Source organism: Adiantum capillus-veneris, chromosome 11 (genome assembly GCF_014529385.1).
Source record: "Adiantum capillus-veneris isolate H3 chromosome 11, ASM1452938v2, whole genome shotgun sequence".
Taxonomy (NCBI): domain Eukaryota; kingdom Viridiplantae; phylum Streptophyta; class Polypodiopsida; order Polypodiales; family Pteridaceae; genus Adiantum; species Adiantum capillus-veneris.
In genome coordinates, this window is record NC_140941.1 from 149,720,452 (window position 1) to 149,792,540 (window position 72,089).

A 72,089-nucleotide genomic window follows, 5' to 3' on the forward strand; every position below is an offset into this window, starting at 1 on the left:
CATCAGCCAAACAATGCTCTACTTCTTGGACATTTTTTTTAAAAGGAACCTAAAGTAGATTGTTTTAAAGGCCTTTCCCAAACAAAAGAACCGAATGGGAATTGTGTGAAGGCGCCATCTCAACACGTGGCGGAGGAGATAGGATACCCGAGTCTTGGGATGAGGATCGGGATAATCCTGGGAAGGTATATGTGATTGCTTGAAAAAAGTAACTAGATATCTTTGGTATTACTAAAGGGAAGAAGGAAATAAAAAGATTCAAAAGGATAAAAAGGTGGGAATGACCTGATAAATGCACCTTTGCAAGGGTATGCAACAGTTTGCATGCTTCTTTCAATTGATTGAAATGTATTCTTTGATTGACATGACTGGAATATTGGTTTCTAGTATCATAGTACTACCTTTAAAAAAGCGCATTTATCAAACAATTTGGTGGGTGGGTGGATGCCAGAGGGTTAAATTGTTGGCCGAAAAGTTGAACCCAACTTTATGTTGTCCAGTAAGTTGAGTCAAGTATGGAAAAAGGGAATCCGATCTACGGAGCGGGAACCAAACTTGGGAACCGAGGGATTTGTGTAGCCAGTAATTCCACTCATCTGAGGGGAATGCACTGACGGCTGTGTTTGGTCCTAACTGGGGAAAAAGCGTCAGTGACCTTGAACCGAGGGTGAATTAGGGAACTCCCACCAATTGACCCTGGAAGGTTGATATTCTAATTTAGTTTGATGACTTTGAATGGTAAGTGGAACCGATGAGGAAAGGTGTTTTCACGTTAAGAGACCCAAATGACAAAAGTAAATGATAACACCCCCTTGAGTTAGCATCGAAGAGAAGGAGGAGTCCTGTCTTGGTGTGGGTCTCAAGTGGGAGGGATGTCAAGAATTGCGATGTAATTGTAGGAAGGCATTACAGTTGGTGGAACCTGATATGGCCCTCACAAGTGGTATCAGAGCGCGTTTATTTCCTTGGACATATATAGGTCTTAGATGGCTCTTTAAATAGAAAAAAAAAGAGTGAGGTATTGAAAGGAAAGTTTTCAAAGTACATGAATTTTTCTTAGGTGATGGAGACCTCTTTAGAATATGAAGTCCTCAAAATTGTGAAGAGCGAATGGAAGTCGCTCCTTTGAAAAAAAGAGAGACCATGCTGAAACACTTTGTCCACCTCATTTTTCCTGAGAAAGGGACAACCGGAGCTCATCAAATGTGGGAAACTTAGTACAACATAACTGAAGTTACTCTTTGGGGCCATGAACATATTTTAAATCATCTTTATCTGGCAATGATAAGGGAGAAGTTGGGACTAGGTCCCAAGCACTATTGTATTGTTAGTTCTCATGCCTAGAATATGAAAGCAAACTTCTTCTATTAATAACCAATCTCCCCCATGATGAGATGTTTATCTACCCACAGCAGAGGACAGCCCTTACTGGACCCTTTACACATAACCCTTGGAAACAAGTTGGTGAGACTATACATGCTCGCAAGTTACTTTCTTCCAGAGCCCACAGACTTGTATTTTCTATCACTGGTAACCTTAGGGCTTTAAAGTTTAAAGTCCGCTGTTCTGACAAAGGAAGAGATGGAAGAACTTGATGTTTAGAAAATACTAAAGAAGTGCAAACTTACATCGATAATTATTCCCCTGAGATGTAAAATTTTTTGACGTATAATAAAAAATAAAAAATAAAAAAGTTTTGAAAAAGAAAAAGAGAGAATAATAAAGAGTCTACCTTTTGAAAGGCCTATCTTTAAATTATGAGGAGTTTGTCAGACTATCTTGATATGCTTCTCTCATGACAGAGGGACAAAAGCTAAGTTGCTTTATCCTTGGGCTTAGAGAAGATTTGGCTCCTAAAGTAGAGTCCCTTCAACTTGCCTCACTTGGTTCGCAGACGCTCTAATTTGGCCAAGTCAAAGCATAAGAGCCTTTTCAAGAGATGCACTATAACCAATAGGAAGCGAGAATTTCCTTCCTACCCAGTCAGCCTAGCTAAGCAACCAAAGTACTCTTTATACCAAATCTCGCTGCCCAACCCCAATCACCACCGCGTTTTGTTCGTGTGAATGCCCTTCCAGTCACTCAGAGTGGAAGGAAAATCCAATGCTATAAGTGCCTGGAATTTGGTCATAAGAAGGCCCAATGCCCTAAAGGAGATAACCCTAGTAATCCGAGCCCCCATGTTAACTTTTAGAATCCATCTAGACAGGGGGGACAATTCAGAACCCTTGGGGCAAGAGGAAGAAATCTAGCACAAGCAAGATTCCCTCCTACAATGCATTCTCGCGGTCAGAAGCCAGTCAACAACTCACCTAGAGCATCTGCTGTGAACTTTGTTTCAGTATAGGATGAGATAGAGGAACAAGCTCACATCTATGCTGCCTTGTATCCCAGTGGCCAAAATCGACAATTCTCCATTCTTGAGACCAAGGGAGATTCTGAGGGTAAACCTCTTTCCTTTCTTATTGATGCTGGTAGCTCACATTCATTTTTGTCACCTAACAAGATTGCAAGTCACCTCTCAACCCAGAGGCCGTAAGCTATGGGTTTCTTTAGCGACGCGATCCACCCTCTTGACAGATGAACAGACGGTAGATCTATCCTTTCAACTAGAAGGTCATTCAACCTAGCAAATATTTAGAATCCTAAAGATTGGCCGATTTGAAGGAATCCTAGGAATGAATTGGCTAAGTAGAAATAATGCAAACATACATTATAGTGAAGGAAGCATCTCTCTCTCAAATTCAAAGGGAGAACAAGTTTCGATGCCAGACAGAGCAGGAAAAGCTCCCTTGAAGGTGGTCAAAACCAGTCGTTTAGTTAAAGGAACGATTGTCTCTAAGACTTTTTTGAATGGCCTTGGTGAGATTTGCTAAAGTCATCTCAGATATCTTTTTCTCTTTAGTAACATGATTTATGGTCATTGGCTCATGCCCTGATGGTTGCGAGCTAGTAGATTTAGGCTCAATAGACACTCTTTCTTGTTAAATCATTAAATTCTCCTCCAATTGGATCGTATTGGTGGTGATTGCTTCACAAGTGGTGATACCTCTAATGACTAGGCCATTGTAGATATCCTCATGTCGTAGTCCCCTAATGAATCTATCAAGCAATTGATTATTATTGAAGTGCTCATTTGGATAACAATGAGGATTCAAATGCTTCAAGCGACTAATAAAGTCTCTCACGGACTCTCCTTCCTCTCGTTGGGCTTTTTGGAGCTGAGATGCTACACCCCAAAGTACTCCCTCTCGTATGTACTCTTTCAAGAACAGTATCCTAAGAGTAGGGTAAATCGTTTTCTCTTCCACCCTTAGGGTTTTGTACCAATCCCCAGCCTTTCCACTCAAGGTCAGGCTTAAAGCATTACTCTTATGCAGGTCATTGTGTTCTCCTAGGGAATCGCATATTTGTTCAAATATTTTGATATGCTTTTTCACATCCCTATCTCCACCAAATGTTTTTGTGGACATGGCTATTTGTATTGCCTTACTTCTAGGCTCTCTATCCGACGTGTTACGCATAATTTCAGCAATGGATTGACCAATAGCTTGAGCAAATGGTACCAAGTCACCAATGAGCAGGTATAGTGGGGACAGGTGCTCTTGGGACTACATGTGGAATGGGGGTTGGCATTGGGTTTGGCATATATGCAGCCCTTGGGTTCCAAGTTGGGTACGATGTTGTGCCATGTGGTGGCCCAAAGTTCATATAGGTACCCCTGGGCATAGCAGACATGGGATGTGACATGCTAACGCTATCTGGTATGGTCCCATTGAAATAAGGGCTTGTATGTTGTGGTCGTGGAGCATAAGTTGTTGAAACAATGGGAGGGATAGGAGCTACATGAGCATGAGGACCCATAGGTGCATATGATTGATGCACACTTGTAGGTACTGTTGTAGGCATTGGGCCACCATGTAGCGGCACTTTACTAATAAATGAGGTCCATAGCGTGTTTTTTGGCATGCCCATCACTGGATTAGGCATGCTAGCCGTAGTGTCATCAAGAGAAAGATGAGCTAAACTTGGAAAGTTAAAGCTATCACTTGTGGGCTCAGATTGTACTGAGACCCTTGGCGAAACAACATGTGTTGGTTGCTTATCCTTCCCTGTATGCAAGAATCTCATGAGACCCGTTGAATGCATATGGATCCCTTTGTTCTGCCTCTCCAGCTCAATAACCCTATGGATGACATCACAAACTCTTTGTTGTTTCTCCTCTATGCTAGTAGCACATGATGTGGATTGTAGGACATCTAACCAACCCACGTGATAGGCGTGACCTGTGTATAGGTTGGTTAAATTCTCCATCTGTAGTTCATACTCCTAGTTTTCCATTTAGAAACACTCCATCTAGGATTGAGGTGCTAGGGGCGTCCTTTGAACTAGATGCAATGTGGCTCTCTATGGGTTGACCCCTAGTGGTTGCTAAGTCAGGAGCACTCGATTGCTCGACTAGCATGGATGTTGACATAGGGGTCTTCTCTTTTAGCTCTCTCCGTTGCATTGTCTTGCATAGGCTCTTGATTTTCTTTTCCCTAGCCGCAATAATATATTGCTCAACCTCTTGCACTTCGACAAGGCTTCTACTATCATGTAATATAACCTCGGAGGGGAATAGCTTTGAAGAGTCAGGGAGTGTAGTGAATGGAGTATTCACAGGCACACTTTCTAGGAGCATGGGGTCTACATTGGTCATGAATGGTGAATTTACTTCCCCACCCCCTTCATTTACATCAGTAGCTCCATGTTTGGAGTGAGTGGCTTTACTTGAAGTCTCTTTCAAGCTGCTAAACATGTTCGGCCCGAACCGTGGGCCCATGACATGCATGTCTTGGCTTGAACTATCAGGATTAGGCATTGGGTAACCTTCCATGATGTTGTAGTCAAAGGAAGAGTCACTAGATGCAATATGTGGGTCCTTAGTGGTACTACCTTGGGTTCCCGCTGAGGGCCTAGAGCGTAAGGTGGAGGAATAATGGGTGACCGCGTAAACAGAGACCCTTTCTATGTGATCATTCTCTAGCACACAAACAGAGCGTAGGTGCATGTGACCTCAACACTCTAGAAGTGTTAGTGAGTGCCCGCGAAGGCTGCTCACCTAGTTTTTGGGGTGTTTGCGACCCAAGTTTACTCTCAATTTTTTTGTTTTTATGATCCTTCAAGCCACGAAATATGGCACGTGATAGCTCAAAACAAGCGTCTTGGTTAGAGGGACGTGGCGTACTTTAAAGCCCCCAATTCGGTTACTTAAAGCCCTCGGAATCCTAAAAACAATCTTTTTTTAGTCATGAAGAAGGCTAAAATTAGTAAATTCAAGGGGTAAGTGTGAACGGAATGGTGGAGGACTTGAAGGACTTGTCCCACATGCCCTCCCCTCACTTGAGGTGCTAGTCTTTATATATATAGTAGTATCTATACTATATCATAAGACTGAGGACTAAGGCTGGGCCTCGGTAGGGGCTCAGGCTTGGACTTGGAGAATGATCCCGATCCTTCCTTTTAAAATAATATTTTTTTATTTATATTTTTTTGTCTTAGATTTTTGAGTATTTTTTTTCTAAACTTTTATGTGGCTGCACGTGGGCATCGAGCTCACGTGCGCACACAGCTGTCGCTAGCAGCGTTGTCTAACCTGCCTACAGGTAATAGTACTAATTAACACTAATTAGCATTTCAACACACTTCCTAACACATCAATTTGCACACTCACAGACTACTCAACCTGCTCATTGTCTACTGCACATTACAGATCTACACTAACTAGCAGGTATGCTAACATCTGCACATTACAGAACTTAGAAGATCTAACAAACTGCATCACTTAATAGAGCTAACAAATCCTCCTAAAACCTGCACATTACAGCCACTTAACAGATCTAACACAACTCAGCAAAAACCAGAAATGACAAAAGTGATTAGCTTCATGAGGTAGCACCGAGTGCTCGTCAAGCGTATTGCAAGGCAGTCCCCGACAGCGGCGCCAAAAATGTGCGCTCTACTGTACGTGTAAGAGGCAAGTAACTTTCCAAACACCATGTGCGAGCCATGAATGGCTGCAAGCACACAAGTAGACAGTCCCAGCAAGCTCAAAGTGGCAATGGTGTGTCACTCACCGCTCAATGCTTTTCGTTGTGAAGGATCCTGTGCCGTGAAGAAGAAGGAGCCACCACCCCCGCCGTGCTCAACCGCCTCACCGCTGCCAATGCCGCCACAATGCTCAATCTCTCTCTCTCTCTCTCTCTCTCTCTCTCAATCACACACACACACACACACCCGTGAGCACACGAAGGAGAAGGAGATAGAGGTAGAGCAAGAGCACTTCTTAGCATGCACCTCAAAGGATGAGGATTTTAGGTCAAAATGGGCCTTTTATAAGAGTCTGACCCATTCACACATGGGTGCCCACAGTGGCCGGTCATAATAAAAATCAGTAAAAATGGGATAAGTGGTGCACCTCTTATTATCGATCACCTACACACCTATTGGACCGACAAGCCCAGTCCATGACTCAAATAAGTAATAAGGCGTCCATCGAAGGTGATAGGGTGTTCGTAAGGGTTAACAGAGATGTAAAGTCTATATAATTAGCACAATTACAGGTAGGGGTATTGTGTAATCTTAAAAAGTCAGTATTGTAAAACCAATTTTTTAGTGGATATGTGTATTTCCATCCAAACAAAACTGAATTAAGTACAAAAGTATTACCAAAGTGTTGATGAAATATTTCCATAAAAGTGGACTTAGGTTGGTATACTTCTAAAATTTTGTAAACAAAAAGATAATGCACAAAAATCTGGTTCTGAGCCTCCTTCTTTTTATTCAAGATCTTCTTGCCCACTATATTGGTGGTAACTTGAAAATATTACGGTCATATATCAAGAAGATGTTTTAGAAGAAGATTTTTGGCTCTTCCTCTACTGGTATAAATTTTAGTTTTACCTCTACCAAAGTTAGAACTAGAAGTAATAGAGGGAGTCAAAAAAGAAGTAAGCGAGTAAGGAGTGTTAGTTAAAGAAATAGGCCTTTTTAGGATGGGGTAGATTTTTCTTTTGTATTAGGTTTAAGCAGACTAAGAAGAGTCTTCACTCCTTTGTAGTTGCCATAAAATGTCAAAAAAGTTCCAGGTTCATCTTCTTTAAGCTCTTCAAGAACTTCAAGCATCATGTTGCGGAAGTGAATGAAAGCAATTTGAGCTAAAACCAAGTTACGAGCTTGTCTACCCAGCCATGAACCAATTACTGATAAGTGAAATTTTGTAGCCTTGTCTGGGAATAATAATTCCAGGTGATTAAGAATGTACCAGACTGCATGATCAAACCAAATGATGCTTGATTCGCATGCTGCTTTGTTGTCTTGGAACTTGCAGCAGGCACATTTGATATAGGGCATGTAAATGTTCCAAATAGAATCTGAATAGTAGTCCGCATTTGTCTTGGAGAAAGCCATAATACCCTTTGTGCGTCCATAAATCCCAGTATTAGTAGACCATTTTGTAGGATCCAAAAAGTTCATGGTAAAGGGAGCATTGATTAACTCTCCTTTATCCAAGAATTGGATACTTTTAGGAATATGAACCCAACATTCATCCATGCAGACAACAGGCAAATTGGCTAAGAATATCCATGATTCAAGTGAGATAGGCGCCAAAAAGCCTTTGTTGGGAAGGGTCTAAAGTTGATTGTCCACACATGCACCTTCAACCTCTACTTGTTTTGAAGGAAGAAATGGAAAACATTTTGACACTTTAGGAACCATTTCTAAAAGAATGGACTCACTAAGCGAGCATAAGTCATGTTGAAAATTCTTAACAGCTTCAAGTACCGCCAAATTGCGATTGAAGATACTACTCGTCACATTGACAGTAGGAGCAGCCGGTGTAGTAATGAAGGCCGGGTTGAGTCCGCATAATTTTTTAAGAAAATTAGTTAACTCTGCACCAGAGAAAGAAAAGGTAGCAAGTGACTGTGTATGAATTTTTTGAAGCAGAGAAAGTTGTTTTAATTCCTCTTCTAAACATTTAAGTCCTTCCTTCTTGTTTTTAACCAGAGCTGCTAAGAGTTTGATCCAATCATTAAATGAAAGAAGTTGCAGTAACAAACCATGAGGATAATTCTCTAAATTTGTTGATCCAATATAAAGTTTAGATGTAATTGCATCCTCAATGCAACGTAGAACATAACTCTTGCTTTAGAAGAAGCAAGCTCGACAGGAAATTCCAACATGAGGGCAAAGGAATCAGACTGAAAATTTGATAAATCATTATAAAGTAGAGAAAAATAGCCAAAGAAAAAAATACAACCAAATTTTATTTATTTTTGGTAACTCTAGCAAGGAAAGGTCTGTATCTATTTGCAGGGTATATCAAAGGACGTCTAAGGGTATGTTTGTAAAAATTGGCACAGGCGATTCTCAATTTTTTATTGATAGCTTCTATATTTTTTGGGGAATTAAGAATCCGCATTCAGGTAGTGTATTTGTAGAGTTGAAACACTGAAAAAAAATGAACAAAAAAAATAAAGAGGTAATACATACAACCTTTAAACCAGTCAATCCAAGGATATAATGACTGTGTGCATGTATCCCAATTAGATAATTGGCTCAAAACCTAAAAATCTAATTCTTTGCCATACTCCTAGTCATAGATTGTCAGAGAAATTTATGCCCTTGTACTTTATTTACAATTTGAAAAATACATTCAAAAAGAGACATGACAACGACAAATAAAAGTGATTACGTACATTTTTTAATTAAAAAAACTATGTACATTTGAAATGGAATTTTGATGTTTTATTACATCTAAGAAATAAAAATGAAGTAGCACCAGTAGAAGAAGTATCCCTACCAAGAATTGTTCGAACAACACTTCAATTCAAAGATAAAAGAAGCCGGAATCCTTACTTGCAACCATCATGCAAACAAAAAAATTCATTAGCATTTTTGTTTAAGCATGGAGTGCAGGTATAGGACGGACCCAATACTTGTTGTCCATTTCCCTCTAATCCATGCATTCAAAAACAATTTGAAGACATATATTTTTTGTCTAAGATCAATATACGAACATGGTTGGCTAGAGTTGATACTCTAATGGTGTGTAAGAAAACCACTGTTTATGGACTACTTCAAATCCCAATCAAGGGCAATAATATACTTATTCAATGAAGGGTCCATAATGTCCTAGGATGAGGCATTATGTTTAACAAATTGGAAGCTATAAGTACTCGTGATTATAGTAACATGCTAATCTCCAATGTAACCAAGAGTACTATATGTACAAAAGAGGAAGTTAATGCTTTATTTTCTTGGGCATATTTCTAAAAGCATTAATTCTAACTCTTTAATCATAGCTTTATACGGTTATACACTAGCTTGATTAGGTTATGAATAACCAAAAAAATGTTACAATTACAATAGTCCACAATCTATTCAAAGTGGACTTCAGTCATTGTTTTCAAGCAATAACAAAAATTCTAAACTGCAAGTGTCACTATTGATAATTACTTGCAAAAAATCTCTAAAAATGCTAAATTTATGCATGTTAGAGATCGTATTGAGCGTAGACATTGGTTTTCTATGTCAAAAAAGGTATCTTAAAAACAAATTTAATGTGAAAAAATCTTAAAGGAATAAAACATGAATTTCCTAAGGAAGATTTTTTTTTTAATATAAAAACCTTCCACCTGAGAGGAGGATGCACCGAGGAGTTGCGGTTTGTTTATCCGCCATGAGTGAACTCATACTGTGAGTCTTGAAGACAACCGGCACTGAGAATTTGTGTTCTTCTTACAATAATTTTGGCCTATGTTTTTTATGTGTCGGCTTTTTAGATTGTGTGTAGTAGTATGACCGAGGTAGTTTGAACTTAGTGCTAATGAATGGAGATACGATCACTTGTGAATTGTACGCAAATAGTTGTATGGAGTGTCGTTTATTAGGTGAGCAAATTGAGGCAAGGGAAATTGAGTGTGACTAGCTGCAAAAGAAATTGACGAGTGAAAGAGGGGAGGTCTCAATCACTGAACCCACTTATCAATGATCAATATCCGCAGACAATGTAAGTAGCTAAGGGGAGGTTTGATGGTATGGGCGAAAGTGTGCATGATTTAGAAGCGCAAGGAGTGCTTTAAATAGTATGTAGCAAGTGTGTGTTTTTAGAGAGAGAGAGAGAGAGAGAGAGAGAGAGAGACACACACAAAGAGAAATGGCGAACATAGGTATGAGAAAAAAGCATATAAAAAAATTTGTATATTGGCATGTATGGCTTTGCCAAAGTCCGTTTCTTTCGGGTATCTCTGCCTTCGTCATAGTGTCTCTTCTTAGAGCAATGTGTAAAACACAGAGACGCCAAAACTAGCTCGTCAGCGCGTGGGCTAGAGTTTAATAGACAATTTTTTTTTTAATGAGATTAAATCCCCCTTCATATATGGTATTGTTCCTATGCTTTAATCTTACTCGATTGTCTGAATGGACGACATTGGCTAGTGTACACACCAAGCAGGTTTAGCACCTAGTGAAAGGTAGGAGCATAGTGGAAGTCTCCTGGTTTTTAGAAAAAAATCTAGGCTTTTAACGTAAAGCGATATTTTCGTTGTAGTCTACTATTGCACGAAAAGAGTAAGTAAAGGGTTATGTATTATAGTAACCATAGCAAAGTTTTGCTATGTAGTGTGTAGCAGGTGATTGTGTGAGCAAGCTGAGAGAGAGAGAGAGAGAGAGAGAGAGAGAGAGAGAGAGAGCGAGAGAGAGAGAGAGAGAGAGAGAGAGAGAGACAATGAGGTCAATTTGCAGGGCTCCGAGAAATGTACGGCTCCAGCCACCTTCCTCGCGTGTATGTATGTGACTTATAGGAAAGGTCGTATTTTTAGCTCTTAGGCTAAAAGTTTAAAGCAATGTATGTCAGTATGAGCCAAATATTTACTCTCAGAGAGAGAGAGAGAGAGAGAGAGAGAGAGAGAGAGAGAGAGAGAGAGAGAGAGAGAGAGGATGAGATGAAATGAAATGTAATATTAACGTCTTCAAAAGGCCAAAATGACCTATGAGACCAAAAGGTTACATATGGTGAATTGAATACCAGGTATGGGTACAAAAAGTACAAAGAACTGAAAAGAAAAAAGTGGGTAGGGGTGGGGTGAAAGTTGATACAAAGGGGGATACAAAAAGATGGGGGGCGGGGGGGGGGGGGGGGGGATACAATGGAGCTCTCTGATAGTAGAGGCATTAGTATCCAAAAGGCTGTAGAGGTTCAATGTCCTCCAGGGTAAGCACTCTTGTAAGGATGGCTCCTATGTTGCGCCAGTATGGTATGGATCCTTTGTCGCAATCTGCGTCGATGTCGAGAGGGGCCCCTCATCCGTGGGAGATGGGACCGCCCCAACTCTATCGCCCGATCAAGCAATATGCCTCTGGTGTTGCTATGTTGTGGGGGCTGCTCGAACCCCTCTGTCTAGGTGACTGAAAGAAATCTGTAATCTGCTGCTATCACTGGTTCACTCTCATTGTGCCCCTCTTGAAGAGGTCCTCTTTGTGTCTGCGAATCTCCAGTAAGTATAATCCGAGGCATTTCTAATCCTGGTATCTCATGAATCTAAAGAGTGGTCCAAAACCCTCTGTGATAGACAGTGAAAGCGGCCTCGTATCTCATAGTATACTAGGCAGTGACATATGTAATGTATCTCTATCTCGAGCTCTATCTGGCACACCTAACAAATCCTGGACTCAACGGGTACTCCTCTAAATCTACATGTCTCGATCTCTAGATGATGTGAGGATGTGTGTATCTGACCGATAGCACATTGTATCCCGTGGGATAGATGAGTATCCATGTATCTTGGTCTGATCACAAAACCATCCTCCGTAAGCTGGAGAAGATGCTCTCTATAGAAATCCATCTTCGTACCCAACTCTTGTGTAGGCTCTATCCATGCCCTCTTTGTATCCAGCTAAATAAAGTACTATCTGATGAGCCTGGTAATCTCTGCCCTAGTGAAGGAGATGGAAGGTGCATCCAGAGAGTACTGAAATGTGGGTAGCCACTTCATACTTAAGTCATGTAGCTGAAACCAGGATGCCATCTCTGCATACTAACATGATCTATCTCCTTGCGATGCTAGTTGTTGCAAAGACTAGTGCTAATCGAGCATATCTGTCTCTAAGGAGAGCCCGGGTGCTATGCATAAATGAAACTGATAGAGTGAGTGCCTCCACTACCAATGGAGGAGGAGCGAGCTCCGCCCTAACAATGTCATGTGGTACTGAGGCCTTGGCTCTAATCATCCGAGAAATCATAGACACCAAGGGCCTCTCCATACATCTCCATCCATCAGTATTGCCAGCTCTACTATGATGATCTACTATGATGATCAACTGAGGGGCCCCATATCTCCACTCCTTACAGCATGGCCGAAGTGACCAAAGTGTCAAAGAGCCAAAGCTTGGTCGGAGGTTCCTGGAACTGAACCTGCAAACATATCCTCCCAAGTCTCCCCAATGCTGCATAGTCTCTAGTCAATCTCATATCTATTGCACGTCTTAGAGAAAATACTAGACCATTGAAAACCTCCCCAAGATAAGTATATACATCTGCATACTCTAGAGTCTCTCGACCATGTAAAGGTGGGGCCAGATCTCCTTACCCACTACGCCATAGTGTTAAGCACCATTACCTTGGTCTTACTAAGGTTCACAGACAATCCAATGTCCTGCGAAAGTACATGCAATGCATCCAAATGATGATGCATCCCCTCTGGAGAATCTGAGATCAACACAATATCATCAGCATATAATAGCAACGGGATCCACGTCCTGCCAACTAGGCACCTCTATCACCCTTTGTCTGTACATAATCTGAACTTATCCATATATCCCAAAGAGAGTCAGAGATAGGGGACAGCCCTGCTTCACCCCAATTATGGACCATACCATTGTCCTGTACAAAGCTAAAATCCCCCAAATCAACTCTGTGGGACCCGCATGTCTTGCAATCATGTATGAGTCTAGCTCGTGACACTGTATCAAAGACTTTACGAAAATCCACAAAGCTCCCAATAAATCCTCTTGCCATGGTGTCTACCCTCCTCAACAATGGCTCTGAGCGTCAAAATCTAATCGAGTGGAGAAACCTCTCCCAAACCCTGCCTGTCCTGTTGCCCGTATGCCCTCTCTCTCTCTACCCATCTACTCAATTCATGCTCAAAAATCCAGAGTGTGATCAAACATGATGGTGTGATAATTCCCAGGAAGCATAGGGGAGAGAGAGAGAGAGAGAGAGAGAGAGAGAGAGAGCACTACATGCTAATTGAGGTTTCTTTCTTAAAATTGATTTTGGTAAGTTAGAATGCAACTCTTTGGCTACATTTGACATCTCTTCATGACATTTAAACTCATTAGCCCTAATTCTTATGCTATGATTTAATTTCTTCTTGGTTTGGGTTAGCTGTGCATGTTTTGACCTAGGTGATTGTTGGTTTTTTTTTTTGGTTTGGGGGGGGGGGGGGGGGGGGGGGTGATATATTGTGAAAACACACCCAAGTGTGATGCAATCTCATGGGCAGAAATCTAAATTTTCTTCGATAGATTCAATTCTAAACATGTATTAATAACCTGAGAGCTATACCAAAGCAAATGACGGCAAGTAATAGTGAGGCTTGTTTGCTTTCCGGAAGCAAATGAATACATGATGATCTAAGGAAACTACTTTGCAACATTTTTTAAATAGAAAAAAAAAATCATCAAAACCAAACTTTGTCTATTCAGGAGTCTGGACATCCTAAAACACAAGTTGAAACACCAACTCCATTAACACTTCAAAATAAAAAACATTGTGATATTGAACTATTACAATGTTACAACCCTCTAGGAGCCCCTTAACATGAGCATATACTTATTAGCCATGCTTGAGAAGTGCTGGCTCTTTGCCACCTTCGTGACACCAAGCACTACTACATGCGCCCCCAGTTTGAACACCAAGGCTATCACTGCTCTCATAGAGTAGTAGGCTAGGGAGACCTGAAAATTTTGCTATAATGCGTGATTCACAGCAAACCAGCAATGGTAAATGATATAAGAAGTGAGTTCCATGAGCCACCTATGGTAGTGGAGGCTCTCTTCAACCACATAACCTTCGTCCACGGAATCAGAGAGGCAAACCAAACGAAATTCCACGACTAGCATATGAGGCCTCCCAATAGCGAATAGAGTCCGAAGACCAAAGGAAGTGATATGCTTCAATTATCAGCTGTGTACGCAACTGGATACACAATAGACAGGTGGCTACCAGATCAATATGATGTGAGCGCCCAACACACATATCTCTATAGAGGTAGGAGCTTAGACAAAGACACAGAGAGAGGACATGGGTGGCATCGACACAACCCTTGTAGAAAACCTACAGCCCAATTGCGATTAGGGCCCGTTTATTGGGCCCTTAAAAATGTTTTGAAATAGAGATGGGGCTTGAGCGGGGTTAGGCTGATCTATTACAAACATGCGGGCATGGGCATTGCACACTAAGCCATTGTAATGTTCTTATGTTCTGGGGGAGGCCCTCTACCCAATTAGTGGGTTCAAATTGTAGCCACATGCTTTGGACCCACAAGACGGCACAAATAATAGTTCTTACGCTCACCTGATAGCTTCATTCAGCATCCATCTTTCAAAGATTTATTCCCTCTGTTTGAAGAGAAGCGCTCTCTCCCAATGATGACCCCTGGTCACAGGCACCTGGGCCGCTTCTTGCTCGAGAAGTATCAATATCAACAGCACTCACTCCAGACAGGGAGTCAAATATAACACATTAGTAGACCAGCCTCAGAAAATTCTTGAAACCTGCTCAGATGACATCTCACCGAGGTACGAAGCACAAGCAGGAATAACTCACACCAACAACCAAGAGCTCCTGATTATAGACCATCACATCACATCAACACGGGAGACCAATACAAGACATCAGAGCCAAACATCAAAGACATCATCAAGGGAGATGGCAAGGGAGGGCCACTCATGTGTGTCCTTGCAGAGAGCACTCCATTCAAACCAAGGGAACGTGTGGCGAATGTGGTGAGAACCAAGTGCACTCTGGATTGTGGGCTTACCACAGTTGCAATGTGATACTTCTCCCAATATAACCAACTGTCCATGGGGTGATACAAACTGTTGTAAAATGATTCACACTCGTACAATTGCACCAGGAACGCAAGGGAGGGCCACTCATGTGTGTCCTTACAGAGACCACTCCATTCAAATCCAAGGGAAAGTGTGGCGAATGTGATGAGAACCGAGTGCACGCTGTGGCTGGTGGGCTTACCACAGTTGCAATGTGATGCTTCTAAGTGAATGTTGAACTCAAAACTCTGTACAAAGTATATTTACAACCAAGAAATATTCCGGATTTTCTGCTTACAAAGGTATAGACACTATGTAGATTAGGCACCTCAGACTGGTATGGCACCAAATATACGAAGGGGAGCTTCAAGAGGATCATATATTACAAAGTAGGAAGATGTCTGTTCTTTGTCACCTTCCGCTATTGCCAAAATCAGGGTAGGCTATGCGGCTGGAGTCTGAGGTGTGCAAGTTTGAGCCATGAGGTGTTTTGAGTTCAATCCTCTCCTCAATCCCTGTGGCACGTCTTTACCAACTATTGCAGCAGAGACTTATGGTCATTTATACAGCTGTATATTGGTCTCACCGTTCTACAATACGCACACAACATGTTTGACAGAGAGGGTATTAACTACTGCTGAAGATTAACTTTATACGCTGCACAAAGATTTTGCCTTTTTGCAATAATGTCAATGTAATAATGAAGGCGTTGCCTATCAGCGTTACCCAAAAGCAAGCGTGGAGTTATGGGCAAGGCTGCAGCTTCAACCAGGAGAAAGTACAATATGGTGGCTGCTTTGCTGTAAGCTGCTGCTGCATTTGCCAAATTCCCCATGAGTTCATCCACCTAATAAAAGTCAAACAATCAGAGCAAGCTGATAGAATTGTTACAAAATCTAAATAGTTTACTTCCTTCGAAAATGGTTATGATTTGCGATAAAGAAAATAAAGAAAAACCCTTGCTTAAATCCTGCTTACAGCTGCAGTTTTTCCTGCTGCTAGAGCAGCTTGATATATTATCTCCATGGGATCTGGAATCTCTGTATTGCCTGCACAAATAATGTCTGAAGTTTGATCACCTCATAAACCTTGCAACAAATAATTCACACAACAGGCTGTTAACACAAGTACCATCTAAGCCCTGAACATGAGGGGCTAGCCCTTCTGCTTGTTCAACCGCGGCACAGAATCTCTGCTCTACACGAGAACACAATGTTTCAAATCCACATTCATTCTCTGGTATGCATAGGAAATCCAGAGAGAATTTTCTGTTCTCATTTTCGCCACGTGTATGTGTGTCAAAACCACCAGCCTTTCTGGAAGTACTCAGTGCTTCCTTCCAAACTGCTAGGCATACTAAATGCATTGAAAAGGCTTCTAGAAATTGGCCTCCAACACACTGCATACAACGAAGCATTTAATGTTTCACAAATCAGATAATTTTTCAAGAATTAGGAAAACAAGTTTTACCTTGTTGTGAGCCAAATCAGCAATTGTCTCTGCACATTTATGGAGAACTTGCAGTCTTGTCAGACGATTAGCTCGTGCAAATCCAATATCAAGCAAGTCCTCAGAAGCTCCAGCCTCCTCAGAAAATACAGCTTTTGGCAATGGTGTATTCACCATAGATACTTTCTGAGGATTTTTACAAGGCGATTGCTGTCCCACACAGGTAGATTGCTCACTTGCCGAAAAAGAAATGGCATCCGTTGATGTGACAGGTACACTGACAAGAACATATTCTTTCTCCAAAACCTCCATAGAGTCTATCATAGCACCTGAAACATTTGATGATTACAGTCATGGTAATGCTTACTACGATGACCTCCCAAATAAGATCTAACAATCACCATGTACCTTTGGAGTGGCTTATCGCTAAGCCACATTGTTCACCCTCTGCACCAGTTCGAAGGCCCTCACTTGCAATAGCCTTACTTGGTTTTGCATCCAGAGATTCATTCTTGTGAGTAGAGCTACCTCTCTCTCTTTGCAACATACCCTTTCTCTCACGTAAGGTCAAAGTAGCGTCTCGCTCCCCAGAACCTCGTAATGCACTGAAAGGAGTTGCTTTATGTGTTGTGTTAGCATTGCTTGTAGGAGAAGCAGAAATAAACTGAGGGTCTTCATCCAGTAAAAAGGGCATTGGCTCCTCTTGAAACGATCTTGCTTCAGCAGAACAGCGCAAAGTTTCTCCAGAGCTGCAATACGTAGGTTCATGCCTGTCAAGGAAAAGATGAAGTCTCAAACCCTTAGGAGAAGCACCTGTAAATGCATCTCCATCCTTCAAGAAATAGTATAATAATCAAGATGTAGAAAACCCTGCTATTACAAAAATAGTATCTGATTCGAAGAGCTTTCTCAATTAAAGTAGTACCTCACTGGCTCAGCAATAAAACTGTGGTTGAAAAATTCTTCGAAAGATAAGCGCTCGACTGCAACAAGAAAAAAACCCATCAGTTTGAAACCAACCCCACAATCTCAATAACATCAGAAGACCCGTAGGAGTGCAGCTTTAAGCTAAAATTCACCTGCAAGAGATAAGCTTACTACTTCCCACATATGCAACGAACAAAATGATGATGAAATTGAAACAAAATTGTCAATTTGCGAGCTTTTCAGTGGGTGCACCCATATGCGATTAAGGCTTCTTAACATTGTATTTCATATCTTTCTCTAAAATTCTTCACAAGTTCTCTTCACATTAGATTGTTTTGGCATTTATGCTATGTATTTTGTTGTTTTTGGCTAAAAGATGTAGGCACCTGCATTGTTACTCCCGTAAATTTCTGTTTTCACTGTGCATTCGAAGATGCTATCAAACCCTTCCTAATTTCTTTCTTCAGGAAAATTGGCAACTTTAGGGATAGGCACCTACGTTGTTACTCCAGTAAATCTCTGTTTTCACTGTGCATTCAACGATGCTATCAAGCCCTTCCTAATTTCTTTCTTTAGGAAAACTTGCAACTTTAGGGATCTCTTGCACAAGATAAATGTTTTGTAAATTGAATTGGTGTTCTGAGATCACATTTATATTTCCGTCAAAATAATTATATGTCTCCCTAATAATGAGTTTCATGTATGTCCGTCCGCAACACCCACTGGTATTTCATAACTTTCAATTAACTAACCATTTTGTACATTTACTTTACTCCACGTAAGAAAGGAACATTTACAACTTAGAAACTTCCATTCAAAGTCAAAGGATACCTGGATCTTTTCTTAAAAGTTTTCGACAAAGGTCGATGCATTCGGGGTGTAGCGCAGAGTTGGGAAAATGCAGATAGGTTGACTTCTGAATATTTTGAAGTAACTGTACAAAAAAAAATGCGAATCGCCATTCAGAAATAGACAACTACCAACTCAGCACATTCTTTAACAGAATTAGAAAGACCTGATAAGGACTTTGCCCCGTGAAGGGTGGTTGACCAGTCACCAACTGATAAAGAATCGTTCCAACGCTCCATAAATCTGCCTAGAGAATGAAGCCAATCTCAGATAAATTCGCAATCCTACATTCAACCTCTCTCTCTCTCTCTCTTTGTCCCCCCCCCCCCCCCCCCCCCCCGCTGCTGCCCCTGCGCTCGCGCTTCCTCTCGCCCCCCCGCTGCTGCTGCGCTCCCGCTTCCTCTCGCCCCCCCGCTGCTGCCCCTGCGCAGGTGAATCTCTCCCTCTCCCGCCCCGCACCCGCCACCCCTGCCCCTGCGCTCCCGCTCCCGCTCCCTCTCTCTATCGCGCTGCTTCTCTCTCTCTCTATCGCTCTCTCTAATTTTAACCTTTTAATTTTTTAACTTACTAACTTTTTAACTCTATCATTTTTAATTTTAACTCTATCGTGTTGCCTCTCTCATTGCAAGAGACCGTAAACAAACAAGGCGAAGACCTACGAGCACTTGCAATGGAGAATGGCACACTAAGGGTACTTGTGGTTGAGAATGAGAATCTCAAGAGGACACTTGAGATGCAAACAACATGTTTGATACAACTTGAAGAGGAAGTCAAGGAATGTAAACGCTCTCTTGTGGACTTGAATGATTTGAAGGAGCGGATGAGCAAAGTAGAGCATGACCATGTATTGAAAGAGGAGAAATTTGACACTATGAGCCGGGATGTATGCGACATGAAAAATGTATGCACAAATAAGTCTTGGGCTGATGTATGTGGTAGCAATGTGGTTTCTAATTCCTCACTCATGCAAGCTATGGTTCAAACAAAGAATGTTGAGAATGTGGATGTGGAGGAGTTGAAGGAACGGGAGCGACGTTCCAAGAACATTGTTATTCGTGGAATTCCCGAAGAGAAGTTAGAGACACCTCCTTCTCTTGCCATTGTTATTGAAGATTTCTTCAAAACCCACTTTGGCATGTCCGGAGTTATGGTCTATGGAGCACATAGAGTGGGGAAGCAAGGAGCTCCTCGCTCGGGAGAACGGCCAATTGTATACACCATGCCGGATGAGACCAAGCGAAAGATTATCCTTGATAATAGTTGGATCTATTTGAGGGATACAAAATGTTTTGTATGTGAAGATCGCACTATTAAGCAACAAAATATGCGTCGCAAGGCATATGAGGAAAAGAATAATAAAAACAAGGAGATCTCTCATGAAGAAAATGTGCCCAAGGAGGAGGCAAGTCTCTCAAGCAAATAGGGATGCGTGACCTATGAGACCGAGTTACAATTGAAAATATGCTTTTGGAATTGTAATGGATACCCATGGAATGCGGGGGTTGGCATTGATAAACTAACAAGCAAAGCCGATGTTGTACTTCTTGTTGAAACTTGGGAGCATGATACACAAAGGATTAACGGCTTGGAGGATTACAATGTACATTCATTGATGTGGTCAAAGAATCTCAAGCAACGAAGAGGACAAGGAGGGTTAGCATGTATGGTTAAGAAAGGATTGGAAGATTTTGTATCAATTGTGAAGATGAAAGATGACAAGTACAAACGTTATGTATGGCTGAAAATTATGACACCAAAAAGAGCACCCATTTTTGTAGCCGGTTGCTACATTCCTCATCATGATTCTCCCTTTTATGCTTGCATGGATAGAGATCAACCATTTTCTGATTTGGAAGAGGACGTTGCTTATTTCAAAGGTGAAGGTGATGTTATTGTATTTGGGGATATGAATGCTCGCACAAAAACATTGCAACATGATACTCAACAATTTGATATGCCATACATTTCAAGGGAGTTGGAGGAAGTTCACTTGTATGATCGTACTTCAATGGATGAGAAAGAGCCGGATCAGTATGGAAAGTTACTTTTACACATGTGTAATAGCACGGGTATGCTCATTGCCAATGGTGTATCTTTGTGGAGTGGAACCAATGGATTTACATGTAGGAGACATAATGGGGATAGTGTGATTGACTATATGCTACTCTTTGAAGCCATCATGTATCGCATAAAGAGTTTTATGTTTAGTCAATGGACCCCGAAATCCGACCATCGCACCTTATGTATTGACCTTTCATGTGGAGAAGCAACTAAGCATGATAATCTCAGCCAAAGGAAAGAGAAGTTATCACTATGTATGGATTTCAAACGGGCACCAATGTACATTGAAATGGTTGAGCAAAAATTATGGATGACAAAGCTTCAATGTGATGCACCATTGGAAACTAAATGGGAAGCTTTCAAGAAAGCTATTTGTTCTTGTGCGGAAGAATGCTTTGCCATAAAGCATCTCCATGGTATCAACAAAGATAGATCACGCAAAAGGTGGTTTGATAAAGAATGTCAAGATGCTCGAAAGTCCTTGATAAAGCTTGATGCAACTATGGACAAAGACAACTATCAAAGTCATTTGCATACATACAAGGCATTGATTCAAAAGAAGAGAAGAAGATGGGAAGTAAAGCAACAAGAATTTCAAGTCCAAGAAAAGGCACATGCATGTGGAAGATTTTGGAGAAACTTCAGAGGCAAGCGGGTTGAGAATTTTGGTAACTTGAGTCTAGTGGATATGTACACACATTGTAGGCAATTATATGAGCAAGCAAATACTGCCGTCTTTTTTTTACTATTGAGGATGTATGCGGTGGGCTTGAAAAGTTGGCCACTCGCAAAGCGGGAGATATTCAAGGTATCAAGCCGGAGATGATCAAATGGACGGGAGATTTTACCCATGAGTGGATGTGTGATATGTTCAACCTTGCACTTCAACATGGTATGCCTTATGATTGGAGTACTAATTGGGTTAAGCCTTTGCATAAAGGAGGGGATGTAAAGAATGTAAGCAACTACAGGACTATAATGATTGGGTCTCTTATGGCAAAGTTGTTTGGGTGCATAATGGAGATGAAATTGAGTGATTGGGCTGAAGAGAATGACAAGCGTGCAAAGGGACAAGCGGGTTTTCGTCGATGCCATAGCACCATTGATCATCTTGTCACTCTTCGTGTTCTCATGGAGGAAAGTCGGTTGAAAGGCAAGCGATTGTATTATTGTTTTGTGGACTTCAAGAAAGCCTTTGATATGATTCCACGTAACAATTTGTGGAGAAGGATGGAAGAACTCCAAGTGCCAAGTGAGTTTATGCTTGCGGTTTCTCGAATCTATGAGAAGGTGATTTGTCAATTGCGCATGGGAAGAGAAATTTCAGAAATTTTTGTAAGCACTATTGGGGTTAAACAAGGATGTCCATTGTCACCAACTCTCTTTGGTCTATGCATCGATCAATTGGAACAAATGATACTTGACTTTATGCAAGAAGAAGGCATTGAAGAGGTCACTATTTGCAATGCGGTAATCATGCTTTTGTTGTATGCCGATGATGTAGTGCTTCTAGCACACACTTTAGAAGATGCACAAAAGCTTATGGTTGTCCTTGAGAACTTTTGCTTGCATAGTGGGCTGATTGTAAATGAATCTAAAACAAAGGTTATGCTTGTGAAAACCAACCATAAGGAGAAGCCATGCATTGTGTACAACAACGAGACACTTGAAGTTGTTGAGAGCTTTAAGTACCTTGGCCTTGAGGTTCCATCCAATCACAAGTGGCATGAATGTGCTATGCGTCGTTTGGAAGCGGGAAAGAGAGCATATTATGCATTTGAGAACATGTGTAATGCGGGAAACATCAAGTGTTGGGTTCTCAGGAAGTATCTTTTTGATGCATTGGTGACACCGGTTCTTCTTTATGGAGTTGAAGTGTGGGGCGGGAGCATCTCAAAGTCTACTTGGAAAGAGTTTGAGAATGTCCAAAAGCGTTTTCTTACAAACTTTCTCCAAGTTAAGACACAAACACCATATATGCTCCTACTTCTTGAGTCGGGATCTCTTCCAATTGAGGTTATGGGCATGGAAAGGGTTGTGGAGTACATGATAAAGATGCGTCAAAACCCCTCACATCGACTTCCTACAATTGCATGGGAAGCAAGCAAAAAAGTTCAAAAGACGCATAAAAGCAAGATCTTGAGCACGGGATGGATGCAAGACATAAAGAAGTGGTTTGGGAGATGGGATGCATTACACTTGCTACATGATGCTTCAATTGACTCTCAAGTGAATGAAGCTTTTCTACAACGCCAATGTATTACGGCTTGGGAGAAATCCGGTGGGTCACGCTTCATACATTACACCACCTATATTGCCCCCAACTACAAAACCATGTTCTTCGCTGAGAGAGGAAACCGTACTCACACTTACATGCTTGAGCCTATTCCCTTGTCCGCGATACGCACTATCGCAGCAATTCGGCTTAGCTCCCATTTCCTTCGATGCGAGATAGGGCGTTGGGGCAATGGAGAAGAGTCAAATCGATTGTGCACATTATGCTCACTGCAAGTTCGAGAGTCTGAGTACCACACACTACTAGAGTGCTCAGCTTTTGATCACATCCGAACTTGCTTCTCTCACATTTTCAGCCATAACTTAAACCTGCAGACTTTCCTCTCCCAGCCAAAGTGTGGGCTCTCCATTGCGACTCTCATCACTATAATTTTGGAGCATCGAGAGTCACTCATCAGCCATACACATACTACATCACATGTAACTTTGGTCCCATAGGTCATATTTGACCTCCGAGGACGATAATAAAATCTATCTATCTATCTCTCTCTCATCCGTACTCTATCGCTGCCCCTCCCTTGCCATACCTCCTCGTGTTCCTCCACTCGCCCAGCTACCACGTCCGTTGCTAGTATGGATGCACACGTGCGCTTAGTGGTTCTTTTTCGGACAGCGATCAAGCATGAGGAAGCTGAACGATAAAGCCGACCCCCTAGAGGATGCCATTCAAAAGTGCAAAGAGGAAATGACGGAGACCATTACCAAGATGAACCGCAATCTCTTGGGCACAATAAACATGCTCGAAGGACGCGTGTTGATCCAAGAGAGCAAGATAAATACGTTGGAAGACCGAGTGACGACTCAGGATGAAGAGATTGCGTCACTCAAGAAAGACCTCGCCGAAGCACGATCAAGACACACACTGGAAGAGGACGAACTGCAACCCTCAGTAATCGAAGAAATCAACACGATCAAGGAGTAAGTACGGGCCATCAAAGAGGGAGAAGAGCAACACAAAGAGATGACGACTTCTTGGGTGGATGTTCTTACCAAAACTCAACAGAAGGCGGATGAAGCCGAGAAATGGATCAAGGTGGCAAAGAAAGGAAAAGGCAAGGAGATAACGCCCACGTCCACACCCACTATCATTAATCAGACACTAGAGGAGGAACAAAGAAGACGGGTGCGCGCTTTACATGTGAGAATTTGCCGTCTTAAAGACAAAGGCAATGTGGACGAAGAGGTAAAAGAACTCATGGCCTTGATGGGGGTTCATGAGCCGACGTACACAAGAGCATGGAGAGTGGGCAACATTAAGAAAAATGGAAGCAGTGGGGAAACTTCAAAAGAAAGAGCACTCATCCTCCGTTTTCCCTCCATGGAAGCGAAGAAGTCCTTCTTGAAGAAAAGACCAACTCTTAAAGAGACGGGCATCTTTCTCGGGGATGATCTCACCCTCTCACAGATCGCTCACATGCAGGAAGTAATGCCGGAGATTAGAGCGGCAAGGGGAAAAGGCAAGATTGCCTTTTACCGAGATGGAGGAGTAGTAATACTAGAGCGACGCTCCACATGACGGTGCGAGACTTATGGGACCACACTCAAAGTGGCTTCCTGGAACTGTAATGGATCTATGCGTCTTGATGTGGGTGCTTTTGAGGATAGCTTTACTGGAAGAGACATCATCTTTTACTTTGAGACACACCAGGCCCCTGGGCAATCCATGCCTCACATCAGTGGATACAGGTGGGAGACAGCTTACAGACAGGAGACATGGCAGTGTTATTTAGAGAAGATCTGCAGCCATTGATACATATAGCCCGTAGGGATGAGCAGGCTAGGTACATGTGGGTGAGATTGAAAGCAGAGACACGCAGATATCTTTACATTGCTATTTGCTACTTTCCCCCGAGTACATCAGTCTATGCATCACCCAGAGGACAGTCCCCTTTTTCTATTCTGGATGATGACATATGGGAGTTCTCTAGAGATGGTGACATTATCATTCTAGGGGACTTCAATGCTAGGACTGCCCATCACCAGACCGTGTTTTATGATACTTCAGAGGAGATGTTGAGAGAGCTAGATGCTGTAGAGATGGGCCTGTCCAGACTATCACACGATGTGGAATATACTGAGTATGGGCGACACCTGATAGACATGGGCACCGCACATGGATTGGCCATCTTGAATGGCCTACAGAGATTTCCTGCTGCGGGAGGTTTTACATGCTTCCCACACAGACATGGAGCCAACACAGTGGACTATGTCATGGCACAGCCGAATCTCATCTCTAGTATCCAAGATCTCACAGTTGTGTCGGAATCATAAATTCTATGCATGTGCATCCTAGACTAGGTAGTTTTCCCTAACTCTTCAAATATCCCTAAGGGCACAGGTTCTTCTGAATGGTGGCCAACCATCTTTAGCAAAAGGACAACGCAAGCGTGCGCGCGCGCGAGAGAGAGAGAGAGAGAGAGAGAGAGAGAGAGAGAGAGAGAGAGAGAGAGAGAGAGGACACGAAGCGGCAGATATCTGCTTCCAGATGCACTGGCCTTAAGAGTCTAGCACCCCTTTCGATACTTCATCACACTATACAACTGCCAGGAGGTGAGCTCTGCGATCTGCTACTAAGCTGATCTTCACCGACTGGGCCTTTTTATTGGTACAAGGGGCCACTATAGTGGGCGCCCCCAAAAAGCACTGGCAACAGCTAAAAACAGAGCACGAAAAGCTAGCTGAAATGCTTCCCAAATCCGGTAATACGAATGCCACATCAGCGGCCTACAATTCGCAGCACAAACCACGGAAGTACATGGCACGTTATCACTTACGTGAAAATTGCCAGTTTAGAGCCGTTTTGGATTAATTGTGGCGTCCAGCCTTTAAGTCGTGACAGTGTGTTGGTCAGGTTGGTCGCGCTCCTTGCATCGGTTATTGTACATTGACCAAAGTCATCATGATGGTGAATGGTGAGCCATACGGAATGAACTTCCTAGTTGAGGCTATGTAAGTGAGCATTGGATACTCGCTTACTCTTATGCTGCACACAATTTTATCTTGCATTCGTGCACACTGGTTCTATTCTAACGACAAAACAAGGAGAGATGGTGCCTACCACTTCTTCTCAGGTATTCTTTGAAGTTAGGGATTTTGTACTGCTTAACCCTTACTATTGCAAATCATCTGAGCCACACATTGACAATATAGAGTGGACGCCTTACTATAAAAAGTCTACTTTTCACGCAAACTATCAGCTGCATTTTGCTCCTTTCTAGAATATGGAAATCACCACAATGGATATACCCCCGATTACCACTGAAGTAAAGTCTCGCCACGCAACAAACTTATTTCCTATCCCACTCTCAAGACGTGTGAGATGATGACTTAAGAGGGAGATGTCATGCCATACCTTTGCATCATATTTTTTGGACTGTAAAATTTCAGGCGCCATATATAATGGAGATCCACACAATGTTTCAGCCATTCCTTGTGGCTGCAAAGACCTGCAAAAGAACTCCACAGTGCTTTAAGAAAGCATCACAAAAATTAATAGCTAAGCAGCACAGAACAAAATCTTCATCATCACCTTGCAAACCCAAAGTCTGCTATCTTGAGCACTGCATTTGTGTCACTAGAAGATAGGAGAAGATTCTGAAAACAATTCCAAAAGAAAGAAAAATTTATCACTGAGCAAGAACAAATGAATTACAATTTCAAATACTCTACCAAGCTACCTACTTGCGGCTTCAAATCCCTGTGTATAAGATTGTTTGCTCGCAGAATTTGTAAGCCAGCACCTAGGCACCATACAAGCATAAAAGCATGAGATATCAAGGGGTACGAATTTGATTGCAAAGGACACGACTCATGCATTAGCTCCGTGTAAACATCAGGAAAGCTTGACACCAAGCTAATACAGACAATTACACTGATTCCTCACTGCACAATTTCCCACAATGTAAAGACAAAAGGTTCAAGCTTCATTCATCTGCATTCTGCTCAGTCAGTGGAAAAGAAAGCACCCAAAGATTGTCAGAGTGTGGAGGTGATTCAAATAGAAAGACCTTACCTAGCTGCCACATAAAGTGCCTCGCTGTAGCCTCTGGGACCTTTCCATGCCGATTGATGTAGGCACCTAAATCACCTCCAGCACAAAACTCCAGAACAAGGTAAATTCGGTTCGATGCCTACAGACAGAAACTAGCAAGCATTAATACATGATGCACATTTCGTAATGCCAAAATAAAGTGCACACTAACAAACATTAGCTTAGACATAGAAGGTTTAATGTTTTCTAATATTTACCTCAAAATTTTTGAGCTAAACTTCATAATCCAATAAGGTGCTTGCAAAGCAATGCTGCATAGGCAGATAAGGAGGCAACATGATTAAGTTCTTGCACTCCATCAATCTTTTCAACACAGTAGTCCAGTAGTTGGCCGTACTTTTTAGTGCTATTTTAAGTCTAATTCCCATACATGCAAAATTGTTTCTGTTCAAGAAGAAGATTGTCACTAGAGCAAGGTTGCATTCCGAACTCGTATTTATCATTCTTCCCATACCGTACAATAAATATGCGTACTGGTATTAGTACTTAACGCACTGGTTGTTACTTATACGCACTCATCAGCACACATAGAGGCTTGTATGCATGCATGTATATTAGGTCGTAGACATATGTATGTATATATACATACGTGTCATGTATGTCGGTGTGTATGCATGCATACTTACATGTATGCAGCCATGCCTAAGTAGACATGTGCATCTATTTGTAATCAGTACATAACGTATTTTCCATATTGGTAGTGATTACCATATTGTACAACGCTTTTATCGTTTTTTTTAACCGTAATTATCGTACCTATCCACCTTGCACTAGAGCTCAGGTACTTGAATTGCAAGGTAACCTTGATGCTTTCCCACTGAAAATCGGTGTGAAAAATACAGCAAGAACAGAAAAAAGGCCCCAAAGAGAGAGTGGCAGAAGACAATTAGTAGAAAACAAAGGTCAAAAAAAGTAGCAAAGTACGAGTTTTGCTATCTGCACAAAAACCAATATATATGTAGTAATCCTCCACAAACCTTTGACATTTTATGAACAGTAGCTTTGAATTAAATGCAGTTCGTGATAAATTATTGCTAAGAGTAGAAAACAAAAACATTTGGTCAATTCTGTGCCCTCCTTATTTTACAAGCGGTCCATTAAAATCCATGGAATGTTCACGATAAACTTAATTTACTCCAAATTTAATCAATAAGTAGAGAAAAACCAGCACAAAATCCAGAAATGTTAAAAAACGCTGACTCTTCGTCTGCAAATGTCAATGTGTCAAAGGTGGTAGCAGAAGATGCAATGAAGACAAGAACTAGCTCGCAAACCGGTGGACACCTCGACTCCAATCTAGAACACCTATAATGCCACATACATGAACAAGGCACCTATGGAGAAGAGAAATCATTAAAGTAGAGAAAGACAAGACATCAGAGAGAGAGAGAGAGAGAGAGAGAGAGAGAGAGAGAGAGAGAGAGAGATTTCGGAAAGGCTCTCCATGCTGATACAACTGCTCATACAAGTGACCAAGGGTGGTCCGGCATAGATATGACATGCCCCAATGGATAGACCCAAGGTACACACACAACTGCAACTGCCACTGCCACTGCCATCTCCTCCTGCACACGAGACCAATAACACGGTCTCCACACGGGCACCACCTCCAACATGCTCTGCAAGCATAGGTGCACCTCCTCCTAGCTAGATCTAGATCTGGATCTGGATCTCGGATGAGAAACCCTGCCACTGCAAGCATAGGTGCACCTCCTCCTAGCTAGATCTAGATCTGGATCTGGATCTCGGATGAGAAACCCTGCCACTGCATGATCACAAGGCCTGTGAAAGTCTTCCCTGAGGAAGTACTGCACTGTAGAGAGGGTCTCTACACACTGCCTCTGCTTCCCAACAAAAACGATGGGGCTGATCTGAAAAAATAAGCTGGGCTAAAACGCTAGGAGGGGATCCTGTTGTGACTGCCAGCCAAGGGCACATTTCCACCCAATGGGCTGCCCCCTGAAGGCGCCCCCTCTTTGGGCTCTAATGCTATGTCTACAGAGGTGACCCCCCCCCCCCCCCCCCCCACCTCCCTATATAGGGCCACAAGCTGGCTGGCTGACCCAGTCCTTGGCATCCATGACATAGGAAAATAGGGAAATAGGAGGAACTACCAAAAGAAGGGCACCAGATGCCTATAGGGATCAGGGGAAAAAATAAGGGTGACTGGGATACCAACAGGAGCCTATATGGCCATGGAACCAAGCCAAAACCCCGAGCTCAACATGGATGGAACCCGACATGAGAAAACTACCTCACAATGCCGGGCACGGCCACAAAACAGACCTCACTCCCAACACTTGTCCCTGGGAGAAACTAGGACCAATTGAACGAATCCAGAGAGATGCCATAACTCTTAACACCCCCTCTCAGCTCCTGGGAAGGAAGACAGACCAGGAGAGGGTTTCGTTGGACGAGGATACCTACAACAAATCTCTGCATTAGAAAAGTATACAATCCATCTACTACCCCCGAAAGACGTATGGGAAATAAAATGCTATCCGCTGAAAGTAAACGAGCTCTAACAAGAATCTCCTCAACTAAACCAACTCACAAGTCGCACAACCAGCATCAACAGAAGGTGTTGCCAAATTGGCTTTATCTGACAGAAAAATAATTCTAAATGAATTATTGGATTTATAAGTGAGAGGGTTTTCTCGCTTGGAACACCAAGGAAAAATAATTCTAAATGAATTATTGGAATTTTAAGTGAGAGGGTTTTTCTCACTGGAGACATCCGAGTACAGAATATTCCAAGTGCGTCATTCAAAGTAATGACGGGAGTACTGAGAACGGGAATATCTGTAAGGCCACCAAGAACGGGTACTTTTGATGCGTCACATCGGATGGGTGACAGGGAGCATCGGAAAGAAGTATCCGACCATCCGGGAACGGACATCTCTGATGTGTCATAGGATGGGTGACATAGAGCATCGTGAAGGAGATTGTACAGTAAGTTCGGTAGGAAAGGACTAGGTGATGGGTATTCCTGATGCGTCACAAGGTGGGTGTGTCACCAGGAGGTGTATTTTTCCTGTTGCCTTCCGTAAATAAGTATTAGATATATTTATTTTATTTTTACTTGTTTGTCCCAAAACCCTTGGAAAGGTGCAAGTGGACATTGCATGGCCAGTGTGAAACGGCTGCAGCCAAATGGGTTTCTCACCTCGGGGATCTAGGTCGGTCAGACAGGGACTGCCCGAGCCAATTAGCACTGAATTCTGATGAGTATGGAAGCTCGTGTGCGCCAAACTGGAATTTGGGCCACTCGTCAAGTCACTGCAACTTTATAAGTTGAAAGGGGCCAGTAAATTAACCCACATTGTAGATGTTGGTCAGGAGACCGATAGGGACGCCATGGAAGCATCTCCTAAAATTTAGGGAACTGTTATTTTTGACCGGAAAATGTGTTCGCGTCATTAGCTTTGGAATGACAAGGGGAACATTTTATTGCTCTGCTGCCAAGTCAACTGACGCACCAGTTGAGATATTTTTAGCAGGGAAAGCCCAAACTCGGAAACTGGGCGACGTGTCAGCCTGTGAGCGATTCTGCTACTCTGGGAGGCAAAAACGAGCTGCATATCAACAAAGGGGGCGCCATTTTCAGCCTCAGGTGGATTGTAGCAGGTAAAGAAGCTATGGAATGCTTACCTTGCCCTCTATGCACAGTATGGTGACGGGAGTGATGCCCCGCACGCTACATACTGCTCTCTTTCTCCCCTACGTACAGTATGTTATGCCCCACTAGTGGGCTTCTCATTTGACCTATGTACAGTTCTGGGGGTTTATGCGCGTTTGCCAAGGCAAGAGCCTTCTGAACAGGAACCGGATTAGCTAATTGCTAATCCCCCACAGGTACGCACAGTTCCATCACGAAAGATTGCGAGTTTTCTCGCGTGAAAACTCGTCCAATTCACAGGGGAACTGTGCCATTGCGTGCGGGAGCCCTTGGGACACACGTAGGCGTGTTCGCTCCGCTAAAAACGATCCGAAACAGGGAATTACAGCCTGCTGTGTTTTTCTGCAGGTTTAGGGGTTTCGCACCTAAACTGCAAGGGAACATCGGGGGAGCCTCGTGACAGCCTTGGGATGCGTGTACAGGTTTTTGGGCTCCTGACAGTGAAAAACAGAGAATTACAGCCCGCTGAATTTCTGTGACAGCTCACCAGAAAGCTTCCAGATATCGAGGGAATCCGTCCTAGACAGGTGTTTTTGACCTACAGGGGTTTTTGCGTCGTTATGCTGTCAAAATCCGGTCGAAAACCTGCGTTTTCAGCCCTCGCCAGGTTTGGACAGCTTTGTGAAAGCTTGTGCTAAGTGGTCGGATCGTCTACCTTAATTTGAATAAAGAAATACCGAAAGGGGCGCCAGTCTTTGGGGCCTACAGGGTGTCGGTCTCGTGTGCGCAGTGACATTCTAGTCGCTGGACGCAACTGTGTTCTCTTCCCTTCTCAGTGCTCTGTGTAAAGTTAACAGGTAATTGAAATAGTACCGCCCTCTACGTTGTATAGGCCGGTTATAGGGTGACGGGTGCATCGGAAAGGGAATATCCATAGTCGGGAGGAAATTCCGAACTATGTTAGAATTGTGCACAAGGAAAAAGAAAGCACTTGAATGAAGATGGGTTCAGAGGAAACTTTGAGGAAAACAGATGCTTTTTGAGAAAGCGGGATTGCTTTTCGGGAAAGCAGATGCTTTCCCGCGAGGAAGTCTATGTCTGCATTGCAACTGTGCATGTGATTGCATCCAGGGACACCTGGGAAGTGCTGTGAAAGCATTGTTTTTAACTTATAAGGTTTTATTGAGTTTTTGGGCAGGTTCATACTATTTTTAAAATACGCCGGCCGCCCACTTAATAAGTGGGCAGCCATCTGATAAATAAGGCAACAGATCAGCAAGCGTTTTCTCTCTCTCTTTTTCTGGCAGAACAGAAAAAAAAATTGGAAAAAAAAAACAAAAAAAAAACAGCCGCAATCTCTACGCGAGCAGCTATTCATGTCCGTGGCTAGGAGCTATAAAAGCATCACATGCCCTCACTCAGAGAGGAGGACCAATCTTTGCAAGGAGGAGATGCTACTGCAGATTTCAGCCGTAAAGAAGACGTTGCCGATGATGCCCATGGCTGCCCCAAGTGTACCAGATGTCGCCAAGACCCAGTGCGCGAGTTCCCTCGCGAAGAAGTGCCTACGAAGCGTGTTTCCATCGCGACAAGTTGCTGTTTTTCTCTGTTTTCAGCACATAAACGTCGTAGACGGGGCTGATTTACGAGAAGGAACCCGAGAACACACCTCTTTTGTGTGTAGGATTGGAAGAGAGGATTTTCTCTGGAGAGATCTCTTCCGAGGAATTGCTTTTTCGAGAACCGAGTTGCGTTTCGAGCGTCGAGACTTTGAAGGTAACGATTTTCATGTTCTGATCTTTGAGTATTTGATTGCAGGTGTACTTCCTCTTCGTGAGGGAGTAGGAGCAGAGGAAGGCATGAGCCTCTGCAGGAGAAAAGCGCTCTGAGGAACTAGAGCCAGATCAGCCCAAGGGTTTCGTACCCGAGTTTGGGAAGTAGATCCACGGATCGGAGAGAGGTAGTCTCTCAAGTTGTGATCCGGAAGTTGGGATTCCCAAGTAAGGACTTCGTGTCCGGGAAAGCAGAGTTGGTCTGCGGGAAGAGGACTCTGGAAAGAAGAGTTGCAGGGATGCCATGCCCTGAGTCTGGAAGGTGAGATCCAGAGGCGAGAACCTTGATTCTCGAAGAGAACCTTGATTCTCGAAGAATGGGAATAAGGAACGGAAGTTCCTTGGAATAGGGTTTTGCCCTAGGAATTGGAAGCTGAGGCTTCCCAGAACCATCAAGTCTTATTCTAGAACGAACGTGGTAATACGTTCAGTTCAAGTGCTTGTATAGACTTCTCCTCAGTAATAAAGATACTATTACGGGGGGGGGGGACCAGCCCATCTTCTGGTCCCCAGTACTGTGTCGATCTTCTCTCTCTCTCTCTCTCTCTCTCTCTCTCTCTCTCTCTCTCTCTCTCTCTCTCTCTATTTCTCTCTATATCCTCTGGCTTCAATATTAAGTGATAAATTTTATTTATCCGAGTATATTTTATATTGTTATGCGCTCCCGTTTGTGACAGTGGTATCAGAGCATGGTGTCCTCTCTTTCTCTGTAAAGGTGGACGACTCTGGGAAGATACGGGAAGAAGCCATGACAAGCCAAGAGAGAAGTAAGCAGGTGGAACCTAAGTCCTGCAAGGAAAAGCTCGTAGAGTTGGAAATTTTTTTTCTCTCTGCAAGAAGTCGACACAAGGCTTGGGATTCTCTGAGAAGGCGACGAGAGCATGATGCTCAAGAACCTAGAGAATCCAAGGAGCGGAATGCTCGAGATTCTTCAGAATCCAAAAAATATCCATGAACGTCAATCCAGAACTATAGCCATGAAATCCCGTCATTCCGGGAAGGATATGAAGAAGGTCTCTAGACCTAGAACACTTCCAGTCAAGTTTGATACTTTTGACGGAAGGGAAGATGCCCCGAAAGCTACCGCATTGATTCGACAAGTTTGAAGTTGCCTTTGCAAACGGCAATTTCTAAAAAAGCGTCGAAGATGAGGCATGTGATTAAACACCTCAAGGGGATTGCAAGTACTTGGTGGTATACCAAAGCTCTACAAGGAACTTACAACAAGACTTGGATTCAATTCAAGGCTGAATTTTTTGACAAATTTTTTTTCCTCTATGCTTTGAAGAAGGCATCCAAGAAGATTGGGATCGGTGTGCCCAATAGAAACACGAGTGAGTCAAAGCAAGTAGTGGTTCACTCTTGCCAAGGTAGCTCCATTCTTGATCCTCTCTGAGGAAGGAAAGATGAACAAATTTAACGAAGGACTTTTGCTCGAATTTGTAAACCCATCTGCAAGATACTTTGCAGCAGATGGTGGAGTCAGCAATACAAAGCTGAAAGTGTACACCTTAGTGTACATAGAATCCACTCCCCGTGGTGGGACGAGAAACATTGAACACAGAAAGTTTGGAGTAAGGGAATTAAATCTAACTCCTGACTTCTTGAATAGAAGACCCTTGAACTTTAAGTGAGAGGGCAGGTTTTTAATCAAAGTTACATCTTTGAGGAAATCATAAAGTCCATTATGCTTGTTTGCTCTTTTGCACGAGGTATGGTTGTGTCTAACCAGGACAATCACTCTCGAGTGTTTATGAGAGTAAGGTTGAGTCAGAACATTGTTTATACGATGAACTGCTTTGCTTAACCATCCGGAAGGTCCATGATTGATCTGGTATCCGGTAGTTCTCCAACAAATTACCTGCTATTTCGGGTAGGAAATTATGAAGGAACCATTCTGAGTTTTCAAGCAAAGAAAAGCTTTCATGAAGCTTGAGTACTCTTTAAGCCCACACCCCCTACTCGGTAAGGGAAGATATGGTAGTGCTTTTTGCACAAGTGAATGAACACTCTCTTTACGAGGGAAGGAACAAGCAACGACTACGGCCTGTGCTTGAGGAATCCAAGGATTAAAATCCTAGATTATTTGATGAGCGGGTTTTGCTCTAAGATCGAGCCAAGTGATCGTCAAGTTGAGCATCTTCGCTCTAAGGATCTTACGAAGGGAAGGTAATTTCCCAGGTTCACCGAAACTTTAACACAGCTTAAGAATTATGTATACTTTTGAGTACATGGATAAAACACGTAGATGCAGACCTATGCCAAGGAACTGGACGAGAGTTTGTTATACTCTCTTGAGCGCCTTTTTGCGCGCAAGAATATTCCGACACAAGAATCTCTATTTGAGATGTGTTTGGTAGAAGGAATTTGAGTTTCTCTACGGAGAAGAGGTTTTCCGATGGTCGTTGATCATTGAGTAAGCTACGTGCCTTTACCATTACAGTAGCAACTTTTGGTTGCGGTATATGTTTCTCCATGAGCAGGTCAAGTAGCATTTACACGCTGCTGGAATAAATTCGAACTATCATGTTTGTAAGAATATAGTTCGCCAACCATTTCAAAATGGTAAGAATTACATATGGGAGAACATCCCTGAGAATCAAAGAGGGTTCGCTCTATTGTGAACGAGGTTTGAACGTACGTTCAGAAAATGCTATGGCTAGAATCCTATCTGCCTGAGATTTTGCAAATCGCCATTGATGCTTGCAAGGTGAATCATTTTTTATGATTTTGTAAGGAAGAGACGCTAATGGGCGTCGGGAAATCTCTGCTGGTGGTAATAACTCGCAGGAGGAAAAGATTGGAAGGAAGTGCCGCCGTGCACAAAGAATCTTCGGATTGGAACCGTCCGCCGACGGCCCGAAACAAGAACCTTCTTTAAGGTGATCGCAAACTTTGTTTGTGAAAGAAAGACATCGAGCTTAATGCTCTATGACTTTAGCATTCCCTATGTGGGAGGACACAAGAGGTTTAATACCCTCTAGACTAACAGCGCAGGATTATGCGCAAGGACAGATACCTAGATTGATTTCTAGGAGGATTATTCTTCTCGGATTGAGAAGGTGGATTTGAGTTAATAGACTCTCGAATGAGGAAACGTTCAATCTGTTGGAAAGACGCGAATGACGAGTTCTTCCACGGTTTGTAAGTTGAATGAATGGTGAAGGATATCCTCGAGGTACTAGAGGAAGGACATGAACTGGTAAGGTAAGTATTGAATTTTTGAATTTTTGTTTAATTTAATTTTTAAGTTCTCTTTTGAGAAAGGACTAGCTCAACTCACCATTGAGCAAGATTTGGAATCTTTCCGGATTCTCCCCGGCAGTTCAGTTGGACCTCTACAGTTGAAGACAACTGTTTATAAGTGAGAGGGATGTTACCAAATTGGCTTTATCTGACAGAAAAATAATTCTAAATGAATTATTGGATTTATAAGTGAGAGGGTTTTCTCGCTTGGAACACCAAGGAAAAATAATTCTAAATGAATTATTGGAATTTTAAGTGAGGGTTTTTCTCACTGGAGACATCCGAGTACAGAATATTCCAAGTGAGTCATTCAAAGTAATGACGGGAGCACTGAGAACGGGAATATCTGTAAGGCCACCAAGAACGGGTACTTCTGATGCGTCACATCGAATGGGTGACAGGGAGCATCGGAAAGAAGTATCCGACCATCCGGGAACGGACATCTCTGATGCGTCATAGGATGGGTGACATAGAGCATCGTGAAGGAGATTGTACCGTAAGTTCGGTAGGAAAGGACTAGGTGATGGGTATTCCTCATGCGTCACAAGGTGGGTGACGGGTGCATTGGGAAGGGAATATCCATAGTCGGGAGGAAATTCCGAACTATGTTAGAATTGTGCACAAGGAAAAAGCAAGCACTTGAATGAAGATGGGTTCAGAGGAAACTTTGAAGAAAAATAGATGCTTTTTGAGAAAGCGGGATTGCTTTTCGGAAAAGCAGATGCTTTCCCGCGAGGAAGTCTACGTCTGCATTGCAACTGTGCATGTTATTGCATCCAGGGACGCCTGGGAAGTGCTGTGAAAGCATTGTTTTTAACTTATAAGGTTTTATTGAGTTTTTGGGCAGGTTCATGCTATTTTTAAAATACGTCGGCCGCCCACTTAATAAGTGGGCAGCCATCTGATAAATAAGGCAACAGATTAGCAAGCGTTTTCTCTCTCTCTTTTTCTGGCAGAACAGAAAAAAAAAAAAAACGGCCGCAATCTCTACGCGAGCAGCTATTCGTGCCCGTGGCTAGGAGCTATAAAAGCATCACATGCCCTCACTCAGAGAGGAGGACCAATCTTTGCAAGGAGGAGATGCTACTGCAGATTTCAGCCGTAAAGAAGACGTTGCCGGTGATGCCCATGGCTGCCCCAAGTGTACCAGATGTCGCCAAGACCCAGTGCGCGAGTTCCCTCGCGAAGAAGTGCCTACGAAGCGTGTTTCCATCGCGACAAGTTGCTGTTTTTCTCTGTTTTCAGCACATAAACGTCGTAGACGGGGCTGATTTACGAGAAGGAACCCGAGAACACACCTCTTTTGTGTGTAGGATTGGAAGAGAGGATTTTCTATGGAGAGATCTCTTCCGAGGAATTGCTTTTTCGAGAACCGAGTTGCGTTTCGAGCGTCGAGACTTTGAAGGTAACGATTTTCATGTTCTGATCTTTGAGTATTTGATTGCAGGTGTACTTCCTCTTCGTGAGGGAGTAGGAGCAGAGGAAGGCATGAGCCTCTGCAGGAGAAAAGCACTCTGAGGAACTAGAGCCAGATCAGCCCAAGGGTTTCGTACCCGAGTTTGGGAAGTAGATCCACAGATCGGAGAGAGGTAGTCTCTCAAGTTGTGATCCGGAAGTTGGGATTCCCAAGTAAGGACTTTGTGTCCGGGAAAGCAGAGTTGTTCTGCGGGAAGAGGACTCTGGAAAGAAGAGTTGCAGGGATGCCATGCCCTGAGTCTGGAAGGTGAGATCCAGAGGCGAGAACCTTGATTCTCGAGGAATGGGAATAAGGAACAGAAGTTCCTTGGAATAGGGTTTTGCCCTAGGAATCGGAAGCTGAGGCTTCCCGGAACCATCGAGTCTTATTCTAGAACGAACGTGGTAATACGTTCAGTTCAAGTGCTTGTATAGACTTCTCCTCAGTAATAAAGATACTATTACGGGGGGGGGGACCAGCCCATCTTTTGGTCCCTAGTACTGTGTCGATCTTCTCTCTCTCTCTCTCTCTCTCTATATATATATATATATCCTCTGGCTTCAATATTAAGTGATAAATTTTATTTATCCGAGTATATTTTATATTGTTATGCGCTCTCGTTTGTGACAGAAGGTACTTTTGTTGACTGCATTAAGAGAATGCATCAAAACTGAGGATAAAAGCATAAACTATTGGTCTCTAGATCACTTCCTAACTCTCAAGTGCTCCACGCTCGAGGAAAGAGTCGAAAACCAGCACCTCCCGCCACATACCACATGCCAGACTCTCCAATCTGCTATGGAAGTCCAAAGAATGACAACTGGAGAAAACAATTGTCCGATGACAAAGAACCAAAGAACTACACGAACCACCATATATATCATGATGAATTGCAAACTATATCTCCAGGAACTTCATCGTAATTGAGAGTGAAATTTGCAATTGATCCACATCTGTCTGAAACACATCCTGAGAGGATATCATCCCACTCTCAAAGTGAGTCGAGATCATACCTCCAATAGAAAGGAACAAAAGCCAATATTGAGACTGCAAAGAATATGACAAGATCGAGAGACCCTAGACCCAAGCTCTGCAAGAGAAGAACAAGGTGCCACCAAATAGACTGTCAATCAAGTAAGCTACACATGGAACAACTAGAACTGAAAGGAAGAAGTCCGCTAACTCCCATGCGAAAATTAACTCCCAAGCTGGCTCGACATCCCCCTTTGAAGGGAGAAAACTTAAGACCGTGGATAACTCCCACACCTCTCCAACTGTCTCTGTCTGTGTAATTGGATCACCTGAGGTAGGTGAATCCGAAAGAAATATACCTATAGAACGTGGGACAAATCTCGAAGAATCAAGAAGAACATCTCCCCACTTTGAAGAATGCCATGGTTAACTGTAATCAAGTTCTAGTCCGAGAAGGACCACTAACCACCTGTACGAAACAACATGCCAGTCTAAGGATAAGGGAAGTAGGTGTGTCCTAAATGGTGGTCTCCAGGGACCAATCTAGTAGACAAGGCACAGAAACTACTGCTTGGATGCCTTGGGAAGAGCAACCGTCACACCACAAATCCTAAAGACAAAGCCACAACCGAAGTGGCTCAAAAAAGCCATCCGCCAAGGTACTAACTGCATTGTGGGCTAAAAACACACCATCCAAAGTCACAAGAAATGGGCAAGGAAACCAAGAACTAGGAGTCACCATGCATGGCACCCTGCTGAATGGAGCATCGGTAGTCGACTGAAGATAATAACCTCCCTTTGAAAGAGAAGTATATACATTGAGGTAACAAACTAACTCAACCCCACGTCTGAACAGAGCAAACATTGACACTGAAAGCTCTAGAGCTAAAGACACCGCGAATGCTATAAATAGTCTGCGTTCTAATGAGCATATGAAAATGAGTCGCATTACTTCATTATCAAGACGTAGTGAGCCAGTTCATTGAGACGACGTAGATGATTCAAATACTTTCTCACATCTCTTCGATACAGATACAATAACGATTGTAGCAATCTCCTCTAGTACCCACTCGTATGTCGGAACCCGCAGCGGATTTTCCGGTGCACATTGCGGAGCCTGCCGTACTGCCACATCAGCATTTTTGACGCATATTCCGGGACTGCCTGCCAGAGAGAGTGTGTATCTGTTGTGTCAGTATGCCACGTCACCAGTTTGTGACATACCCCCCTCTTGAAAGCATTGTAATCGCCCTCGATTACGCCTGTAAAACAGACAAAGGCCATAAACTGTCGTAGCAGACACTAACTGTTAGTACTGACGCACTAGGAACACACACCTAGCACATGTACCAATCGACAGTGACATCACAGGACATCACTTGACATCACACAACACATGACAAATCACGTTCAAAATTCATTCGGTTCTTAGACCATGATCAATCGGAAACGTATTTAGCAATCGCATCTAGATCCACTTTGGACCTCATAGATGTTCGATTAGCTAATCCTTATTGCAATCATGTCCATCGAGATCTTTCAGACCGAAATGCTACAGTCATTTCGTCTATCAGTTCCTGCACTTAGACAAGTCAAGAACAAATCAGTATCATATTATTGGGAATTTCAGTTCATAAAGCCATACAGCAAAATACTGTCAGCTCACAATATCCCTGAAACTCAAAAGAGACATCAGTGACTTTAGTATCAAAAAATCGGGGCAATCTGTTGACAAAGGAGTGGAGGGACTCCCCTCTTGTGCATACCCGCTACACCAAATTCCGCTCGGGGTTCAATTTTCAGCAGTCAAGCATCGCAGTAGAACCCCCGAACCTCGCAGATCTCACCTTCCCGCAGCAGTTCCTCGCCGTACGGTTAGATCCAACAAGGTTTGCAAATTCAGCCCGGAAAACGCAGATTTCAGCATCTGCGTTTTCAGCGCGTCATTGTTGCATCGTCGTCATCGACATCGTCACCGACATAGAGTCAGAATTCAGCAGATAAAGATTTGCAGATTTCAGCCCTTCGCATTTTCAGATTTCAGCCTGTCTCTTCGTCGTACTCATCGTCGACATCGTCGGCGAGTCCACGCATCGTAGAGATTTGTGCAATCATAACTAGACCGCTCTCGCCATACAGAGTGGGGCCTTCGGAGGAGGGTTTGACAACATTCTGGTGTCGTATTCTCTTCTCTTGAAAGCATTGTAATTGCCCTCGATTACGCCTGCAAAACAGACAGAGGCCATAAACCGTCTTCGGAGACACTGACTGTTAGTACCTACGCACTAGGAACACACATCTAGCACATGTACCAATCGACAGTCACATCACACAGCATCACAGGACATCACATGACATTCAACATTCATTCGGATCGTAGACCTCCAGTGGGGACCTCATCGATGCCCGATTGACTAACCCCTATTGCAACCATGTCTATTCGAGATCAAGTAGACCAAAATGCTACAGTCATTTCGTCTAACAGTTCCTGCACTTAAAAAGAAGTCAAGAACAAATCAGTTTCATATTCAGGAATTCCGTTTTATAAAGTCATACAACAGAATACTGTCAACTCTCAGTATCCCTAAAGCTAAAAGAGACATCAGTGACTTTAGTATCAAAATCGAGGCAGCAGTTGACAAAGGAGCGGAGTAACTCCCCTCTTGTGCATCCCACTGCACCAGATCTCTGGCCAAGCTGAATTCTGGGTTCCACTGAAGTAGACTATGCTAAACCAAAAGTTTCGAGCTAAAGTTTCACAATCTGAGGAGTATCTGCTAGGTCCTCCTCCTCCATCCACTTCGCATCCAATGCAGGATAGTTCTTGAACTTAACCAAGAACCGCCTTCGGACTTTACCTTTATTCTTTGTATCCTTATGTGCCAACATCTGTTCAGGAACAAGGATCTCCTCGTTTTCTTCCACTTCGGGTTGCTCATCAAGCTCCCCATCATCAGGCATATCACCTTTAAAAGGTTTCAAGAGACTCACATGGAATGCATTTTGAATCCTCCAAGTGTCAGGCAATTTCAGTCGAAAGGAGACATCATTGATCTTTTCAGAGATCTGGAAAGGTCCGTAGTATCGCATACTAAGCTTTGGAAAAAGCATCTCCTTTCCCTTTTTCTTTCTCAGGCGTGCCTTCTCAAAACGTAAGAGCACCCAATCATCCTCCTTCAATTTCAAATCGCGACGATGGCGATCCGCTGCCTTCTTCTGTCGTTCTTGAGATTTCTGCAAAGCCTCGTGGACCTTGGCAAAAGCCGTGTCTAAGTCGCGCGTATACCCATCAGCTTCAAAAATCTTATCTTTCGAGCTTAGGAAGGGTGGAACCTTCGCAGCACCTTCAACAATCTCAAATGGCACCTTCCCCGTCGAAGAGTATATCGTGTTAATGTAGGCAAATTCCACCAAAGGTAGATATTTTTCCCATTGAGTCTTCTGATCCGAGATATAAGACTTCAATAAATCTAAAACCACTAAATTGGCAATCTCAGATTGCCCGTTAGTCTGCGGGTGGAACGATGACGAGAACTGCAACCACGTGCCAATGTTCTCCCAAATTGCCTTCCAAAACAAACTCACAAATCTGGGGTCCCTGTCGAAGACAATCGTCTCAGGCATGCCATGTAATCTGAAGATCTGGGCCACAAACAGTCTCGCTTAGTGATCCGGCTTGACTGTTTTCTTCACTGGAATGAAATGAGCCTGGTTGCTAAATCTGTCAATAACAGTCCAGATACCATCGTGACCACTCTGTATTCTCGAGAGATCAAAAATGAAATCCATTGCAATACATTCCCAGGGGCGGGTGGGTATGGGCAAAGGCTGTAACAATCCCTGTGCTTTATGCCTGTCAAACTTGACCTTCTGGCATACCAAGCAACTGCGCACAAACTCTTCCACATCCTTCTTGAATCTCGGCCAAAAGAAGTATGTCTCTACCCCTTTCATGGTGGTAGCGATGCCGCGGTGACCCGTAAAAGGTGGACAGTGATAACCTTTTCCCTCAAAGACTGTGTAACGCACAACATGGTTTTTCTCATCAAGTAGCCATCCCGAATGGAATATCCCGCTATTGTCTCTCCATCCCATATCTGTGTGAAAACGTCTGCAAAATCTATATCTGTGGCATACTGGTCGACCATATCCTCGAAGCTCCTATGATGTATCGCGGGAATAGCCAGAACCAACGGCTTCCGCGACAAAGCATCTGCCACCACATTCTTTTGCCCCTGTACATGGGCAATCTGGAAGTGAAACTGTGACAAGATGTTCGCCCACCGCATCTGTTTTTCCGATAGCTGCTTCTGTGACAAGAAGTAGCGCAAACTCTGATGGTCTGTGAAGACAATGAAATCCGCCCCGAGTAGGTAATGTCGCCACTGAGTAAGAGCATGGATAACCGCCAAAAGATCTTTCTCATAAATCTGTGCTGTCATTTCAAGCCTTGAGAACAATCGGCTCTCGTAAGCAATGACATGGCCTTCTTGCATTAAGACCGCACCCGGACTACGACCACAAGCATCACAATATACTTCAAAAGACTTCTGCAAGTCCAGCAAAGTCAAAACTGGTCCTGTAGTCAATTTCTCTTTCAATGTCTGAAAGGCAGTCACCTCTGCGGTTCCCCACGAGACAAGGACTCCTTTCTGTGTCAAGATATGCAAAGGGGAAGCAACCTCTGCAAATTTTGCCCTTCTCTAAAGTCATTGTCGCTTTCCTCGCCCGATAGTCGACCACGGCGTTGTTCTTGTGGTACCAGGGAATTCCCAAGAGAACATCACAACCTTCCAAAGGCATTATGTAAAAGTCCTCATGCCCCAAATACCCCTGACAATGTGTCACGTGACACATCCAACCCTATGTGTCCATGGACAAGCTACGGCATGATCAGGGTTCAGTCAGTCCAGTCAGTCTAGATTAGAAGTGATCTGGCACTTTTGTGAGTCTATTCGTAGACCGTGCATGCCCAGTTACTTAGTGTAGATGCATATTCTTTGGTTGCATACGGTATGATCATAAGCATTCCCACTAGAATCCATCAAAATCCTTCAGGGAAATTTTCCAGTGCATTTAGCCTATTTTACCTATTTTTGACATTTTTTACTTATTATTTTTAAGTGACTTTTGTTGGAAAGTAGGTAGGGCAATTTTGCTAAGTTTGTACATAAGCAAACTAGAGCTAGCACTATTTGGTAGAAGAGGCAACAGGAGCCAAGCTCAGCAAGCAACTTCTCAACAGGACCTTGGTGGTTTTCCCTCCAAGAAAAGACCCCATTGCATAGCGTTTCCTCCAACAAGAGTCCATCGCCATCCACGAGCATTGCCTGGCGTTTTTGGCATCAGCAGGTCCTCGCCGTAGTCAAACCATCAGATAGTGTTTTTGCAAAGCACCCTCAGCATGGCGTTTTGCATCAAATTTGCATCGCCAATAGAACCCAACACCTAGCGTTTTTGGAAAGACCAGCAAGCTGGCGTTTTTGGAGACCCCATCAGCCCTCGAAGAGTAGCAGATTCAGCCCGGAAGACCATCAGTTTTCAGCCTTTAGGAACCTCTGTTTTCAGCCCTAAACCTGCAGATTTTCAGCGACAAAGACCCACAGAAACAGCCCCCAAGTCAGCGTTTTTGGATTGTCACAGATTTCAGCCCATAGCGTTTTTGGACAGCAGTAGAAAGATTGCAGTTTTCAGCCCTTAGGTCGACTTCGTCATCGTCGACATAGCCTAGACTTGCATCAGTCTCATGCATACCATTTGTACCAGATTGTGCAATCATAAGTAGACCACTCTCGCCGACGAGAGTGGGGCCTTCGGAGGAGGGTTTTACAACGTCTCTGGTGTCGTATCTCTCTTCTCTCTCTCTATCTCTCAGATTCATTCACTTGCACGCACAGTGTCCATTCACTTTGTTTGTGATCATAGCATTCTCTCATTAAGAACGGAAGGCTCTCCCTTCCATAAGAACAAAAGGAACCTTGAGCACAGTTCGGAGCACTCATCTTGAGCAAAGCGCAAACATTCATTCCGCTGCACCTAACATTGGTATCAGAGCTTTGGCAGTGTTCTGTATCACTCAAGGAAAGAACCACAAGAATCACAAGAATTTTTTTTGCTTGTTGCGGTCGCACGAACCCAAGTTCGCTTGGGCGTGTCGATTCCTAATCGTGTTTTTAAAGAGTGACAGGAATCCCAAGAAAGAAGGGCTTGTCCAGCCTCCCCTTGTGTCTCGTTTCACTCATTAAGAGCGGACCGTGCACTTAGCGGCTGGCCAATCGACGTGAGGTGGGAAAAAGCAACCTTGGTGTGAGCGCAAGGCCGTAAAGGGGTGCGCCCGCGGAAAAGAGCAGAACTCGGGTGAAGAGAAGATCCTTCTCAAACACGGTTTGCAAGCAAAAGAAAACCTCAAGAACCTCAAGAATCCAAGAACCCAAGAACCCAAGTTCCTCGTGAACTTAAGAACCCAAGACCACAAGAACCCACGACTTCAGAATGGTCATCACTCGAAGCAGAATGGATACTTCGCTTGGAGGTGATGAGCATGAGAGAGGCGAAGAAGAATTTTCCCCACAAGGAGGTATTTCCGACCCTCCCCCTTCCCCATCTACGTCAAGGATTGCACTAACTCCTATGGAGGCTTTGAAGCAGTTGTTTATGGAAAGGAAGTTAGAACGCGAAGCAAGAAATGCAAAAAGAAAAGCAGAAATGGATCGCAGAAATGCAAAAAGAATGGCAGAAATGGAACGCAGACACGCAGAAAGAAGAGCAAAAAGAGAAGCAGAATGAGAAGCAGCAAGGAAGGAAGCCAAAGCAATACAAGAACAGAGCGACCAACAAAACAAAGACTTCTGGCGACTCTATTCTCAAGTTCAGGCACAGATGCAAGAGATTTGGGGAAAGGAGACTCTCTCGGTCTCTTCTTCTCCAAAGCATCACACACAGGATTTGCATGATTGTGAGAAGCATGATGATTTGAATGACAATGATAAGCATGATGATTTGAATGATAATGATGAGCATGATGATTTGCATGATCAAGATGTGATTTCTCACGAGCATGATGATTTACATGAAGAAGATGTGATTGTTCACAAGGATGATGTGTTTGTTGATGCTTTTTCTAGCGAAGCTAACCTCATTGCAGATTCGATCAATCACGAAGGATCGATCTTGGCTCTTGAGCCTAGGTCCAAAGAACCCCTTCAGGAAGAACCGATCTTGGCTCTCGCGCCTAGGTCCAAAGAACCCTCACAGGAAGTACTATGTGTTCGCATGATTAGTCAGCACACATTGTTCGACTGTTTCATTTGTGATCGTTTCTTGTATTTTAGTCAGCGTCTTTATGTGATCCCTTTTCCTAGGCATGACATATTGTACGTTGAGCACGTTTCACTCATGAATGAGCACGGATGTATGCGGATTGTTCATGAAAAGTTGAAAAGTATGCATTCACGGAGGTCACCTTTCCTGTCTCTTCCTTGGCATGATACATTCGTAGAACGAGCACATGACAGTATGAGCACCAAGCATGGGCATTTCCGTTGTGAATTGCCACAGTTGATTGCTCCAGATCAAAAGAGAAAGATTCGATCTCATTGTTTGTGTGTGTGTGGTGAACGGTTTGGCATTCCGTCTATTTGTTCATCTACATTGCATGCACAGTCTTTGAGGAAGACAAGATTTTTCCACTCGCTTTACATGGAATAGGTATGTTCATGGTTTTGTGTTGGAAATGGTTTCAGGAATTTTCAGCCATGGAGATTCTTGAAGAAGAAAGAAGCATGACTCTCGATGAAGTTGAAGCATTGAAGGAGCCACAGAAGACTTTGTGTCGCTTTCGACGCGGCCCAAAGAAGCAAGCGTTGCAGACCTTTATGAAGTTCAAGTACCGCACGACCCACACATCAGAGTGGGCCGGCGAAGAGTCCCTTCCAAGATTCCCGATGCTATTGGCGATCTCCCTCGACGCCATACAGTTCGGTACCAGTATCTCACTTTGAAAAGGAGGGGATGTCACGTGACACATCCAACCCTATGTATCCGTGGACAAGCTACAGCATGATTAGGGTTCAGTCAATCCAGTCAGTCTAGATTAGAAGTGATCTGGCACTTTTGTGAGTCTATTCGTAGACCGTGCATGCCCAGTCACTTAGTGTAGATGCATATTCTCTGGTTGCATACAGCATGATCATAAGCATTCCCATCGGAATCCATCGGAATCCTTCAAGGGAAATTTTCAGTGCATTTAACCTACTTTACCTATTTTTGACATTTTTCACTTACTATTTTTAAGTGACTTTTGTTGGAAAGTAGGTAGGGCAATTTTGCTAAGTTTGTATATAATCAAACTAGAGCTAGCACTATTTGGCAGAAGAGGCAACAGGAGCCAAGCTCAGCAGGCAACTTCTCAACAGGACCTTGGTGGTTTTCTCTCCAAGCAAAGACCCCATTGCATAGCGATTCCTCCAACAAGAGTCCATCGCCATCCACAAGCATTGCCTGGCGTTTTTGGCATCAGCAGGTCCTCGCCGCAGTCAAACCATCAGATAGCGTTTTTGCAAAGCACCCTCAGCCTGGCGTTTTGCATCAGATCTGCATCGCCAATAGAACCCAACACCTAGCGTTTTTGGAAAGACCAGCAAGCTGGCGTTTTTGGAGACCCCATCAGCCCTCGAAGAGTAGCAAATTCAGCCCGGAAGACCATCAGTTTTCAGCCTTTAGGAACCTCTGCTTTCAGCCCTAAACCTGCAGATTTTCAATGACAAAGACCCACAGAAACAGCCCCCCAAATCAGCGTTTTTGGATTGTCATAGATTTCAGCCCATAGCGTTTTTGGAGAGCAGTAGAAAGATTGCAGTTTTCAGCCCTTAGGTCAACCTCGTCATCATCGTCGACATAGCCTAGACTTGCATCAGTCTCATGCATACCATTTGTACCTGATTGTGCAATCATAAGTAGACCACTCTCGCCGACGAGAGTGGGGCCTTCGGAGGAGGGTTTTACAACGTCTCTGGTGTCGTATCTCTCTTTCTCTCTCTATCTCTCAATCTCATTCACTTGCACGCACAGTGTCCATTTACTTTGTTTGTGATCATAGCATTCTCTCATTAAGAACGGAAGGCTCTCCCTTCCATAAGAACAAAAGGAACCTTGAGCACAGTTCGGAGCACTCATCTTGAGCAAAGCGCAAACATTCATTCTGTTGCACCTTACACAATGCAACCAAAGTTTGCCAATGACAGGTGTAATGGCTACGTCCCTGCCGGGTGCCGCTAGAACAGCCTCCGCAAGTGGTCCCATCCGATCGGGGGTGATCTCGAGCCACGCCGCCAATTCCGGTGAAATGAAGTTTGCCTTGCTCCTCCATCAAAGAAGATCAGGGCCTCTTGGTCTTTCACTTTGCCCCAAGCTCGGCAAAGTTCTGTACTCTCGTCCATGGTGTTGGGATCGATACCCACACAATCTGGAACCGATCCTGTTTTCATCTTGCCTTTTCTTCCACGTTCCTCAGCTGCTCTCGAACTCTCAGGCCTTTCGACGTCCTTGTCATTCTGACCTTTCTGTGCCTTTTTAGGGCACTTCGCGGAGGTATGTCATGTTCCCCGCATCCAAAGCACGTCCCCTCCCAGATAAAGCGAGCTCTTTCCTGAGGAGTAAGCTTGGGTCGTGCATCTTTCTTTTTTGGGTTGCTCTTTCTCTTTCTACTTTCATTTGTTGAAGTCTGTTCGGCTCGTTGTGTCATGACCTCATTGGTGGGGTAGGTCAGACTGCCAGAATGAATGGCAAAACCGCGTTTCGCATGACTCATCAACTCCTGAATAGAAGTTGACTTCTGTTCCAAGCAGTGATCTCGGATCTCTGTAGGTAGACCCAAGGCAAACCGCTCAATTTGTTCTCTGAACGAGATCTTCTTGAATGAAGAGGCGGGTAAAAAAGAGCTCCAGAATCTCTCGAAATAAGCGTCCACTGTATCTTTCTTGGTCATCCTAAGATGGTTCCAAGCAGCTCGTATATCGCGTTCATACTCTTGAGTCAGCCAAGAAGAAATAAAAAGCTTCTTAAATTTCAACCATTTAATTGGCGCAGTCTTATTTAAAAGAAGCGTGGACCACCAAGTTCGAGCATTCCCCTTAAAGTAAGAGGCAGCTCTCTGAATCTTAGAGTGCTCTGAGTAGCGTCCTCCCGCGAAAGCAATGTCAAACTGCTGTACAAAAGACAAAGCCTTCGAAGCCTCTCGAAAACGTGTCAAATTTAATTGACTCTCCACCTTCCTTAAACTCTCTGACTTTCTTGCTTTTATCTTCCAAAAAGTCATATTGGTTGGCTTTATAAAAATTCTTCTTCTTTGCATAAAAGTTGCCGTCGTCAGAGTCTGAACTGTCTGTAGACGAGTCCTCTGTAGATCTGTCACTCACTGGGCGAGATTTAGACTTCTTTGCCTTTTTCTTGCCCTTTCCGAAGCGTTGTTTCTTGCTTCGCTTTTTGCCTTTTCGGTCTTCTTCGCTCGAGTCAGAAGAGCTAGACGAACTGTCAAAAGAAGAAGAAGAAGAAGAACTCGGTACTTCTTCAAATCGAACACGCTTCTTCTGTTTCTTTGCCTTTTCAAATGTCGACTGACGACCCAAATAACCTGAGAAGTCAGTGCCTTTCTTCTGCTTTTTGCCGTGCTTTTTAGCTTTGTTCTGCGCGTCAAAAAGCTGAGCAATCTGTGCATCAACCACCTCTTCTAATTCCTTCTCTGAATATTTCTTGTGAGCAAAAGGTTTGTTGAGAGCGGGTTTTGGGGGTGGTTCTGTGGTTTTCTGCCACTGCTCGTGCACTTCCTGAAAAGAAGTCTCGCTCATATATTTTGCAAATTTTGGGTCCTTCGCAAAATTGAGCATCATCTTTGTTGCATCGCCGATCAATTGACGACGCACCATCTCTCGTCGCTCCGCATGAGTAGGCCGAGGCGGGCCATACTCCTTGCTGGAATCTTCATCGTGATCCCTTCCCGCATCTCTGGATGCAGAGGGAGTTGACTGATCCTTGCGTGAAGCCATAGGTGCCGCCGGAAAAAAAAATTGGGATCGGATTTCCAGTAGAAGAGAAATCGACGCTCCATCTCTCGTCGCTCCGCCTGAGTAGGCCGAGGCGGGCCATAGTCCTTGCCGGAATCTTCATGGTGATCCCTTCCCGCATCTCCGGATGAAGAGGGAATCGACTGATCCTTGCGTGAAGCCATAGGTGTCGTGGAAAAAAAATTTGGGAACGGATTTCCCATAGAAGAGAAATAGGCCGTGCTCTCATACCACTGTAACAGACTTGGACACTCCAAGTCAAGAATCGACCGCGACAGCACCAAATAACCACTTCAAAACAGTTCACTATTCACAATTTATTTACACTAGCCGGGCGGAGTTCCGTGCTTAGAGATATTGGCCCCAAAGACTGGCGCCCCTTTCGGTATTTCTTTTTGTATTAATCTGAGTTCAAAGTACAAGAGTGGTTGGGTCTCACTCTCAGACTCTGCGTCCAGATGCTCTGCAGAGTGGGAGCCCAAACCACTTATTTATTTGTTTACAAGAGATGCCAAAAGCAAAGCCCCAAAAGCTGCCATCTTTTTAAAAATAAAGCAATTTGTCTCATAAGCCTTGCTTGAAAATTAAAGCAAAGTTTAAAAGCTGCCCAAAAAAATTACGTAGAACTTCCAACTGCTTTTCCCATCGCAAAAAGCGAAAATTCTGCCATACAGTCCAGCGTGAAACGCGCCGCATTTTTCAAGTTCTGCCATACGGTGCCACGTCATCATGTCTGCGGGAATTTCGCGTTTCACGAGCCTGCCCTGCTCCCCACGGGCTTACCGTGCTGCCCATGTGGCTATGTGTGTTAGGGTTTGCCACGTCACCATTTTGTGATAGGTTACAAGCTCGGGGTGCTCCTTTGCTTCTTCCAAACACATCTAAGCCAAAAATTGGTGTCAAATACAGCCAGCACAGAATGTGGAATTTCGTACAGCCTGCCACGTCATCAACCTTCCACGTTTTTATGCTTTCATGTACGGTTTCTGTCACGTCAGCTTGTTACACAAATTAGGGTTTTCTTCTTCTTTAGGTTTTAGGCCCCTCGGCCATGCCCTGTAAGTTTGTCAGGGTTAGGTTTAAAAATCCTAAAAACCCCCCCTCCCCCTCTTTTCTTTAGTGACAGAATGGGCTGCCTCAAGGTTGGAGCTCTCCAAAGGGATGTACGGGAGAAGCATCCAAATGTTGTGAAGTAGAAACTAGATGTCCCCACCAACTGCAGACACTACATGCGATAACAAACTGTTCAAATAAGTAACCAAGGGTGGTCCGGCATAGAACTGACATGCCTCAATGGATAGATCCAACATACACACAACTGCCACTGCTATTGCACACATCGCCGTCATCTCAGCCACAACATAGGCAACATCCACACGATGAACTAGAATCACAATTGTATCTCCTCCTAGCAACAAGATGGATCTAGAGATTGAGGACAACTCAAGGCTACCGTCGTATAGTTGCCCTCTAAAGGAAAGGGAATTCTCCACTCTGCTAGGCTTGCATCACAGATGGCCTGCCTCTGCGCGTTATCGCCCATCTATAGGCTGAACTGAGGAGATGATGTCGCCATGGTGCTGCTTCGTGGCAGGATTGGGAGAAAATGCAAGGCTGCCCAAATCTCTGGGATAGACTGCTCCAAAAAACGTTCGATCTGCCCTCCCAATGGGCTGCCCAAAGACCCCATCTAGGACGCCCTGCTGGCTAAGCACAACACTCACTAGGGCCTCCCCCTGGCCTCTCATATATAGGTCCTCTACAAGGCTTCCCTTTCTTACTCAAATATGTATGCTCCCTCAACAAGATATATGTACCTAGATGAATCCAGGATAAGCCCAGATTCACCCTTGAAGGAAAGTCCAAGGTATAGACCCATGGTAGTCACCCACCCACAAGACATCCCTCTATAAGATAGTGTGAATTGATCTTCATGTATTCAGGGTTTTTGAGCGTAGCATAGAGGGAAGGCACTCATTGCAGTCTCTTAAGCCTTTGGAGCTGCAAGAGGGAAGCACAAAAGGTAAAAAATCATACAAAGGAAGTATACAAATTGCAAAAAAGCAAGTTTTCACAAACTCACAAAGTCCATACGAAGATTCTTCAACTTTAAAACTCTTCCTAAAAGTTCGTTTAATTAAAGATTCTTCAACTAGTCTGCGAAATGCAAACACCTCTCTCTCTCTCTCTCTCTCTCTCTCTCTCTCTCATGTGTATATCTGTGTGCATGTATCCGTGCACACGAACTTCATAGTAAGCGTCAAGGCATTACCGAGATGGTGTCATAGAGGCGGATAATGTTAGGATGGTTGGTCTTCTTCAAGATATTGATCTCAGACATGAGGTTCTCACAGAGCTTCCGAGTAAGCTTGTCAGAAGCTATTTCCTTGATAGCAACCTCAGCCCCCGTGTGCCTGTGCTTGCCCTTCCAAACCACTGCAAAAGACCCCGTTCCAAGATGCTGCGTTAGCATGTAATCACCCACCATCCTCTGTCCCGCCATCTCCCAAGAACTTTTGCTTGATCCTGGCATGCACACGCGCGCGCAGAAAGAAAAGAGGAAAGAAAAGTTACGTCGGGGGGGCTGTTTAAGGTTAATAGGCGATAGACGTCTCCGAAGGCAGAGAAAATTGGAGCAAAAGAACTACTTATGAGTTACGGGTCCAGCCGGATCCCCCTTCAGTCGCTCTCGACTCTACAATTTAATAAACGGCTCTCGTCACTCTTGAATCTACAGTTTACTCCCTCCACCATTATATTATCTAGATAGATTGGTTATCCTAGTTATGTAAGTAAATTGGTTATCCTAATTATCTCTAGAGTATGAGGTCTTGAGGCCCATCTCTTCAAGAGTATGTCACAAATTAACCACTTAATCTCTCAAGGGTGTGCGCATACAACATCAAGCTTTGACTGAGGCACAATACATAGACCTACATGTGGCATTGATTTACAAACTGCCATTCAAGATGCAAACATAGGTGGCATCCTTAAGAGATAAGAAACCTCATATAAGTGCTTCTATGAATATATAAATTTTTTCAAGAGTAACGAATAATTTTAACTTCCTTAGCTTGACCTCTTTTTCTATTGAGAATTAGGAAAATCTTCAACTTGCTAGTCTAGCCTGTCAATTGATATGAATCACGGGGGAGAAAAAACAACACCATAGATGGTTATTATTTGACACATAACTCTCTTCTCCATTATATTGTATAGCAAATAGTAGATATTAAATAATAAACTTATGAAGTTTTAGAAGGTTATGGCACCTACGTGTACATTACATGAGGGAGTTGGTGATTGCGAGAGGAGCTATTGTTGTGAGTCTGAGGGATGAGATTGCTTGTTGTCAAAAGCTGCAATTGTTTTCACACAAGACAATGCACTAGATCGATGGAAGGAGGTGCGTACAATGAAACCAAATCCAAACGAGGGTAGGTTGAGGCTAATGCAATGATGGATGTGAGGAGATGTGTCAAGCGAGAGGGTAAGCTCTCCTTCGCTAGGTCGGGGGGGGGGGGGGAGATCTATGGCTAGGAGAGGTGTAGGTGATGCATCCTCAAGAGTCGAGGTCCTAAGGAAAAGAAAGGAGTGGGTTGCATGAAACTAGTGTGTAATGTGCGCTCACACAGAGTGTGAGTCCAAAGAGGGAGAATCAAAGAAAGCATGATGGGTTGCAAGTTGCGACGTCATTAGACTCACATAAAGAGAGAGAGAGAGAGAGAGAGAGAGAGAGAGAGACTAGATAATGGTGAACCATTTTATGTATTATGCGTGGCAGGAATTCCCGTGAAAAGTTCCAGCATTGAGAGTTAGCATATGTGGCTAGTTGGAAGAAGCAACAAAACCAGAAATCGCGAGATTGCACGTCGAGTCTAGCCAGATCTTGTGATAAAAAACCTCCTCACTAGGAGGTTGTCTTTTGTGAAGTCATCTACCACTCTTGCAACAATAGGTCTAACCACCCGTGCACCTTTACATGGTACTTATTTTTTGTTGCAAGGACTCATCTCACATTCACACACATGGAAACTGTCAAAGAATTTGTAGCAAAAGTTACAAATTAACTAGAATAACTAATCAATTGTGTAACAATGAGCATATTTAAGCATGACAATTGCAAATTAAGCATTAACTTAAACTCAAATCACCCAGGTTTGTTTCAAGATTCTCAAAGAGTCCCTTTCATAAATTGTTGGTCATTCTGAGATCTCGATCGAAAACAATACTCATTAGCAACCATGATACTTAAATATTTGAGAGATAAATAGATGTGCCATACGTGGATCCTTAATAGTCTTTTTGAGAGGTATAAAATGAGCTTGCTTGCTAAACCTATCTACTATTGTCTATATATTTTGTATTCCCATGGATAGACTTGGGTAAGCCAAGATAAAATCCATAACAACACTCTCCCATGGAGAATTAGGAATTGGGAGTGGTTGGAGTAAACCAAGTTGCTTCCCATGGTCACATTTGATCTTTTGGCAAGTAATGCATTGAGTCATGTATTTTTGTATATCCTCTTTTATTGTAGGCCAAAAGAAATATGTCTCAATTGTATCCATTGTTGCATGAATCCCTTTATGTCCAACATATGGGGAGCATGTACATGACCTTATCTCTTAAACTTTTAGTAACACATAGCTGAGAGCCATAGAGAAAATAGCCATCTTGAACTACATATGGTTCTTGCGTCTTCCCTAGTGCTATGGTAGACATTATATCTCAAAAATTTGGTTCGGTAGCCTACTCATCTACCATAGAGGTTAGATCATTGTGAGAGGTTACTGACACAATATTGCATTGAGGTCTACGTAAGAGTGCATCAGCTACTTGATTGTGCTTGCTTGGAAAGTGAGCAATGTGAAAATGAAATTATGAAAGAAAATTTGCCTATCTCAAAAAGCTTGGTTTCCATATGAAGTACTTGAGACTCTGATAATCCGTTCGAGTGATGAAGGGTGCCCCAAGAAAGTAGTGCTTCTAGGTAACCAAAGCATGTAAGACAGCTAGAAGCTCCTTTTCATAGGGGAAGGGTACGGAGAGAGCTTTTTGAGTGAGCTTTTTGTCCATGGAGTGAGCTTCTTTCTATGGATTTATATAAATAGCTCGCTTAGCAAGAATTTTGAGTGAGTTTTTTGTCCACGGAGCGAGATTTTTTCTATGGCTTCACCAAAAGAGCTCGCTAAGAAATCTTGCTGAGAGAGAGAGAGAGAGAGAGACGGGGGGGGGGGATGCAATGCATGTGCTTCGTTCGCCAAGGGAACCACTCGTCACTCACCAATGAGAGGAATGCCCATTTTCTCTAAAGTCTGTTGCATTTTTCTATCGACGGGCCGACTCTTGGAGCTATGACGATCCAAATGGAGCCAGCTCAATGGTGTGTGTTTCTCACGCCAATGGATCCAGATCAATGGTGTGTGTTTCTCACGCCAATGAGAGGAATCTACATTTTCTCTGAAATCCGCTACATATTTTCATCGTCGTCGACTCTTGGAGCTACGACGATCCAAACGAAGCCAGAACATCGATGTGTGTTGCTCATGCCATGGGTAGACGGGATCCAACACCACTTGCCAAGATTGGCTTTCCTTATAGGCCAATGCAACCTCACTCTACTCCCTCTGAAACACACTGCACTTTTCCCTCTTTGGCCGACATCTGAGAGTTCTAGGTGTCCGACCAACTTGACACCAAACATGCCTACTCAAAACTCTGGAAACATGCAATCCATGTGCTTCATTCGCCAAGGGAACCACTTATCGGTCGCCAATGAGAGGAATACACATTTTCTCTGAAATTCGCAATGTTTTTCCATCGCTGATGGCTCTTGGAGCTACAGCGATCTAAACGGAGCCAGATCAATGATGCATCTTGGTCATGCTATGGGTAGACGGGATCCAATACCACATGCCAAGATCGGCTTTCCTTATAGGCTGACGCAACCTCACTCTACTCCCTCTGAAACTCACTGTATTTTTCCCTCTTTGGCTAACATCTGAGGGTTCCAGGCGTTCGACCACCTTGACATCAAACATGCCTACTCAACACTCTGGAAACATGCAATCCATTTGCTTCGTTCACCAAGGGAACCACTCGTTGCTCACCAATGAGAGGAATGCACATTTTCTCTGAATCCGTCACGTTTTTTCATTGCCGCCCATTCTTGGAGCTACAACGATCCAAATGGAGCCAGACCAACGGTATGTGTTGCTCATGCCATGGGTAGGTGGGATCCAACACCACTTGCCAATATTGGCTTTCCTTACACTACAGTTTACCCTCTTTGGCCAACATCTGAAGGTTCCAGGTGTTCGAACACCTTGACACCAAACACGCCTACTCAACACTCTAAAAACATGCAATCCATGTGCTTTGTTTTCCAAGGAAATCACTCATCGCTTGCCAATGAGAGGAATGCACATTTTCTCTGAAATCCACTGCGTTTTTTTGTCGTCGTCAACTCTTGGAGTTACGACAATCCAAACGGAGCCAGATCAACGGTGTACCTTGCTCATGCCATGGGTAGGCGGGATCTAGCACCACTTGCCAAGATTGGCTTTAATTATAGGCCGACGCAACCTCACTCTATTACCTCTAAAACGCACTGCATTTTTCCCTCTTTGACCAACATTTGAGGGTTCTAGGCGCCCGACCAACTTGACACAAAAACATGCCTACTCAACACTTTGGAAAAATGCAATCCATATGCTTCGTTTGCCAAGGGAACCACTCGTCATTCACAAATGAGAGGAATGCATATTTTCTTAGAAATTTGCAACTTTTCTCTATCTCTACCGATACTTGGAGCTATAGAGTTTCAAATGGAACCAAATCAACGGTGTGTTTTGCTCATGCCATGGGTAGACGAGATCCAACACCACTTGCCAAGATCATCTTTCCTTAAAGTCCAAAGAGAGGACTGCCCATTTTCCTTACAAGCATATTATCAGATTGGTTCATATTACAATATATTTATTAGAACAAAGAAGACGTCATTTCCACACACAACTTCCAATAATTGGTATGCCAAGCGCATTATCACATTGGCTCACATTACAACATCACAATAAGAACAAAGAAGAGAACGCAATTGACAGAATGCGTGCGATGTAACTTGGAGTACTAGTTATTACAACTTTTCAGCTTCTACATCTCAAATGTAATTGTTGTATATAGTATTTTTCCATATCCCACAATCAATGATTTAATTCTTTTCTTCTGCTTAGCCGCACTTTCTGTGCTTCCGTTATCTTTGGAAGCTTCTCCAAATACGCTTCACTATGCTCAATAACCGTGAAATATCAACCCATGTGGCTACCAAGCAATGCAAGAAAACGTGTGTCTCCTCCATATTGCACAACCACATCTCCCTTCTTGGTGTACACGTTCAACATTGAATACAAATAGCAATGTCCATGTTCCATTCCTTCTATAACAAGAGGATTGGTAAGATATGGAGGAAAGTAGAGAAAGCAATTACCCTATACAAAATTAGACTTACCTCTCAATGGTGTTCCATCTTCTGCATGGTCCATTCGCCTTCCTGGATTGTATCTAGCCCTGTGTCCTCATTTGGTTTCAACACCACTCTAGTAGTTGTGGTTTGGTTTTTCTTGAACACGGTAAGGAGAAGTAATCTTAAGGTCATATTAATATCCTTGCATACTGGTGTCTTGCAAATTGTGATTATAATGTATGTTGGGTCCCAGCCTACTTCTCTTGCAACATCAAGGACCATGTGATGTTGGCTAGGTATGCAAACAACAATAAAAATGCCATTGTCATCTATTGTTAATAAACTCAGATGTGAAATCTTGCCAACATGACAAACGTCCAGGTCATTCCATTCCTGTGTATTTGACAATGGGATGCCATGCAGAGGGAAATTTAGTGGCAAAAGTATGATTGAAGTGGATACCAAGGCAGCCATCAAACTCCGTTTTGGACATACACACGATCATCCTTTTTTACATGCACTTCGTTCATGCCAACATGGAACTAACAATCTCCATTTCTTCCATGCATGTATCTAAATAGGACATAGACACGTTTTGCTCTTTGAACACTGAACACAACCATCAAATTAAAGTAGTTGGTGAGCAACTATGCCCACAAAAATGATAGCATTTGAAATATTAAAATTGGTCTTATGAAAACTTGGCTTGGTGCTTGTCACCATCTGCATATCTCCCTCCTGGTTTAATAATTTCTCCAAGGACTAGGAGAATTTTTTGAGCTCTTTATCAGTTGGCACGGCCCCATCATGCTCTATAGTACAGAATAGTCAAAACGATTGACATAAAGACAAGATCCTCGATGTCTTTCGGAATCCCAGTTTGCAACCAAATACTGTTAGCGAATTCCTAGTTTGAAAATGATGTGGTCAAAACGTTCCAAGATCAAAACGTACTCTAGAATACGATACTTGGACGACTTTCTCGAACTCCAGGTTGTTCTTGTTGCAAAAGCAGGTTTTGTAGGTGTTTTTGGCGTCTCTAATTGATAGCTCTTTGTGCACATTCCTCCCTCTCTTTTGACAGCATTGTTATGCTGCAATTCATTGGCCGAGAACCTGCCCTCCTTATACTCAAGAAACCATGGAACAAAAAATAAACTATTTTGTTGAAGTTATGTGCCAACTGTGCTGGGTTGAAAATAGTTTCTTTTTTTCAGATATCCAAGAGGGCGAATAGAGTGCGAGGGCTTCTAAGGTTGAATCTACACCTAGTCAACCACCTACATAATCAGAAGTTGTCAGTCCAATTGTATGCGTTCCACATTCAGGTCACCGAATGACAGTAGTGCTTAGAGAAATATTCCAACCTGCAAAGGCATCTGTGAGCGGCGTTGGTGAGCGCTTCCTTAGGGCTACCTCTTCCTAAAGAATTGAATTTATTGAGTTTGTATTGGAATGCCTCATTTCTGTGAGCCAAATTTGCTTCATCTAGAAAGGAATCAAACGATGTAATATCTCTCATGCTGTTGTAAAGAATACGAGCTTCCTGCTCTATGGTGTTCCATAGAACCTCCACACGCATCCATTCTTGGAACGAGGCATGGTCAGCTACAATACTAGAAATAGAAAAGAACACCAATTACATCCAACAAAACATGCCATTTTTTATTTTGCACAAATCCAAACGAATGATACTACATGTCTATCCAATGTCCAAATTCTTGACATTTACTGGATCAAGAGAGGCCATTGCTCGGAGAATATAAGTTTTATTTTGCGGAGGAAGATTGGCACATGCCAACATGTACAATCTATCCTCAATAATCCACTTGGGCGGATTAGTCCATTCAATAGTCTGTAGGGTTCTGTTCATATAATCAAATTAACATTGGACATAGAGAAGTGATCCACAATACACCTCCTTACCTCCACCACTCATCGCCTAGATTGGGATCCACAATAGCGAGTGCCTGCTTTATCCTCCTCTATTCAGACCATCTGCTGCCAAAAAACACCTTCTTATAGTGTTGTTGAAACTCTAAAGGTAGCAGACTGTCCTTTTTAGCTTGTAGTTGTTTCAAGGTTATAGCGTATTTGTTGTGATACATTTGCAACCTATGAGATGCAGTTGAGTAATTGAAGATTACCTAATAACATGCACTCACTGGATTTAGCAATTGTGACATCACTGCCATTGGGACGTTGTACCACACTTTCTTTCCAACTTTCTTTTCAATATCTGATTGCATCCATTGTAGACTATGAAATTTATCCTCTTAACCAAGGCATCTTTCAAATCCAAGCCCATTGCGTGCACCATCCAAAGCATGTCAGGTTATGAAGTGATGACATATCCAAAATCACTCAACCTGCAAACCATTTCAAACACATATATATAAAAATGCATTTCAGGAGAAGTTTAGAATGGCAAATGGTGGTTAAACTTACCTACTATTAATGCACATCACAATGCTCAACATATATGTCTTGTTATTATCATCCACCTTCACAAGATCTATTCAAAATCTAGGATGCATCGAAGCATCATTTTGATAAGCCAGAGCTGCACACAAGTAATTTTTGAAACATTATATTGATCAACAGTTTGATGTGACAAATTACGAAGCTAAGAGTAACTCACATATTTGCAACACTCCCATCCAAGCTACGAGGCGATGATTCCATCCCAAGTGTAGAGCATCTTCCCACTCAGATCACTCCATCATGTATTTGCTATTTCATGCTCAAAATCTTCATTGGCCAAGTGCCACAACTCATCCCATTGCTTTGTAATCTCGCTGCTCATTAGCATCAACATGACAAATGATGAACCCTTTGGTTCAAAGTATCCATCTATCAAGAACTCTTTGGCGAGTGGTTGTAGTCTCTTGGGATCCCAACTAACCTACCTTGCCTTCTCCAATTTCAAGAGACAACAAAGTGGCACCCAAGGCAGATGTTATTCTTGCTCGTCCTGCTCCATAACATTTCAAGATATATTTCATAATGAATTTATAATGGGGTGACCCAGTCAAAGATATGGTGGACTATTACTTTATTTTCACGAGATGCTTTGATAGCATGTCTTGATGAAGGGTGACGTCCTCATTTATGGGAAACTCTTCTCCATCATTGGCTCCCTCTTCAATGTAAGCTTCAATCTCTTCTTCATGAAGATCTTCTTTAGATTCTTCTCTTTCTACTATGTATGTTATTGATTCATTTGGGATGTGGTCTTTAGCAGCCTTCTCTTTTTTACTCTTTCTCTTTCGATCATATGAACTAATAGGTCCGACTCTAGTACTTGAAATCGGCGTCTCACTATCTATGCCTAGATGTAATTGTGATGGCATATCCATTGGAGTCTTTGTCGATGGGACCTCTTGTCCAATGTCCTCAATAAATTTTGAAAATGAATGGTAAGATAGGACCAAATCAAAATGTAAAATATAATGGAGATTCAAAACCAAGCAAGTAGTCCAAAAATCAAAATCCTACCAGTTCTTCTTTGGGCCAAGCAACGATGGTATTCGCAACACAACGCAAAGTTTTTGTGTCTTCATCCATTGGATTGTGGTGACGCACAGGTGCATCCTTACCAACATAAACTTAAACCATAGATACACCATAACATCCATTGGGCATTCTTGAGCCATGCAAAACGCCCATATTTGATACCTATTGTAGTTTTTACTCTACCAATAGCTTCTCCACTGTTCAAATTTTCCACTAAAGTGTAAGACAGAGAGGAGACAGACTCGCAAATAACCACCCAGCCATCCTATATATAGGCCCTTGGCCCTCTGGCTCTTAGCTATATATAGACCCCTATACTGCAAGTGTGTTTGGCACTTTGCTAGGGCCCTGCCCTCCTAGTCCTACCCTTTGCATGGCATTATTCCCCCCTTGGAGAAGCGTTTCTTCCTCAAAAAATAAAGTGGTGATGTCTTCGTAAGAACACTAAGATTTTCTATAGTGGCATCCCTTACTTGGGACAATTGTCTATTTGATCAATACATTATGCAATAGGAGGTTCAATGAAACCAAGAGAAACATCTTGATTGCCCACATTGTTGTCACTTTGCAACCACTTGTATCCAAAACTGGATGAATGTGATAGTGTGTAGACTCAATTTATAACTCACTTGAGTACTTTAAATGAGTTATCACAAATGAGAGGTGTCTAAATGAATGACCAAGTTTCAAACTTTCTAAAGGTACTGGAATATGCAATAATACCTCTTCTAAACTTTCCATAAAAGTGACATGCTCACCTAGCTCAGCAACACTGACCAATTCCTTGACTTACTGTCATTTCTCGTTAGTGACCAACCTCATCAGAACTGATGATCAAGGTTGACAACCTGACAATAACATGCAGGGACTAAAACTAGTCACAACATGATTTCCGTCAGGAGAAACAAACTCCAACTTAGAAAGGTAATCGTTCCAGTTGTGTCGCTTCTTGCTAATGTATTCTCTTAGCATATCCTTTAGTGCTTCTTGCTAATGTATACTCTTAGCATGTCCTTTAGCACTAGATTTATTAATTACTTGCTTATTCGTCTCTAGATGAGTGGTAGTATGTATTGTTGTATCTCTCCAACCGTTTACAAACAAGCCCAAAAGGGCTAGTAAATGTGGGTTCACAATTACTTACCAAAATGTGGTGAATCCATATAATCTATACAATAAATGTCATAGAAATACTATACATGTTGTACAATATGCTTCATAAGCTATCATGTCCATTAATTTGCATACTGTTCCAAAAAAAAATGTGTTAAACACTAGGGCCCATAACACTTAGCGTGCATGCATTAAACACAAACTTATTTGAACCTGCATTTTTAGGACGAGAGTTTCCACGATATGTGCATGAAAGCCTTGGGGACAAAAGTTGGATCATAAAAGAATGTGAAAACTCAATCACATCTAAGTTCCAACAATGAAACATTTTTCAATAACAAAACATAGCCTTGCTATGTATGTAAACAACCATCCATCAATGTTGTTTATCGTATTTGTAGCCTGCACAAGTCTGTACTTAGTACTTGACAATTTCTAGCCACGAAAATTGTTCCTGGTGTTGTGTGCTCAAAATGGTCTAACAAATGGATGTGACTAGCACCTAGGGACTCTGTCATGACACATCATTAAGAAACAGGTGCCAGTGTCACCCCTAGAGACTCATATTCTCCACATGTGGAATATGTCTTAGAAAACAATGTCAAAAAAAGTGACATCTCTATAGTACAAGATGTACTTGTGTATGGAGGTAATTGCAAACATTGAGCGACGTGAGCGAGAGGGACCCTCGTATACTTTGCTCCACGTTGGCTAAACCGAACTCCATGAGTTCCTACACCATGTTGCACACCGTGTGACTGACAACATGTGACAAACAAACCCTACCATGTAGGTCTGTAACTGTTGCAATAGGGAACAAAACTGTGATAGTATCCAAATGAACAATGAAGAGAGAAAGTGACAAGTTGCCAAAGTGATTCCTGAAACACTACTTTCCCAAAATGCAATGCTCTTACATGACCTTGTCATGTGGCTGAGGAGCAAATTGGATGAAAGCCTTCTAGCTTATGCATCCCTCTTGCAAAGCGTAAGCAAACTTTTGCGGAAATAATATTGAACCAAAAACATATACTTACAATGAGGTGAAAAATACCTTATACCTACCCGAAGGTCAAATGCATATTTTAACATGTAAGGATATAGTATCCATATTCTTTTGACTTGCTAATCATTAAAAATAGAGATTAGTGAACATAAAGAAATCTAAACTGCTAACCCTGGGTGTTGCTTTGGCAATCCGAACCCCTTGGTATATCTTTCCAATCCAATTCCTTGGTGAGAGTTTGAAAAGGAATTACTTACTGCCCCTTGGCGGAGAAATAATTTCTTTTCCTAAAAAGAAAAGTGTGAAGGTTTCCAAGATTGACCATCAACACTTATTGAGTGATGTAGTAATCACAAGATGGGTCTACCCAAACTTCTATAGACAATCCTAGTGTGATAAAGGAAGTAGAGGATCCGCTCAAGTGGGACTCCTAGTTCTGGTGGACAGTCGTGCTATCTGAAATGCTTGTTGCATCTATACATCGTGGTATAGATAAGCCTATACAAGTTTAAGATGATAAAAAACTCAACTCGATCTACACACAAAAAATATAGTGCTAAAGTGACACCCAAAATATCATTAATAGCAAGGCTCTGGCTTGTCCATTAACGTGGATGGGTACTCTACTGGGTAGATCTCTTTGATCTTGAGAACAATTATTCATGGACTAAAAACAGTTGGCTTGTAGCCTGTTGAAAACAGATGGCTCTTAGCCTTTGTGACTCTTAGACCTTATGTCAGTTTTAAATTAGCATTCAATTTAATGATCAATGTATCAAAAATCTACTTAGAAGATTTTCATATTCCTTGAGAAAAATAAGAAAGATAGAGAGAGAAAGAGAGAGAGAATGCTAGGCCGAGGAACATTCCTTAAGTTATTGTAGTGTGTACCCTTTGAGTTTGTTGTTGTGCATCCTATGCCTGGTTTGTAGATTATCTTATAAGCCTACAACAATCTGTTTGCATGCCACTCTCATATAGAAATGATAAGCCACGGCTTGACCCACCTACCTTGTAGTGGTTGTTGCTGTATCAAGTTGACTGCATTATGGTGCCTCGCCCATGAAGGAAGTGCATTTGATTAAATCATTTTGAACATGCAATATCTTATTGTGTCCTTGACAAAGTAGCTGGTGTTATAGCGGAAGTGTAAACAATGATGAGGTGAAATTCATGCTACCTGACTAGCTTGTCGTACATGCAAAGATGGAAGCCCTTGGCTACAATGATGGCCTCAAACGCATGAGCCGATACCATGAGTGCCTTGCACAGTCTGTACTAGTAGGGATACATCACAATTTGATGTTGCCATGCATACATGTGAACTTATATCCCTACATTAGCAAATTCCTACAACTGTGTGCCAGTGCCCTTGGTCCCAAGTCAATGGGCAATACCTTGGCACGGGTTAGAAGCTTCCCATGAAATTTGTCAAAGCACTTTGCTTTGTACAGCATGCAATCCTTGCCAACTTCTAGGTCAAAACATAGAAAACTTGAAATTATCTAACCTTGTCGTCTTGATGTTGCCAGTTATCCTGATTTTGTAGTTTTTGCTGGAATCTGGCTCTTAGCCATGTATGCTGATAAAGTGAGATTGTCGTATGTACCCTATATGCCCTCTTGGCACGTACAAAATCAACCTATAGGAACTTTGCCAAGTTCGTTTAAGGTTGTATGCTCATAGCATATTCCAAACGTGGGTAGTCACAATGCAAAATGCCTAAATTGAAGCCTTGCTTCACATAAGTACTTTTGTGCTTGCCATAGATGTTGTTACCAACATATAGATATCATCATGGAAAAAGATAATCGACCTTGTCAAACATTTTCAAATAAACAACCATATCTAACATCACATAATATTGAGAATTATAAAAGTATTTCTAATTGATATATATCTTAATTGCACTCACAAAGTGTACCTGGAATTGGCTAATAGTGTCACGTGGTAAGTATTCGCTGCCAACTTCTAGGAGTGGTGACAAGTAGTCGGCCATGCCGAGAAACTTTGCACCCGTCATCAAGTCTAGCAAGAAACCATGCCAATCTCCTTGAGATTCTAGAACATTACTGATTTTCCATGCATTTGCATCAAAAGTTAACATCTAATGAGCTTGTTTTGTCGAGGTACTCGAGAGAAGCCATGCTTCTAATTGACACTATTTGTACTTAGGCAATGCTTGATTCAGGTTTGCAAATTAATCATTGGTTCTTTGCTAGTAATATATGCAGCATAATTTCAATGCTGATGATAACTGTCACAAGCCATGCTTGTGCTTGGAGTGCTTAAAGTGCACTCCCCCTATTGCATGCTAGAGCTATGCAACATGTTTTGAAAAATATGTCAAACAAACTAAAAAACTATGCATACCTCATTAATTACTTGACTCAACTTTCCGTGTTGTCAATCTCTTGCATGTTCCTCGAAGAGTCTTGCCCTCATGTACCCTTCATCCTTGCTAGTAAGAGGCATGTTGCAAGGCTTCTCTCGAAAACCCGTGCCTTATTTGCAACCCATTTCAATGCTTGCTGCTAATCCAAAACTCTCGTTTTGATAATTTGGCCTGCATGAACCATTGTTGATCTTCCCTAACTAGCATGGCTTATTATCCATTGCTGTGTCATGGCATCTCCGTGGGCATTAATAGTCTCAACTGCAAATTCTTTGGGAGGTGGAGGGCCTTGCCCTTCTTGCCCATCGGTAATACCCCTAAGTGGGGGTGTTGCCCAAATTAGGGCACTGAAAAAAAAAGTTGTGAAGTTTCCATGGTGGTTGTGTCGCATCTGCGCAGGGAAAACAAGCTCCCACACGATGATGGGGACCTCCCCTACCCTTGCAGCTATGTAAAAGGTTACTCAGCTCCTGGAAAACCTTCTTGGAACCACCACCATACGGTTTGATGCAAGTGCCATCGTGGTCCTGTGTGTGCAGGGGGGTTGCTCCCATGACCCTCGTCAACCTCGGTTCTCTCTTGTGTGCAAGGAGTTGCTCTCGCGGCCATCATCAGCCCTATCCTCGACCTCCACCCCTTTGCATGCTCCATGCATGCTTTACATGAACACAAATGTGGCTTTTGTAGCACGCATCCCGCCTTTACCTTCTCCTTCCTCCATCTGTAAACCAAGAGACACACACACACATACACACACACACACACACACACACACACACACACACACACACACACACACACACACACACACACAGAGGAGGGGGAGGAGGAAGAGGAAAAGATCCATGCCGGGAATTGCTCACCCTACAAGCTCCTCCATGCCTTCTTCTTCCTCCTCCCCTTCTCCCCATCCCCCTGAGCTCTGATACCAATGTAAGACAGAGGGGAGACATATAACCACCCAACCGTCCTATATATAGGTCCCTGGCCCTTTGGCTCTTAGCTATATATAGACCCCTATACTGCAAGTGTGTTCGGCACTTTGCCAGGGCTGTGCCCTCCTAGTCATACCCTTGGCATGACATTTTACCTCTCGCTAAGGGAACATCTTTCTTCGCTTTTGTGGGAACCATGTCTATTGGAGGACTGCAAAAGGGAGAAAATAATGAATATTGATTTCAAGAGCATATAGATAAACATGGTATATAGACAATTTGTTGCAAATAGTAATATGATGCTACCAAAGATAGTATTAGTACACATGCCAAACAATTGCATTCCATCCCCCACCACATGGCCACCTCAGGTCTATTGCAAATGATTCTTTTTGTTTGAATCTGGGACGCCTGGCACCACAGGATACATAGGAGACGGTGCAATTGTAAATTCTCATGTTTCTAGGGAGCATAACGCCCCAATATGCATCAAGAATTCATCTTCCACTTTGTTTGGATTGTAGATTAATGAGGTTTCTGACTATATCAAGACTACAGAGGATTTAGGGTCACAAATTATAAGTTCATGAAATCTCTATTGCTAATATTGTGCCAATTTTAGTCTACAATGGGTTTGCAAAGACATGTGAAGTGATTGATGGGATTGGAAATCTCATGAGAGTAACTAATGCTACCAAGGACCAATAAACAATAGAGAGAATTTATCCACCAACACACGCCATCCAAGAACACATCAAAAACCTGACGATGTTCAAGTAGCAGACACTCTTAGATCAATAATTCCACTCGATGATCCTCCTCAAATCTACCAAAAAAAAGTATATCTATGGGTTCCTATTTATATACGAAGTGGGAGACCTTACAATGAGTAGGGGGTAGTAAATTTGGTCCTAACTGTTCATTTTTTGGGCCGACCAACTTTTCATTTTTGGGCCAACTAGCTTGACTCTGGGTGCTACTATTTTGCTAGACTCTGAGACGTCTAGCATCCCAAGATACAAGAGGAGAGTAGTGAATGATTTTTTTAAGAAGGATTTGGGATCCTTGCATCTCAAGATGCAAGGGAAACATGTGTATGAATTTTTTTTGAACTCTAGGGCCGCTGCTATTGAGCTAGACTCTGAGGTGACTAGCACCCCAAGATTCAAGGGGAGCTTTGGAATGATTTTTTTAAATGGCTCCACTATGCCTAATGCCTCAAGATGCAAGGGAAAAGTTTTTTTTTGAACTCTCCACGACGCCTAGTGCCTCATGCCTCAGGATGTGCCAAAAAAAAAAAGTCTCTAGGGCGCCTAGCGCCCCACAATGTAAGGGCACCACTTTGTTTTGAAGGCTCCAAGGTGCCTAGCGCCCTAGGATGCAAGGATTTTTTTAATAAAAAAAGCTCCAAGGCGCCTAGCACCTCAAGCCTTGCGAGGTGAGATGTTTTTTTTTTAAGGTTCTAGGGCACACCAGGATGCAAGGGGAAAGTTTTTTTTTAGTGGCTTCACGACGCCTAGTGCCTCAGGCCTCGGGAGACACTTATATTTTTTTGAATTCTCCAGGCCACCTAGCACCCCAGGATGAAAGGGAGACCACATCGATAGACAAAAACTTATGTGAGCTTTACAGTCTAGACTCAGAGACAAAGGAGCACTACATATACAAATGCACTATATAACCCTCCCTTATAAATGTTTTGCCCCTCTGTCGTTTCATGATGTGTGATTTCTTCAGCAAACTAGACTCCACACCCACAGGATGAGCAGCGAGCGATAGAGCTACTTGGTCATATATCCTACACCCCTAGAGTCTCACTTGATAGATCCATTGTACTTTGTGGTAGCGCAGGGGGATGCAAATAGTGCTTTTGATCAACTTTAGCAAAAACAAAGGGCAAAATTGGCGAGTACTTGTAATGGGCAAGCTCTTAACTCTTTATTAATGTTCGTCTCCATGAGAAAAAGGATTTTAGATTTTAATGACTTTTCAAGCTGCACTTGGAAAGCTCTAACTATGTAAACAAGTTTTGAATTTAATGGCTTGTCTCAAAACAAAAAAAAGGGAAGTGAGAATCATACTTTGGGTTAAAGGTGAGCTTTAGCTACTATGGAAAAATTTGATTCTACAAAGATGGGAGTGGAGAAGGTAGGGCTTCAAGTTGGAAATGGTCATAGGCCTTCCATTGGCCAAACCGTCAACATTCACCTGCACATGAGATGGAAAGAATGGTGATCTATCTCAAAAGTTTTGGAGCACAAAGGATCCAGGTCAACAAGTATCCAGGTTTCAAGTTGAACAAGGAAGAGTCATTAAAGGTTGGCATGAAGGAGTTTTAGGCATGCAAGTTAAAGTAGCACCTCTTAAGTGCTTGCTAGATTATGCATACAGAGTAGCAGGTTTCCTTCGTGGGGGATTCAACCTAATTGTGAACTTGTGTTTGTGATTGAAGTCTTAAGTGTCGAGTCTTAATAATGTAATTAAAAGACGTGTGTATGTAGAATGTGCTTGGCTAGATGTGCACAACACTTCTATTTAATAAAACCCAATTGTTATTTTTTTCTTGCTAGAATTCAGCTTGTACATTCTTGATGGCTAGAATTGGTAGCAATCAAGAGATATGCTTGATGAGCAGCACTGCAAAATGCCAAGGAAGCTGGCTATCACAAGCTTCAAATCGGGGGGAGAGAGAGAGAGAGAGAGAGAGAGAGAGAGAGAGAGAGAGAGAGAGAGAGAGAGAGAGAGAGAGAGAGAGAGAGAGTAGGCCGTGAGCCGCTACACGAGGTTTTTAGGATAGATGCCTTATATCAATGAGATACATAGCACCTAACATTGTGGTTTTTGCTACATTGCTTGAGGTAGAGAGAGCTTTGGGGAGATTTGTGTAGGCTTATCACAAGCCATATAACTATATTTCACTATCTGATTAGAGTATCTTAATCCCTAGATGTATCTAGTGGTTCCAGCTTCCAAATGATTCATAACACATCCATGCCACTTAGGATTGGCTGGAGCCCAAGGCCAAGTTACTCAAATCTCTCAACAACTTCAAGTGTGTCATTACTATACAAAATGCACGACTTCTCCTTATGATCATGCCCATGACGATGACATCCGAGAGCCCCATATTATGGTCAGAAACCTAATGAGGCACCAAAGATATAGCACCATACGCCTAAGTAGGATAGCCATGGCCCACCTCATAGATGATGTCACTGACTCATCTATAGACTTGAGTCTTTCTTTAAGTTTCTAGCTCTTTCCTTTAGTTCACATTAGACATGGATTTTTTTGGAACACTCTAGGGTGCCTAGTGCCCCAAAATTCATGGGGGCGTTTCAAAAGACTATAGGGGGCCTAGTGCCCCAAGAGCATCAATATGTAGATATTGTATAATACATACCAGGAGAGCATAAGAACTAGAAGCTTGTCAATAGAGCCTAACCATGCCCGTAGAAAATGGTGGAGATCTACAAGCCTTCAAGATAATAAGGGTAATGGTAAGGCATGTGCTTCATCACCACTCAATTGAGAATTCCAAACTCCTTTCATGTCCTTTAGCAGGACACTTGAACTACGTGAGGATACTCCAAGAGGTCAGTTTGTTAGAGTGTGCTTAAATTCATTTAATTTAAGGTTTGATAAATAAAATGCCTCATTTAAGGAGCAATAATTTTGTTGTTGTAAACTTGACCACATTATGTCCCTACGTGATCTATCTTGATTGCCTTCAAGCCTAAGTTTGAAAATTCTTGTGGTGTACATTCAAGTATAATACACTCCAACTTCGACCCTATTTCTAAGTTAACACTTTGAAACCACAGTTTGAAGATTCTAACCTACAAATTCTCCATCACTCTCTATTGTGTTGATTTTTTATCCCTCATTGGTGGAATACACTTGGGTCAAGCTACTTTCCCCTAAATTCACTAAGCCAAATATACCTAGATTAAGGATTTTATTTTGGAGAATTTCTCTCTCACTCTCTATGTGTGTGTGTGTGTGTGTGTGTGTGTGTGTGTGTAACACGGATTTTTCCAGGCTCTTGTACTCATGTTCTTTAATTGAATAATCTTGGTCCAAGACTTTCATTTGCCAATACGGAATAGGGCACATAGCATATAAGGTGTGTTGAAATCATATTTAGGTGGTTGATAGAAAACCTCGTGTTATCTAGTAATAGGCAACCTATTCATCTATAAATAAAGCATTAATTGGACCAAAAACTCACTACTTTATCATCAAGTCTCAACTCATGGATGCTTCTATGAACGTGAGTTTGTTTCTGGGCTCTATTGCATCGCAACCTATTGCTATTCATTGTCCAAAGAGGTATGCTATGATCAACCCAAAAGATCACAACGGGTCGAGCAATTTTGAGGTGTTTGCACCTGTGCCTACTTCGGAGGGTGAGATTCAAACTCGTGTGAGGGATGGTGTCATGATAGGCAAAGATTTCCACTTTTTGTTGGATGCAAAGAAATTCTTGATTATTCAAAATGAAAAATCCTCAACGTAGATGACACCTGGCATGTTTCACAACAACGAGAACAGAGAGCATGTTATCAATATTTCATCAAGTTCTTCGGATGAGGTTGATGAAAAACTAGTGCTCCCATCCTCTAAATATGAGGTGCTTAGTGACAATTGCAGCGAAGAAATAGTAAACGACTTTAGCTTTCTTGGCAGCCTTTTAAACCATGTCATAGGTCACAACATGGAGGGTTTTGTGTGTACGACACCCAATATTATTGTTACGGAAAGCACTTTTGCAGTGCATTCTTCTGGTTAAGCACAAGTATCATATATTAAGAAAAATGATTTTAAGTGATACAATTATTGGGCAGGTTGAGGAGATTCCACATCACTACAATGGAAATTGTGTATATGAATTGCCCCATGTCCTCCATGGTGGTGGCTCAACTATGGTGGGGATGGAATAGAAGTATGATGGTCATTGTTGGGTGAAGCCGATGCAAACTAGGATGAAATTTTCTGTTGGGGTGAGGAGAAGCAAATGTGGCGGACATCTTATGTGCAATAATTGTATGTGTCCCATTAGACCTCATAGTCGTGCACCAAACAAGACAACATGGATAGGAAAACTATTGCATATTATCCCATCTGTTGGTATGAAAAGTAATGCAAATGGATCTCTTGCTTGCTTCCATGTGGTGAAGCATTGATAATGCTACAAGAATATTCTTGCAACGTATATTATGTGTTGATAGATAGAAACAAGACTCATTTGTTCATTCATCAAGGTACACACAATCATCCGGTGGAGGAGTTGTTGACGGTGGAACACAGAAGAAGTTTCCTCAATGTGTTGTATCATTATTTTTTGAAGCAGAATGATACTTTTTGTAATATTTGAGCAGCCATTAGACTTTGTGGGAGCAAGCCTCTAAGGAGGAATGTATATAAGTCAATTTTTGTAACCCTAAACCCAACTTTTGAATTAATCAAATCCGATTTTCACTGTGCGTGGTGTCACACACACACACACACACACACACACACACACACACACACACACACACACACACACACACACACACACACACACACACACACAGAGAGAGAGAGAGAGAGAGAGAGAGAGAGAGAGAGAGAGAGAGAGAGAGAGAGAGAGAGAGAGAGAGAGAGAGAGAGAGCGACTTCTTCTCTTCTCTATGTGCGCTACGAAAGGTCCATTGCTAAAGCAACACCACCATCGTGTTAGCAACGACGAGGGCTTCCATTCAACACCAAGAGTGTGTGATTCCGACTACGATGCAGAGTGAGCTCCTACTAGCTTCCAGGTGAGTTTTCTTGCAAACCAAGTGTTCGTTTGGTGAATTCTTTGCACCTATGGATTCATGCAGCGTAGGACTACGCATTAGGACCATATGCCATGGAAAATGGTAACCTGTATTTTGCTGCCTGTCTTTATACAACGATTGTCGCAAGAGGTAGTTCGAGGTCGGCTATTGAGTCACAGTCCATAGGGTATTTATCTCTTGATAAGGAGAGTATATCTTGTGAGTTTCGTGACATTTTGAATGCATTTGGCCTAGATTCAGATAGCATAAGCATCGTAGGTTGGATTGCTTTCACTAGTGCATAAGAACTCTTAGATTTGATTTCCTCGATTAGAGATTGTCTTAGAAGGTCGAGAAGGAGGTTGACACCCATCTTCTTATTTCTATGTGCCTACGGGTTAAGCTTCGCCCTTGGCCGACATAGAGTTGTTGGTTCTGTTCTCGCTATGCTAGCATCCGCTCGTGGTGTATCCGCCAACATTGGCACCACTGCCGGGGAACAAAGCCCTAGGTAGGTGACCTTAGACTAATCCTATGATGTGAGAGTTCCTGTGGTGTGCTAGAGTATTCTTTTCAATCTTAGTTTAGTTAGGACCTATAGAGAGGTGCTAGAAAGCATGTGTCTTGCCTTGGTCACCTGTGTTGATGGTTTTAGTTGAGAATTGTATTGGTTTGGGAGTTTGAGTGGTTGAAGAGGTGATAAAGGCATTGCCTAGTCCGTGTGTGTCAGTTAAGTGCTTATCTACTCACAATTGCAAAATCCCATTTTTTATGTTTAGGAGTAGCTTTAGGTAGATGATTTGATCTTGATCTAGAGCTGTCCATCAATGAAAATTTGCTCAAGTTGATTGGTTGCATTGAAATCTTGAAAAAAGAGTGATTCTTAGTTGAAACAGTGCAAAACAAAGTTCATAAAAATGTTTTGCATGCCTGAGG

General features: G+C 42.7%; 1 protein-coding gene and 1 pseudogene across 3 annotated transcripts; one reads left to right on the forward strand and one right to left on the reverse strand.

The window, feature by feature from the left end:
* Nucleotides 1–15,320: 15,320 nt before the first annotated feature.
* LOC147448211 (serine/threonine-protein kinase ATG1c-like) lies at nucleotides 15,321–51,557 on the reverse strand. Of its 3 annotated transcripts, none has more exons than XM_086524093.1 (14): nucleotides 51,192–51,557; nucleotides 26,696–26,813; nucleotides 26,365–26,423; nucleotides 26,213–26,277; nucleotides 26,036–26,129; nucleotides 18,494–18,574; nucleotides 18,310–18,412; nucleotides 17,477–17,534; nucleotides 16,960–17,321; nucleotides 16,573–16,880; nucleotides 16,234–16,501; nucleotides 16,081–16,151; nucleotides 15,829–15,949; nucleotides 15,321–15,692 (listed from the first exon to the last, which is right to left on the reverse strand). In XM_086524093.1, exons 1-14 carry the CDS (start codon nucleotides 51,450–51,452, stop codon nucleotides 15,685–15,687), a joined length of 1,977 nt encoding a protein of 658 aa, XP_086380219.1. In that variant the 5' UTR covers nucleotides 51,453–51,557; the 3' UTR covers nucleotides 15,321–15,684. The 3 variants fall into 3 exon arrangements, with proteins under 3 accessions (XP_086380219.1, XP_086380220.1, XP_086380218.1); XM_086524094.1 differs by adding an exon at nucleotides 26,932–26,985 and having other exon boundaries at nucleotides 15,321–15,949; nucleotides 51,192–51,317; XM_086524092.1 differs by having other exon boundaries at nucleotides 15,321–15,949; nucleotides 51,192–51,556.
* Nucleotides 51,558–67,482: 15,925 nt separating this feature from the next.
* On the forward strand, nucleotides 67,483–67,821 carry LOC147448212 (peptidyl-prolyl cis-trans isomerase FKBP12 pseudogene; annotated as a pseudogene).
* Nucleotides 67,822–72,089: the final 4,268 nt, after the last annotated feature.

Excerpts from the sequence above, each read along its gene's own strand:
- LOC147448211 (XM_086524092.1), bottom strand. The coding sequence starts at position 51,452 with ATGCCAGGATCAAGCAAAAGTTCTTGGGAGATGGCGGGACAGAGGATG. Across the intron at positions 26,278-26,364 it reads ACAGGGATTTGAAGCCGCAA|AATCTTCTCCTATCTTCTAG; the intron begins GTAGGTAGCTTG and ends AATTGTTTTCAG. Across the intron at positions 16,502-16,572 it reads CTGATTTGGCTCACAACAAG|TGTGTTGGAGGCCAATTTCT; the intron begins GTAAAACTTGTT and ends CGTTGTATGCAG.